A 58,987-nucleotide genomic window follows, 5' to 3' on the forward strand; every position below is an offset into this window, starting at 1 on the left:
TTAGACCGCGCAGTGTGTGTGTGTGTGTGTGTGTGTGTGTGTGTGTGTGTGTGTGTGTGTGTGTGTGTGTGTGTGTGTGTGTGTGTGTGTGTGTGTGTGTGTGTGTGTGTTTAGAGAGCCTGAGCCTGTGGCCGAGCTGGACTGATAATAAACCCAGAGGGTCTTAGTCAGAACTGTCAGGTAGGTCTGAATTAACAGGGGCCAAATGAGGATACGGGTGGTTGGGACAGGGAGAGACAGCGAGAGGGTGAGACAGGCCCTGAAGTTACACAAACCAGCCTGTCTGTTTACCATGAACCTCCGGGCTGCTACTCAAGGGTCGGTGTGGAATGCATGGCCCAAATTCAACCACAGGGAGAGGTGGGAGACGAAGCCCCCAGCTGAAATGAATAACTCACTATTCTCCCCGATAGCGGATTTATTCAAGCACGGTGCTCCGATCAACTTCCACACAGCACGTAGCCTCGATATGTGTCGCCCTCGTGGCGTCCGACCCGCCCCAGAAACGTTAGCGTGGCCGTGCTGAGCTCAGCTGATATCACTCAACTGCCCCGTTATTTCTTTTCAACCTGTGCTGACTTAGAACAACAGCCACAGAACACACCCTGCAGCCAGCAGAGAAGTGCCCCTGGGGCGGCGAACCTGGTCGACCACTCCGTTCCCAGCGCTTGTTGCGTTTTCCAAGGCTAGGTAATGAGAAAGCGACGCAGATGACTGTGTAACACGCTGCCAGTTTATGCACATGTGTGTGTCTGTTCCACTCGACTGATGCCATCCCTCCAGGATCCTGTCATTAAGCCTCTGTGTACACAAGACCGATCCCTGGCTTACAGCTATCTCCTATACGAAATTCAAGGGGGATTCACACACACACACACACACACACACACACACACACACACACACACACACACACACACACACACACACACACACACACACACACACACACACACACACACACTGCTCGTCTAGTCTGACTTGTCATCACATTTAGCTGCTTTACATTCTCCTCTCTCCTTATTGCTTTTCTTGTGCGCTAGTTTGAGTGGCACAGCCCATTACAGCTGTGACTTATCTGTTTACTTTGGCTGAGATGCTGAGCGCTAAATCAGTCAAGTCAGGTGATAGCGGGACCCGTCTCCCTGCTCGGCTCTTAGTTCATTAGGGGAAAAAACTTTTTTTCCAACGGATGCAGCTGACACACGTCACGTTCAGGACCAGGAGGGACTGGTTTACGTTGTTGTTGCGTATTGACCTCAAGACTCTCATAATGGGAGTTTGTGTATGTTTTTATAAAATACACAGCAGCTGGAGGTTTTTTTATTTGTTGGGTAGTTTGACCTTTTGGTCCAGGGTCAGAGTCTCACTTTCTTTATCATTCAACCGAAGCAAAACTGCTGTGATACAAACATTTTGCCAAAAACAAGAACAAGACCATCTGGTTCTTGGCACTTTTCATTTTTATCACCTGTTTCCTTCTTGAGTTCCTCTTGTTCTACTGTAGAAGATAATTTTGCACTTCAAACACTTGCTCCTTTCACAGTAGGGGCTACAGTCACCTCTGGCTTTTATTACAAAAAGTCACTTCACAGTATCAAAATATTCGTAACTGGGATTTTTATCTGCTCTCTCTCTCAGAACAGTAAGCTTCTAAGTTTGGTCTTTCCCCTAAACGTCTAATGAAACCGTTTGTATCCAAGAGGATACTTTGGCTTGGCAAGACACGCTAGCCTCCAGGGACATCCAGGGCTCGCATGCAGAGGTTCAGGTAAAGACACGCATTTAGCAGTTGAAGCAACGCAAACTCTGTCAAAATATGAAAAAGTATGAAAATAATGAATAGGGGACGCGTTGACATGTAGGGGAGAAGGTTTTGTTATCACACTGTCTTTGACAGCACAGCTTAGCCAAACGGCATCATTCCTCCACTGACGCTAATCAGTCTGCGACCAGTCGGGGGATTTGCAGAAAATCCACTTGGATGTCACAATAATTGGCAACGTATGCAGGCGTATAGAGGCAGAACAAAAACGAAACACAATGAAGCCTGACAGATACACATGTAAGGCTGAACAGCGCCTGCAATCGTTCACGCCTCCAAAAGCAGACAGCTACTGTGTTGGAAGAGCGTGAAGGGAGCGTTCGATGGCAACCGTGGGATGTTTCCAAACCCAAAACAAAGCCAGAGAGTGTAAACAGTGTGGATACACACCCCGCACGCAAACCGCTTCCTGTCTGCTCAGGAAACGGCCCCAACGCGGCAAAGTCTGTAAAAACGTCAGGTGATGTCTGCCATTCTGCAGCTACACGGGCTCAAACTGGCTTAAATGGTCCAAAGTAGCGTTTTGAGCATCGGACATGAACTGATCTCCAAATCAAAGCTCTCATCCCAACATGAAAACTTCCTGCGCTTTACAGCATCCTTTATTGCCGCTGCCATTGTCCCAGAGGTGTGTCACCAACACCCTGCAGCGGGGAACACATTTCAGCGCGGCCTTTTATGACAGGGAGCCTGAGTCGCACTCCGGCGAGACTCCTCTCATGGACGCGATATGCGGCGGCGAGTCGGGCTGGACCGTGTTAGTGGAGGTCTAAAGATCCGCTTCCTGGCGTTGGAGGCTGCTGAGAGGCGTCAGTCGGCGCGAATGAGGCTGAATGGGCCTGAATGGGAGGAATCACAATGGATGCAAATTGAGACGTGAGTCTGAGGCGTTTGTTTGCAGCAAGTTCGGGTGACATTAGCATCACAGTTAAGGGGAAGCTGCGAATCAGGACCAGAGATCCACACAGATGTATCTAAAGGTTGCTTAATGCGACATATTACCAGGAAATGAGTTCACACGAGGCCCAGCTATAGAAAAGACTGATCCCGACGCATCTTATTGTCACAGAGGACAGGTTTCATTAGAAAATCAAGTTTTGCTTGTAGTTCCCCCTCCGTGCTATATGTGCCTGGGCTTGTCAGCCACGGTTCAGTAATGTTACTTGTTGCGTTAGTATAATTCCCGTAACTATCAGTCTTTTCAGTCCCGGAGTCGAACGTGCCTTATTGAATGGCAGCAGCGTGCTTCAAACGAAGAGCTTGGCACGTTGTCAAACTCCCCTCACACCTTTTCTCAGACCTGACAGGGTGACAAATGTGGGTCTGGGATGAGTCCACCGCTAATTATTTGGTTTTCAGCAGCTGCGATTCTAAGAAGAGGAGCATGTACGGGTGCTTCTTCCACCAACTAACCACTGTGTTTAAGTTTGTTGGTTCTTAAGCTGGGACAAAGCCCTGATCTTGTATATTTCAGCTTGTATTTAAACTTAACGCTACTTTGACACCAGGAATGGGCCCATGCTCCGTTTGAGTTTGAAATTTTTATGACAAACTGTTGTGCAACACGCTGAGACAAGTCATTGTCCTTGTTGATTTTCAAGCGGAGAGATGTTTCCCTTGATATTTGCATTCTAAGGAATCAGTTAAACCCCCGTTCTTGCCTCCTGGGGATGAAACAGTAGAGTCCAGGTGTGAATGGCTTTTGTAAATGAAAATGAAGGACGGGTCTGGATAAAAAAAAAAAAAACCATGGCTCAGCACAAAAAAGTTAAGAAACCTGATTAACAGTCAAGCTGCGTTTTACTAAGCAGGTGAAATACGCTGCCAGGACGAGTAAGTGTGTGTGTGTGTGTGTGCGTGTGCGTGTGTGTGCGTGTGTGTGCGCAGCCAGCATGGAGTCTAGACTAGTCTTGGATTTCATGTGCAAAAAAGGCCAACTAGATCTTGTCTGAATCTCAGTCCAAGGAAAAATGCCAGCTTGTTCCAAAGGTGCAAGTGTGCTAATTCATTTTGTACGTACAGTTTAGATCTGTTTGTATTCTCTGTTCTGTCAAATAAAGCTGCAGTGGTGCTCAATTCTTTCCAGTTTCCCCCATAAGAACGGTCCCATTGAACGTAGTGCAGTTATATGTGCATCATGTGTTTGCAGTTGTTAGCGCTGGGGTCAAAAGTCACTGCATAAACCCTCCATTTGTTAGTTCCTGCTCCTCAGCCTCAGACATGTGAATGAGACCGGGGGCATCATCCATTAAGCACATGTCCAGATGCTGTTAGAGCCCTGCATGGGACGAAGGCAGCAGCATAATCACATCAGGTCTGTGGCAGAAAGTTGCAAAAACGATCCTACACAAACGAAAGCTTGAGATACAAATACGGAATTAATATGTTTTTTTTCTGATTTTTGTTTTGTTCTGCCGCACTCCTTTCCATCTTCTGCGAGGAAACGGAGGAGACGGCAAGGTCAACTGTCCTCTTGTGTTTTCTAAAGGACCACGGGTCCCTGGCTGTGAGCCCAGGCTCCCTCTAAAAAAGCCTAATATCTACCTATTGTCTGGGATAAAGCCACTCATCCTCAGACCTGTCGCCTATTCAGGCCGGAGCATTCCTTACCCACTCATTGTCTGTTTTTGTTAGCCCAAACAAGTGCTCGTCTGCCTCGAAAAATGTTTCCCCCTCGACTCGTCTGCCTCAAATGCGCTTTCCAGAGCTTTGGAAATCTATATCCAGATAAATATCTCAGGAAACCTAATGCACATTTTCTGAGGGGCTCAACACAAAGTGGTTTCTGCAGAGCGGCGCCAAGACCCCTGGAAAACCTGAGAGCTCCTCTGAAAGGTTTACCCTCCAAACGGACTTCCAAGCGCCTCTCTCCACTGTCAAATATGCGCTGGCACGCCAGGAAAGAGGTCCGTGTTGGCCGAGCACATACACAGTGCTGTCCGTGCGCACACGCCGGCCTCCCGCGCCAGCTCGCTCGCGGCCATTTCTCATTTTTAACAGGTAATTTGGCATGTGACAAACCGCTCTGTCGGCCTTTGTGCCGTTGTCACGGGAGAGGCCGTCTTTGTCCACCGGACAATTGAGTCGACTCATTTGTCATTTTAGACTGTTCAAAATTAAGCTGTTCCTGCTTCTCCGCCCCTCGCGGCGATGGGGGTGGGGGGTTAATGAAAACCTTTCACATTCTTCTGTAATAACGCAGGTTTCAGCTTTAACGCGTGGCTGATTTCATATTTCAGAAAAGGCCTCTTTTCTTCTAGTTCTGCCAGATTTTCAGGAGTTTCCTGAATTGCAAAGCGCTTTGACAATAACGTCATCCCAACGGGTTCAAGTCTCGGGTGGATGCTTCAACAGGCCTCAGGGACCGGAAAGGTCAGGGTTTGCCTCTGTACGAAATGGCTTAATATTGCTGGTTTAAAAGTCATGGAATTCAGCCAAACAAGACTAAAAAGGACAGACCCTGCTACAAAGAGGTTCAAAGTACCAATGACACGCCATTTCTCTTAGCATTTTGGACCCCTGGGTGGGCGGGGCTTTAAGATGTCTGTCCAACATCTCTTTTTCCCATAATCCATCCACAGCTGGAGTGAGGGATGAGGACAGGAGACCCCCATCCTCTCACTCATTGGATTGTATAGCAAAGGCAGCTAATGAGATTCCCTGTGTAGGGAGATGGATGACGCTGAGTTTGGAGGAAGCACGGCAAGTATTTAACTAGACAACAAACAGAGGAGGACGTTTGGGAACGAATCATTTAAATATTCCCCAAATGAGAGAATCCAGTATGTCAACTGTCAATATGTTGGCAAGCAGGGGTTTAAATAAATATTGACATATAAACAACATATCACAACAGCTGCTGTCAGATAATTACCTAATTGCTGTCAAATGGCGTTTAAGTAGGTGGATTTTGCCCATGACAAATGATTTATTGAGCCCAGGAGCCCTCAGGGACCCAACAATGCGACACAAGATGCGTCAGACAGGATGACCTCACCTGCACTATGAGTAGAAACTCATCCTGACGAGGACTGAATCCTAATCTTAATGCAAATAACTAAAATGGTCCAGTAGGAGAGGAGAGTGGACATGTCATCTGGCCCGCAGGTGTGTGTGTGTGTGTGTGTGTGTGTGTGTGTGTGTGTGTGTGTGTGTGTGTGTGTGTGTGTGTGTGTGTGTGTGTGTGTGATTGAAATGCAGTGGCAGGCGATTTGCTCTGGCGGGTAGGAATGAGGGAGGGGCTGACGAGACTTAGCTGCCCCCAGAGCACGCACACACACTCCCACAGCCACTCACTCACTCACTCACTCGCTCGCTCGCTCGCTCAGTCAGTCGCAGGGATCCGGGACGCTCCAGATAAAGACGTCACCTCTCCAGCCCCTCCGTCTTTGCCGCGTTGGATTTCCAAAATTCCGGATCGCTAAGTGAGCTGCTCCTGGGCCGCGGAGTGACGCGTGAGATCACAGCTGATTTTTCAGAAAGCTGCGACGTCGGGGGAATTCTATTCCTGACTCGAGCGGGATCTGGACCTGATTAGACTCCAGGTCGGCTGAATCCTGCAGCAGGGAGTTATGTAGGCAGCTCTGTGGGACAGGAGAACTGTGGAAGTGACTGCAAGCGTTCTGGTGGAAAGAGGAGATGCTTTTTCTCGAGGTAAGACTCATGTAAAGTTAAACATCAGAAACCTGGAAATGTGGGAGCTCTGTGGACTGAGGCACCTTCAATTAACTCATTTCAGGCTTCACGGGTGCACAAGCTTGCGCTGGTGTGCTCAGACAGCAATGAGGTGATTATGTGTGTGCAGGTGGTCTCCCTCCAGCTGCGTTAAGTCTCCTGTGCACCCCCCAACACCCACTTGGTCTTAAAATAACACTTTTCACGACTCGGAGAGCGATGACCTCGCCCTTTGAACCTCACTATTTAATGTTTTCCTTTTTTTTTAACTGGAGGAAATCTGATCTTTTTGAAAGTTAAGGGACGTCTTTGGCCCGAACCAATTCTAGGAGTGTCAGTGAAGGGGGCGTTGTGCACAGTTCACCGTTAGCTGCCTACATCTGGCCCATGTTTACATAGACCCACTGTTGTGACTCTTTAAATGCCTTTTTCAAATAAGTTTCCCTTTTTAGCCCCCTCCCCCTCAAACTGTCACGTATCCGCTGCGGCCAAAATGTAGAGAAGGAATAGGTGGACGCTTTTATTTGTGACAAAGACGGCCATTGTGTTACTGCCAAAGAGGTGACATGGTGAAATGTGAGTTGCTGTATATGTTGGCTCAGTCACCTTTTCCCTGTGGCATGTGGGATGAGAGGCAGGGCGAGCTAAAGGGCAGAAACGGGATCATTCATGGAGTCTTTGGAACATGTATTAATCTGCTGATTCATCTTAAACTAAAGTTGGTCAAAATTACTTCTTTAAATAACGACTAATTTCTGTTCAAACACATTTAATTGTATTCTAGAACTGACTGAACTGTCCTTTCATTTCCATATATATTTTATGGAACTCAGCGAATCTCAGCAAAAGCAGCAACACCCAATGATGTAATTGCACAGAACAATTTTAAGGGGGGAGAATTTGTCCTAATCTAACTGCATCACTTACTTGTCTTAACTAGCTGAGGTGAGATAAAGCCAAGGAGGTTAGGAAAAGCTCCAGTGATAATATTATCTGTCCTACCATAAATCTGATAGATTAGACGCAGAAGAACAAAGCAACACTCGAGCAGCCTTTTGTGCCGTGATAGGGGCTTTGCTTTGCCTTTTTAACAGCCCTCCTAATCTGTAAATTCAGCGTCTCTGAGCCCCGGGCTTTGCGCAACTGTATGCTAATATTTCCCCTTTTCTTGTTGCTGGTGTTTGACTGCATGATGAGGCGTGAGGCCTGGGGGGAGCGCGGAGCGGTTGACATTTTTACCAGGACGGGACTGAACTCAGCATTTCGATGAGGCAGCGTGGCCGGGGAGGGCAGGGGTCAGCAAAGAGAGAGGGAAAAATATGGCTGGAAAGATAAAGTAAAGTTTTGACTATTTTTATTTTGCGATCCTATAAAAAAAGTTTGAAAACTGTGATGTTCAGTTGACGTGACTACTGGTTATTCATTGACAAACTTGTTTATTTAGTTGCTTTTGGTTTAGAACTAAGCGCTTGAGTGGTCAGTAAACGCATCACTTACTCACCCAGGGAATGCCCATTCGCTGTGGTCCCCATACATCGCTAACTACTGGATGGCTTTATTAAAAGGGTTGCTAATAAAGGTTAACCATCGACAGCGACTGACTTTCGTCTGGAGCAAGCATTGTTCCAACCTGCGCCTGTTAACTCTAATTGCTCTATAGGCGAAATTAACAGCCATGCTCGGTCAGCGGCAGCCATCAGGACCTTAACGCCCCCTAATAGTTCTGTTTTCATGCAAAGGCTCTAATCTACATACAGTCACAGATAGCCGGTGTAAAGTTTCGGCCTGCTTTTACCCAAACAAGATCTATTCTTGTCCAGATTTGCATGTCAAAGAGGCGGAGCTGAGCAGGGCCAGATCACCTATGGCTTTCTCAACACCTCAGACCAAAGCGCTGTTGTTATCAGGCTGTGATGGCTCTGAAGAACGTGGATGCTCAGATAAGAGGGGCTACTGCTGAAGGCAGGGCACGCAGCAGCAAGGCTATACTCTGTGTGTGTAGCCATCCAACTCTTATCAGCTTGTTCAGATAAACAAAATAGACTGAGATCCTGGGAAATGTAGATTCAAGCTATTCCATTATATAAATATGAAGCAGGTTGACTACTTTGAAGCCCAGGTGTTTGATGGGGAGCAGATGTAGATAACTGGAGCTTAGGTTGTCAGGTTATAATATGCCATTTTATTTTCCACCTCAGATCCTCCTACGTTTGTCTAATGTCTCTATTGATGGTCCACAAGTGGTTTTGTAAAGGATGAACAAGTACGACATTCTACACTAATGGTCCTACTTAAAGGACAAGTCTAGTCTGCCTCTATTTGCTTCAAGACTGTATTTTAATTGCTGGGATGACAACACAATCTCTTGTTGAGAAGGATCAGAGACTAATTGGCTAATTGCTGGTTTGGTTTGGTTTGAATTCACGGTGAAGTGAAAAGGTGAAACGCTGGTATAATTAAGAAGGAGCAGCGAGCAAACTAACAATCTCGGAGGAGGGATAGTGAATACAAAGGAAAGGCAGGCTCTGGAGAGGCGATGCCTAAACCCTCGCTTACTGTTCACAGCGCCCACGTGTCATGAACCTGGAGCGTCCTGCTGCTCCCCGTGGCCCCGACATGGAGGCTCGTGCTGGTGGGAAAGTGGGGAAGATGTCAGTGGGCTTCCAGCGGAGCTCCACTTCGGACGACGACTCCGGCTGTGCGCTGGAAGAGTACACCTGGGTGCCGCCGGGACTCCGGCCAGAGCAGGTACCAGTACAGCCGCCGTGGGCGCTGCCATGTGTTGTTGTCTCCTTAAAATCCACTCAACGCTGCTCCATCCACAGGTCCAGATGTATTTCTCCTGTCTACCAGAGGACAAGGTGCCATATGTCAACAGCCCTGGAGAGAAGCACAGGATCCGACAGCTCCTCTACCAGCTGCCACCGCACGACAACGAGGTAGATAACGAGAGGCCGCGAGTGCGGCTGCGAGTGGAACAGGAACCACCGCGTCTGGTCCGAATGGGCAAAAAAGCGGTTTCTACAGTAAATCTCATGCAGTTAAAATAAATGTAACGTTTCCTTGCCGACACCGAGACTACAGGCTACTGCAGCATTTAGACGACCACAAAAAGCAAAGCCAGGATGAAAGGAGTAGGCTCACAAATCTGCCAGGGCCGGCGCACTTTATCACCGTTTAACTTAGAAGACCTCACGCTGGATCCGACAATGTTCAGACTTGTAAATTACGTCTTGGAGTCCAGAGAGCAGCACTAAGAACAACAGAACTCTAGCCGCTGATTCTCATTTGCAGGAGCTGGAAACCAGATCGGTCATGAATCACTTTTTAACACGCTGTCACCTTCTGATTAGTGGTTTGCAGAGATGCTAAGGCTGATAACAGGATCTTTTGGGCTTTGGGATTCTCCAGAATGCGCAAAGAAGCAAGACCGTCAAACACATAGAATTTGGAAATCTGAACAGCTGAGAAAAGCCTGGACAGACCTGGCCATTCCCAGTAAAACCACAACAATGCTCACATTCCCTCTTGTGACAGTAAAGCACAGGGGTGAGGTTTACAGTGTGTACACCAGCCGATATAAATGAAGGGTCATCACCACATGTACACACATGGAGGACGCACAATAGGTGCACACACACCAACTGTGTTTGACTGTTTGACTGAGGGACTTTATGGTAGTTGAGGAAGCAAACTGGAGGATTCTGTGCAGAACTGTGGTCGGGGATGGGTCTGAGAGAGCACACACACACACACACACACACACACACACACACACACACACACACACACACACACACACACACACACACACACACACACACACACACACACACACACACACACACACACACACACACACACACACACACAGGCATTATCTATGTTGTTTAGAGAGCGGTTGTTACGACGGTCCTGCTCCTTTATCTGAGGTCTTCATCAGCGTCTCTAAACACAGAGGACGGGTCTGTGTATCCCTCACGCCATCCTTCCAACTCCACCATCCAACCGCCTTGAGGGGGAATTAGCTTTAATTAAACCCTTTTACGGCCATATATGGACCGCATGTGACAAACTTCCCCAAAGCTGCGCGTAAAAGATCAAAGGCCAGCCATCATCGGCAATAATGGCTGGGTGGATTTCAAGTGCAATTTTCGCTTTCTCCTCTAAACCGGGTTTTGCCCATAAACCGACCTGTGTTCTTTTCGTCTTCCGTCAGTTAATCTCTGCTCCGCTGCTTTCGTTTTTTTCCCTCTACCAGGTGCGTTATTGCCACACACTCACCGAGGAGGAAAAGCGGGAACTGCACATGTTCAGTGCCCAGAGGAAGAGGGAAGCGCTGGGGAGAGGAACACCCAAGATCCTGCCGCGAGCGCTGCAACACAGCCGCTGTGAAAACGTAGGTGCCGCATATGGATGCCCTTAGTCAGGCCTCACACAGCCACGAGCTGAACCAGGACACCAGGTAGAGAGCTTTAAGTTGTTTAAGTTTGAGATCACAAGCAGTTAGCACGAGTGCTTCCATCCCTTTATGAGGATGCTGCAGGCGCTGACTGGTGAACGCAATTGGTCCAATCATGGAGATGAACTTCCTCATTAGGATGGGAGAGGAAGCAAGGAAATTGAGAGGCTCATGCTTAATTCAAGCAGGAAAGCGCTAAGCTCAAAAGGCTCCATGACAAAATCACACAATAATATAACAATAATAATAATAATAATGGAACATTTCTGGCACATTTATTTAAATATTCAGGCTGAACCTTTAGTCATCTATGAACAAATCAATCATTAACATTTGACCTCCGTTTCCTACATTTGACTTGGTGATTGCGTTTTAAACAAGGCACCCACTTCCATTCAAAGACGTGCTGGATCATATTTCTGAAAAACTTCCTTTCAATGCAACAAACATAAATATTAGTGTTATGTGGCTCCTGGCAAATTTAGCCCCTGCCACGGAATAAACCACATCCTCTGTCAGGCGTCCAGGAAGCGCAGCCCGGCTACGATAGATCCCCCAGACAGGCACATGAAGTCTGTCAACGCTCAAACACAGACGCTAACACAGGGATGTAAGGCCTGGCCACACTCACTGAAGCGACGCCAGCAAACACTTCCTTACACATACGAAACATGCATATGCACTTTGTCCTCCCACTACACACTGACAAATCCATTCTACACAGTCCCATGTATATAAAACCATGGGTGTACACACACACACACACGCACACACACACACAGCACTTTGTCAGGAAGTAGTTTCCACATGCTGTAACGCTCAGGGACACAGAACACCCCCATATCCAGGGCCCCTGTCTGCCCATCTTGGTAATAATGGTTAACAGCTGGCTGTGCTATTCTGTAGCTATGGCCTGTGGGGGCTTCATGGCTCTGCTGCGTTATAAAAAGACTCGCGACTGCCTGTTCAGACACGCCTTAACAATCTCTGTGGAGTCATGTGATTATTTGGGCTTCAGACCAAGGCCAGGTATTGGGTCTCTAAGTTTACAGGACAGAAATATTGCCCGGCTTTCAGTGACAGCCAATGAATGTTGGATAATGAATCATGAGTCATGCTAGGCTTTCTTAAACAGATCCACACATTTATCACCACTGTGTATCTGCATTAACGGGAGATGTTGCACGGAGCACATGGGGCTTATTGTAGCTTGCAAAGATGAAACCATACTGTCTGCGTTAGCATCTGTTAGTGTATCTCTGATGACTGTCATCACTGTGCATCTGCTATGAATGGATCATACCACTTACAGTTGGGTCACCTGTTGTTTGGCCTTCGTGTCTTAAGCATCAGTACTAATGAAACATCCACATTATGATATACTGAATAGATTCCTACCTAGTCTTCCACCTGTTTATCTTGTCTATATTTAAATGCAATGTCTCAGTCCCAAACAATAATTATTGTGCTCCAAGTCTCATAAGATCATTTGTTGTTGTTGTCAGTGTGGCGGAGGCATCAACGGAGGAGACATGGCAGTTTTTGCCTCTAGAGCAGGGCCCAGCCCCTGCTGGCACCCAGCATGCTTTGTGTGTGCTACGTGTCAAGAACTGCTTGTGGACCTGATATATTTCCACCAAAATGGCAAGATCCTTTGTGGGAGACATCACGCTGAACTTCTCAAACCAAGGTGTTCCTCTTGTGATGAGGTACATTAAAGAAATATTAGCATGAGCCATCACTTTGTTTTAGAAACCAACCAAGGAGCTTTGAACCAATAACTATGATTCCCTTTAGATCATCTTTGCGGATGAATGCACTGAAGCTGAGGGTCGCCACTGGCACATGAAGCACTTTGCCTGTTTCGAATGCGAGACGATGCTAGGTGGCCAGCGCTACATCATGAAAGATGGCCGTCCATACTGCTGTGGCTGTTTTGAGTCATTGTATGCAGAGTACTGCGAAGCCTGTGGTGAAAATATCGGTAAGTTATATCTGTGAACTGTTGGAAAGTATATTTCTACTTTATTGGTACTTCGAGTACATTTACACTAGCTGAGACTCGAACCACTGACCCTAGATTTAGCAAATGCTTCACCCTGAGCCTAAGTTCTAATACACCTCCTGTTGTCTACATCCTCTCAGGTGTTGACCATGCCCAGATGACCTATGAGGGTGTGCACTGGCATGCTACAGACCAGTGCTTCTGTTGTGCCCAGTGCAAGACATCTTTATTGGGCTGTCCCTTCCTACCTAAGCAGGGGCGCATCTATTGCTCGAAAGCTTGCAGTCAAGGGGAGGATATTCATGCCTCCGACTCGTCTGACTCTGCCTTTCAATCTGCACGCTCAAGAGAATCGCGGCGGAGCGTCCGGATGGGAAAGAGCAGCAGGCCTGCGGAACAGTGGAGACAGTCACAGCTGTTTAATCCCCCTGCCACCGTCTCGTCATTTACATACAATTTGGGGGATAAAGACGGCGAAGGAGATGCAGATGGCAGCATTGATATTGTTGGGCGTAAGCTGGCCCGCCTCGGCTTGGAAGAGGACAGCTTTTGGAGGGAGCGGGAGGAGCAGGATGCTGGGGCAGAGGAGGATCCAGAAGAGTGGGCACAGCATGAGGACTATATGACGCAGCTTTTGCTCAAGTTTGGTGACCGTGGGATGTTGCATCAACCTCAGCAGCCACCCCTAAAATCACCCAGCCCTAGCAGTGATAGAAGCAGGCTATTGGGTGTATCTGACCCCTGGCTAAAGCCCGACGCTACACCAGTGGGCATTACTGCCTCTCCCACACCTGCAAGCCCCACCCAGAGCCAAACCTCGAATCAATCCCGAGCGAACAGCCCTGGACTGATGAGCAAGAAGCACTTGCCTGAGATGTACTGGGCCCAGTCACAGGATGGGTTAGGAGACTCTGCTTATGGCAGTCATCCTGGACCTGCCAGTGCCCGGAAGATCCAGGAGCTTGAGTTGGACCAGGATCAGGGCCAGTCTGTGAAAGTAAGACCGGCGTACTGGCCAGACAAAAGGCAGTGGTACGAAGACTCACTAGAATGTATCGCTGATGAGCTTAGGAAAGCTGAGCAAGGTGTTGGAGACTCCATGGACTCCCTTGCACTCTCAAATATCACAGGTAAAATTGTTACTCAAGCAAATACAGTTGAAATGTTTTCTTTGTCTACTTAACATCAGTATAAAACATCTGTCCTGCTGTGTCACTCTAGGTGCATCAGTGGATGCTGACGGCAGGGAACGACCTGTAGTCTATGCCTATGAAGTGCAAGGACCTTCGATGGCAGATGACTGTGAGAAGATGAGCAACATGGGAACCTTTAACTCCTCTCACCTCCACCAGAGCAACAATTCTCTGAATCGTAACACAGAAAAAGAAGCTGAAAAAGCCACACTGGCTACGAGGGAGGGAACGTCAGGAGGACGTCTTCCATTGTCCCCACATTCCGATGGTCTTCCTCCCTGCTTTGTCCATGCACCAGCTTTAAGGAGAAGCAAGTCTCAATCCAGGCCTCCGCAGATGGTGAAGTTCTCAGAAGATACTGTCGACAATGGATACAATGATGAATTTGAAGTAAATATTAGAAAGCACCCCATGAGCGAGAAGCCACAGAGAAGGGCATATTGTTCAGATCAGGTAATGAGAGAAAGAACCCGCCCAACTAGTCACCATGGGCGCAGCAGGCAACACCGCCGACAAGGCCGGCATCACCGGAGTCGCAAGACTCGCTCAGACAATGCCCTTCACATGGTGCCTTTGGAGAGAGCACAGAGGCCATATGTGCCTCAGCAGCAGGGTCTAGTAAACCCTCCATGTGGTGCCATGCTCATGCCGCATCCCTCTCACAGGTTGCCGCTGGCATACTCGCAAACTCGATCCGACTATATGCTTGAGGGCTCAACGCAAGTGGACCCTCAAGTTGAGCATTTCTTGGGTCTCTACAGAGATGAGGACGACTGGTGCTCCACGTGTTCCTCCTCCTCGTCAGACTCTGAAGAGGAAGGCTACTTCCTGGGCCAGCCAATCCCTCAGCCTCGAGCAGCTGGGCGCTACTACGCTGAGGACTACCCAACAAGGGTCACAGCCCTCTCTCCACACAGTCACGGGTCACAGACTGGTCGCAAAAAGACCCACCGCTCCAAAAACTGTATCATTTCCTAACAGTTCACAGGATATTTCCATTCTACACTGCAAAGAGCTGAGCAGTACAGTCAGACGTTCAGATCAGAGGGTTTACACAGATCAAGTCTAGCTTTACGAAGGCTAAGCAATGCAGGTGCACACACTGTTTATGTCTCAACATAAGGTGCATGGCAACAAGTCAAGATGCATATCCTGCTATATTGATTGAAGGTCTGAACAACATGGAATCAGAAAATCATCACGTGTAAATCTGTCCTAGATTATGGGTCTCATTGAATTTCAGCACAATGATTTATAGCCTAGTGAAGTCGGAATGCTCCTTTAGACAGCGCACACCAGATTTACGGTGACGTTTGGCAAAGAAGAGACATTACACTTTCATTTCAACATGTGTCATGAAGATTTCCTTATGTTCATTAAAAGGCTTGCAGCAGTATCTTTGTGTGCATTGAGACCATTGAGGTCCAGTAGGAAATGAAAACTAACAAAATAATTATTTAATGGATAACAGTACCAAATTATAATGTATATACTAAGTTAAGACTTTCATACTGGTATTTTTTATATCCATGGTTTCATGAATACTTTTGAAGTGAGTTATACAAAAATAGTGGTTGTATTGAACAAATAGACAGTGTTAATATTTTCTCAGAAGAGTCAAGGAAGGTGACAGTTTGTGAACTATGCTCTTTACTGTAAGGTGCCATGATACCCTGGAACAACGGCCATTATAACCAATTCCACAATACTCACTATTGGTGTACACAGTATAAAACTAATGGCAGTGAGATGCGCATTTCCCATATTAAGCCCAGTCAACATAACCAGCTAAATGCTTTGTGATGTAAAGCTGCTTGTAATAAAATACCTTTCTTTCCAAACATGAGACTTGCTAATTTCTTTATAAATCCAAGGTCAGTTTTTCTTTTCTTACTTTTTAACACCTGAAATTTTCTCCAGCCTAATTAGGTTTCATGATAGTCACATTAAAGATACTTTCATTTCATATAAACCATAAAAGATCCAGCTCATTTTCTAGCATGCATTTCAAGATCTGAGGAAGTTAATTAAGTAGGAGGAAGGAGGAACTTTTCTATTAAACACAACCTTAAAATAGCATCTCATACTTATATATGCCTCATTAATAGATTGAAATATTATAAAAAGATTGTAGAGAAGCTAAGTTCTGCAACCATTATCCCAAAGTCACCAAAATAAGGTTATAATAAGGTTTGCTTACACTTTTTAATAGAAGGACATGTTATAAAATTGGAAGAAAGAAAACTTGTCAACACAATGAAAAGAGCCCAACAGTCAAGACTATATAGTACAAATTTAAACAATAATGCTGAACTGTTATAAATTTAGCAGCACCAAGTCATATGCATGACATTTACATAACTGAAATTACAAAACAAACATCATCTTTTCTGGATTTCGATGAACATGCTAAAGAACACGCTTACATGTACACATTATCCTCCCCTTTGACTTAAAGTTAAATAATATCCTACATTAACCATTCTCAATGTAATGGGATTTTAAATAAACCAAAAATAGTCAAAATATTATTTTAATCAGTTTCGAACAGAGAAGGTAAAATGTATTTATCCAAATCTAACACTGATGACACCCCGCATTCAACGAATTGTTCAGTTCGCTATGCGGCCGAAAAGCATCTGTCCAGCAACCGGTCCAAGAAATCCATCAAGTTCAGCAGTCAATCCTACCATGCTCAGTCTCACATTAATGGGGAAAATTGGCCAACGGGTCAGTACGATGAGTTGTTGGACACGCCGGTCTTTGAAAGTTTATGACTTGTCAGGGATGTGGAGGGGGTTGTTGAGTCACAGACAGAGGGTTCAGGCTGTCGAACAACCTCATCCAGTTCACTGATGAAGTGTTTGAGGTCATCTAGGCAACGTTCACGTATCTCCCCGAGGTTCTCTCTGAGAGGAACCTGCAGCTGCTTCTCCAAGCTGGGGTCTTTGGCAATTAGCATCTTTACCACCATCCCAAACGTCTCGCAGTCCTGACGGTACACCTGGAAGTGAACCGGATTATGAGGCTCGACGAGCACAACAGTGTGAAAACTTTTAAAACACATTTACACCTGTTTGTATGCAAATTCAGGTCTGAAAAGCATCAACAGGCACAGGGTTAGGAGCAAAGAGAGAAAAGGTTTCAATTGAGTACATGAGTCGTTTCCTTCCTGCTCTACCTGTCGCCTAGGTGTAAAGCCTCCAGCATCACACTCCAGTGTTAACACACATCATGTGGTGTCAAAAGATAAATGCTTCTCCTCTCAAGTTTAATACAGGCACTTTATATAGACAGGGTCCCACAGAGGCAATAAAACCACACTTTAGTGGTAGCTTAAAGCTTATAACAGGTGTTAAAAAGACAATAAGGAAGAGGTGTTGCAATCTTGTTACAGAGCTGTGATTTCACACAGAGCCTCAAATGTCTCATAAAACAACGGAGGGAGCCTCCAGCTTTCACATTTGCAAACTATCAAAGCAGATGTTTGTTGACAGTGACATTTCAGAGAGGAAACTGTGTTAAAACTCTGCTCCTCACTGTAAATGCCCTGAAAACATTCTTTCCTTCAGGGCTTTAGGCACAAGGTTATAGCAGTATTAAAGCTAAAGCAACACATCATGGGACTAGGGATAAAAAATAATTAGTTAAGCATACATTTGTCTAAACCCACGATTATTCAACTAATTATTATTGCAGCAGTCTTGTATTTGGCAGTTTCGTTTCAATGAAAAACTGAAAAAGTTGTGAGACAGGAAAAACCTCCCACAGACCTGGCAGTGGATGCACCAATAGATTAAAGAGCTCAACACACGAGGCCCTTACAAATCAGAGAATGTGATGCTTAGGTTTGTGTTGTTTCTTAAAAATACCCACCCAGGTCTGAAAACACTGACAGACCTCAGAGACACAGTCACGTCTCCCTCTAAGGGAGGCTGCTCTTGTCTCCATCTGTCTCTCAGTTACTTAAAACATGGGTTTTTACCTCAAAGGACCTAACCTCCTCATTTCTGGCTCGGTGGAAGTGAGTTAACCGACTGATACTGCTGCTCATTATCAACAGCATCAATGCTAGGTGCCGCTGGCGGTCGCAAGGGCACTCCCAATGATAAGGGATGGGCCGTGTAAAATTAGGCCAGGCAAGGGTGAGTTTCAGCCATTCACTGGATACCAACAGTGGCTACTGTGCTGTGGGGCGTTCTAAGTCACTGATTTATTTATAGCTTTGTGCTATGTTCCTAGAACAGGAGACATGGAGCAGAAGAGAGATCACAAATAAAGATCTGCTGTCAACCAGAGTTAATGTCGTTGAGACAACTAAATGGAAGCCTTCCATAATAAACTGATTAGAACTTGAGGGAAGTTCTTAATGAAAATATAAAAAAAGCTGCCATAGACACTATTTAAGATAATTTTTGATTATGTAATGAGACAAGAATTTCCATCTTTATGTAATCACAAAGGAGTAATCCACATGCAACCTGAATCCAACAATGGGACGAGAGAACAAGCAGGAAATGTGGCGAACACGAGAACACAAACAGTTTGAGGAAGGAGCGCTGCGCAAAACCAACATGAGGGCGTTTCTTTACATTCTTCAGGTAAATAAATGATTAATTGGACGTTACAGCGCAGCAGTCCGTCTTAAACAAACTTACAAGAAACCTTCTTATTAACTCATACACCTGAGATTAGAACCAATTCATTTTGCTTTCATCTTTTATTAATGTCTTACAGGCGCGTTTGACAGCTGATGACTGACCACTGCAAGTTTCTGTCTTAAATTCTTTCAGGAAGTCTCCACTCAAAAGTGATGACAACAACATCTATGAATCTAGATAAATGTGTTCCTAGACAACAATGTGCTGAAAATGCACATCCTGTATTCCTGTGCACTTCCTGAAACCCCTCCCTTGTTATCCAATCAGGAAGGAAAGGACCAATTCTTGACTTCGGGTGGGGTCAGTTGTTTTTTAAGACATATACTTGATCCTCTTTAGAGTTTATATATATAAATATATATTTTTGTATTTCTCAACAACTGCTGTGAAGAAACACAATACCTTTTAGTGCCTGTCATGCCTTGTCACTAACTCTACCCATTGACAGCAAGAATGTGTTGTATTTTAGAAGACCAACTTCACTTAGCTACTCTCACACACACACGCACACACACACGCTCGTGCACACGCACACGTGCGAGCACGGTGCCTGACTGATGGAAGGTTCAGTTTGTGATGTGTGGCAATTTTCGACGCAGCAAGGTTTTTAGCAGCTACTGCGTTGAGTGTTTGTGCTAGTGTGTATAGAATAGATGGCTAGACCAGATTGGATGAGGAAAGCCAAACATCTGGCTGACACTTGTCAAACAGCAAAGCACCTAATGCAACAGAAACGGCGCTGTGACTTGGAAAAGCATGTGAAAAAGTTACTTTTATTGTTTTAAACAGAGAAGGAACGTCAACTTAAAGAGTGTTTATCCATGTGCTTTGGGCACTCTGCGAAATTAATGCCAGCCACCAGACAACTGCTCATAAATTTTCCTGGGTGAGTTTTATGACATACTTTGGCAGGTAACCAATCATTATGTGAAGGCAATTTTCATAGGTTCTGACTGTGTGTTTTAAATGTTTACCCACATCTTTCTCTTGATCGCAAACAGAGAATAAGAAGCTAGTTAGCGAGAAGTTCTATGTAGCCAATTTCAGTTTTTAACTAAGGGCACAAATAATATATGTGTAAACAATGTAGATATTACAAATGCTAGAAATGTCATATTCCTGTGAAAAGAACTTTCCCTTCTCGAATCAACTGAAAAATTGTTCCAGACTTGAACTAAAGTCTGCATTTGAAGAAGATAACAAAAAACTATGAGCTCTAAAAAAAACATCCTCATCAGCCTGTTGAGAATTTTAAAATATGACTCCATCTATGACTCCTTTATTACCTAAAGCTACAAAACTCACAATAGGCCTGAATGTTATCGTTTACAGGAACAAGCAGAGACACATATAGGGGAGAAATGAAACCATTAAAGGCTATAAACCAGGCCAGAAGATGCAGCGTCAGCAGCAGCCTATAGGCACTATGACAGAACCTAATGTGAGAGCGCAACGTGTGCTCCAGGGCAGAGCTGGCTCAGGTTTAATGGTCCCAGTAAAGCAGCAGTAGTGCTCACTGGTGCAGGAAGAGCCTTCATTAGATACCTGTGCAGAGGTTGAACCACAAGCCTGGGGTGGTTTTAGCGCAGTTGCAGTTCGACTTCGCAATTTATTGTACGCACGAGCATAGACTTTTTAAGCTGCTTTCACTTAAGTGATGTGCACAGCGCAGGAAAGTAAGTGTTTTTAAATCCCTGTGTGCACATTTGTAGAGGAGTCTAACATGTTGCGGGATGGTAAACGGCTGTTATAGCATAATAGCAGTGTTTGCCCCCAGTCAGGCTAGATTAGCAAGAAACACCAGGAAAGCACTGGCATAATTACATGGCAAAGTATCTGGTTGTCAAATTTACCTTCACCTAAAGACTATGTTCACACTGATATCTGGCTGGTAGGAGCAAAGGGGCTGATGGATTTTAGGACAGAAAACTTAATTTCCTGCTGTTTAAGAACATAATAGGTGGTTTTTCCAGTAAAATAACCCAGGCGTGAGTTGGAGAATCCAAGGCCACCGCATACATGGGAACACACACCAAGGGTAGGGTCTGTGTGAGCTGACATTTACAGGGAAGGCTCATGAGTAACCCGTCTGTAATAGAAGGGCAGTAAATGATACAAGTTTCTTCAACAAGCAAGTGTAAGTCACTGACAGTGATTTATAGAGTTTCCATCATGCTACATGAACACTCAATTCTAAATACTGAACCCATCCAGTTATCAATTTGTCAGTTTTGCTGGGTGGGGATGATGCCTGCTTACATGTAGAAATGTATGCGCGTCATTAAAGCATGAAGTAAATGACCACTGTTGAGCTAATGTTTGACAAGTCACATAAGAAGTTGAGATTAAGAAGAGATTCTCTCTGACCGGCTTAAAAGAACACTTTCACGCATTCATTTACTTTCAGGAAAGTACCTTCTCTATCTCCTGGGCTTTGGCTGCAATGGCCAGAGCTCGTCGTTCTTGGAGGTTTTCTGAAGACTTCTGGCTGTCCTCCATGACGGGAGCAATCTGCAGTTCGTCCCTTTCTCCTTCGGGAGGATGGTTCTCGTCCTGAACAAAGGAAGAACGGAAGCGTCCGTAAAGAAGTTGGGTTTTATGTGTGCAGCTTAAAAATGATTACAAAAGTAACCAAAAAGTGAACAAAGTTGAGAAAATCACTAGTCTCAGTAGTAATTAGTGGACTGGACATAAAAAAAATCAATAGGAAAAAAACAGCAATGTTTTCATCTGCGGATACATTGATGTTATTGATTTACTTTCTAACACAGGGCAGGGGCAGTACAACCACAAAGCTCTCAGTGATATGTCTAGACACATAAATTACAGGAGATTTGAGAGAACTGTCTGCGGAGGACACGCTTCATTAAATTCACAGGAGGAAAAACACTTTAGAACTGGACAGAAACAAGTAGGAAAACAAATAAAGCTCATAAATGTGATAAATCCCAGATATACTGAAGTACACTCTGTGGAAGCTGAAGTTTTCCCATCACATCTACAATCAATGACGGAACTTTTGATTCACAGAACATAAGAACAGACCAGAAAAAAGGGTTGTGTCACATGACATTAGCGAGAACAGATGCATCTTACTATTGTACACTACATACATAATGGGAATTTCAGTTTTTATTACATCCTAAGAGAAAAAGAAGTCAAGTCAGGGAAGCTATGATGAGCCACTTAATGGACAGACTCGAAAATCCAGGACCAATAACTAATTCCATGGAAGCCAGAAGAAAGAGCAAAGGGGAGAAATGAGGCCAACTCGTCGCTCAATTTCTTTTCATTTCCTGACACTATTAGAGGTTGAAGGCCAGGGAGCAGGACTGCCCAGCCATGACTAAAGTCCACTCATGCATTAAGGGAAACAGGCAACAGAATAAGTCATAATAAATCTCCAAGACAATGGAGGAAAGAAACTTCAGGAGACAGGACATTGTAAAGCCTAGTATGGACATAAATAGAGAAAAAAAAATGTTACGCATAGTTTTTTTTAAGACTCATCTAATTATTTCTCTCTCGAAATCCGTCCCTGAAGCGCTGCTTGGGAGAAGCCCGTTGTGCATCGACTTCATTATTAAAAGATTCTATTTTGTTAGGCTTCAGCCAGACTGAAAAAATATACCTGTCTGTGCCTTTCACTTCAAACCTGGGCACAGACGTTACCAAGGTACACAGTATTCTCTACATACTCTTTCAAATGCTGTATTTTCACTACTGTAGTATTTAGATGTAGATGTAGACTGTAGATTTAGATGTCAGATGTCTTTTCAGCATTAGCACCACTCAAACCGAGCGTCTATCACAGTAAACGGTTATACTGCAAACAACAGGAATGTGTTTCTTGGCGCAAGTGAAACCATCTGGTGACCTTTTTGGTTCCGGGACATACTCTCCACCCACTGGGCCACCATGGCTCACAGTTAGGGTTGGAGCTGCTCTTTAGGTGTCCCCCTCTTTAGTCTCTACTGTCTGGGGGCGGCTCCAGAGAGCCTGCATGTATGTTTGTTGAACACGCACAGCAGGTGGTAGCCTGGGCCATTACTGAACGCTTTACTGGGGGCACAGCACAGGCCTTTCATCTTAGTCGAGGTTATAGGTTTGTGCCCCCAGAACAGAGAGCAACAATGCACCACGGGGTAGATCAAACACTGCGGCAGAAGCTGTGTGTATGTGTGTGTGTGTGTGTGTGTGTGTGTGTGTGTGTGTGTGTGTGTAGGGAGAGGTGGAGCACTCAGCCCAACTTTCATCACAGCAGTTCATTAGGTGGCGAAGGGTGGATCTTAAAAACATGCACATTAAAGGGAGAGGAAAGACTGTGCCTCTACGTTGCATCCTTTAATCTGTGATGTTTAAAGCATGTGTAGGATTAAGGACTTCTAATGAGATAAACAAGCAGCACTTAAGGTGAATGTAATTCTTTGTATTCACAAGAATGTTCATCTGTCTGTTTTTTAAAAACGATTCAGGTTTCACTACAAAATAAAACATGTTGATTTTCTGATGCAACACAAACTGTGTTTTTCAGTGGTCTCATTTATTTTAGTTAAACTAGTTGTTTTCACTTCCCCATCCTCCCATTCTCTCTCGCTCAATAACCGTTCAGTAAATATGAAACCTGCCAACAAAGTCTGGTTCTGTAACCTTCCTGAGATGTCAGATGAAGCAAACGTATGCAAACCAAAGTGTGGAAATCTTTCCCATCCCCACCAGTGTCCACCGCCAGCAACGCTCATCGGCAGAAAAAAGGAAATGATTGTTCATTGTGAAAGGTCTAAACGCCTCCCAGTTAGTTCCACTGGGACTTCTCCTGGCTAAGATGGTGTGATAAAGGGATGACTTGGGCTGCTGAGCTAGCCTCCCCACTTCTGGGTGGCCACAGTCAGCCGTGTTGTGCCTAATTGCATCTGGCTTTATTTACACTTCTTTATGTAGTTGGAGATGAATAATACCAGCAAAACCACTCGTCAACTGCACTAGAGGCAGGAGATGCCTACATTTATAACTTAGCCTAAAAAACAAAAGTTTTTTTTTTTTTAAATAAGACAAGAATGACTTGCACATCGTTGACAATTAGGCTCCTTCTTCTCCACCACTGAAAGTGATTGAGGTCTGCTTACAGCACAGGTAAACAAAGTATGGGTCTGGAAACCCATTAACATACTTGAATTGGACTAAACACTTATTAGAAGAATCAAATTTAAGAACTTCCAGATGTATCCTGCTGTAAAGCGACAGAGTCCATAGTATAGGACGCAACACTTGAAAACTTTAGAACATTTGGGAGTTAATTGTTGCTTTAGTTAGAAGGTGTTCTTGTTTCTCAAGTGAAATAACATGAACAGCAATACTGCAAGTACACCATATAACATACACATACATATAACATATAATAATTAGAGGAATGCTTTACTCCTTTCCTGGTTTGTGCTCACCTTGTTTGAGGCTGCACTGTGTGGGGACCCTTCTCTTGACAGACCTGGAATTTTATCTGGAAAAACAAGACCAAAACGTGACACTGTAAGACTGGAGTGGGGTGGAAAAGAATAATGTACAAAACAAACAAAAAAGAAGGGACTTGTTTGTGTAGAAAGAAAGTATGTATGGTCGTTGAAGGTAAGACTTAGTTTTCCACACAGGTACATAAACTAAAACATCTGGAGCAACTAGGAAATAGATACACTGGACTTCACTGGACGTATGCCAGTCGCTGTAGTAAACACACCTCCTTCTCCACTTACTCCTTTTCCATTTATCCCTCTATCAATGGAAACCACCCAAGGCTTTGTAGTCTTGTCCTAGCAACAAATACAAACCAAAGCAAAAAACATCCCAACTGGAGATGAAGTAGGAGCTTCAGGAATATCCATCAGACATCCTACACCTTCCCCCCTTTATCCACACATGACTTAGTGGCACCTTTATGAGCCCTGACAAAGTGGCAGACAGATTGGGGAGGAAGGCTCGCTGCTGGACATATCAGAAACACTCCAGCTCGCTCAAGTTACGCAGACTGGGAATGAGTTAATTGTACCTTTGTATATAAACAACTTCTGCATGTCACATCATCTTGCTTTCCTGACAAAGTATGTTTATACATGTCCACTTCGTGCAACAGAGAATTAAAGTGAGCTGTACTTACCAGCTATCTTGCTCTGAGAATACGCTTCTTCATACCCTGTAGGAAAGCCACACCACAGTCACTGGCTGTGTACAAAACAACCGGGCTTTTTAATTTAACAGATCATCAGCAAGGTCACACATGTTCCTAATGCATCACTGATATGATTAATGTAATGTTCTTTTTGAGAATTTACCATCATCTATTTCAAACTTTTTAAAAGATGCCCCAGCCTATAAAATACAAACTGAATTATAACATCCAACCTTGCATCCCAAATGTGGGATAAATAAAGTCGTATCCTATCCTCTACAAATCTTTTTTTTAAGTGTTGGAAATAAGAATGTTAAGCAAGAAGAAATGTGATTAAAATAATTACATGTGCTGTGATTAATGAATCTAAATTAACTGCCGAGAGGAAGCCAACAGATTCTGACATGACAAAGATAAATGAATAGCAGAACAGCTAATCACTCAAGTCTAAGCTTGTTCTTATGGCTTCGTTTACAGACCCAGCATTTCATGTCCACTTGACTGAGGAAAGAGTGCCCCCCATAGGTGCTCAGAAACACCTGCCTGTCCATCTGTACCGTCCACACCTGAAAAGCCAATCAGCCAGATTATCACTCATGGACACACAGCAAAATAGTAAAATAGAGGTAGGAAGGTGGGAAAGTAAACGGGCCTGGCTCTAAATGTTGAACAACCATTTCTGGGACATCTGTTTCGAACTAAAAGGGATTTTGACATCAGGAGGTGCTACGTTTCTACATACTCTTGCCTTGCTGTGAAGGAAAGGGCAGACTCTTGGCTCTGTCTGGTGAGTAGCCTCTGCTGCTGACGCTAGAACCGGAGCGACTGTGGGGGGAGCGAGCCACCTCACGGCGAATGGGAGAGCGCTCTCTGAGGGGTGGAAACGGGGCTGCCTTTCTTCTGTAGTGGTCTCTGTCTTCTCTAGAATAACAGGGACAACATGTAAGCTTGTCGTATCTTGAATGGTCCAACATCCCTTGGTATCATTCAGCAGTAATATCCCTAGTTATTTTTTTTATTTAGCCATTTCAAAGAGTGTAAACAGAGTAAACCCTTGCAGTTTTTCTTTTTCTGTGCTGACACGGTGCAATGCTGCCATCTAGCATTTAGTGCAGGTCACTGCACAACAGCAGCAACATCAACAATCCTTGTATTGGAGGAATGACCTGAAATGTTTTCATATTTAAGACTTGGAACAAAAAACAAGAATATAGAAAAAAAATCAATCAAGGCTAACTTTCATTATAATATAAAAGTTCCTACTGGAACTGGAGTTACTACTTTCTTCACACAACATCGACTACAACTATTGTACACCTGAAAACAGTGAGAATGCATGCAGATGTACCCTCTGTCCAGGTTGAGGATGGCCTGAACTAGTGTGTCTTCACCGCTCTCTGGGAGGGACCTTGGTGCTGGATAGATGCCCTGGCTTCGCACACTATGAGGAGGTGGTGCACGGGTGCTTTGGAGATGAACACAGACATGGTGTATGAGATAAATGAAAAGACCAAATACCATCTGGTCCATGATTCCTTTAGCATTTCCAAAATGATGAACATGAGATTTTCTACATATATGTCAAAGAAGGAGCCTTTTACCCGAACTCCAATGGCCGTCCTGGGTGTGGTTCTTCTCTGGGCAGTCTGTATGGATATTCCTCCTACCATAGATGTGAATATTTATTTTGGTGTATTTATGTCCATAGACAGATGTTTTGGAATTTAATTACAAACCATCTGAACACAACAAAATTAACCTTTGTGCAAGTACACCCCACCCTATACATACAGCTTATGTATAAAATCTTGAACGAATTGCATTTCAAATAAATTTCTGCTGGGTTGTGGCACTTGGTAGCTTCACAGTAGTGTGTGACATATGTCTCTCACCCGTCTTGAGGGTGGAGCAGGTCTTCGTTCAGCGGGGAAATGCATGCTGTCTCCATGGTAGCCCCTCTGATCTTCGTGGTAACCTCGCGGGCCTCCTCCATTTGGGAAAAAACGGGGACCACCTTCGTAATCAAACCCACCGCGACTGTAGTCATCCTCTGGCCTACCAAACGGACCCCTCCTCTCCATGGCTCCACCTGCTCGAGGGTAGGGACCCTACAAAGACACGTACATTTTTTAACATTCATTTGAAAATTGTGTTGAATCAGTTTTGTTTGGACTGAACTCGTGGCACTCTGACGTTGAAAAAAACTCCAACTATAGGTCTTAATTAAGCATGCAGTTTCAGTCTCCACTGTTCAGATCATTTTTACATACACACATGATGTATAAAGAAATAGACTGAAGCTACTGGCCACACACTCACCGATCTCTCATTTGAAAAATGTTCATCATATGCCTCTCGAATACTTCTTTCTCTTCTGTACGTCACTGCAAGAGGGAAGTGTGCAAGATTTCTAAACACTGTACTGTATCATCAAAAAGATTTGTAACAAAACAAGTATGTAGTATGAAGTAGAAGTATGTACTTCATGTAGTCCAATAATCTTTACTCAATTTTATAGAGTGTAAATAATTCAGCAAAATAGTAATGCAAATGATCATGCCATCCAATTCTGGATATTCTGATTACAGTGCTGACAATAAATAGTTTAGAACTTTAGCTAGAGTTATGACTGTCCTGCACAGAGGCATTTATAATACATCAAATTTATCTGTGCTTCGTTGTCAAGCCTTGCAATTGCATCTTAAGAGATTCTTTGGTAACCTAGCAATGAAAATGCTTCATGAGATATGATGTAAAGTCTAGATGAATTGGGTATCAACTTACTTTTTGTCTCTCGGTCTTGTAAACACAACCGTTTTGAGAAAAACGTCCTCTACACAATCTGCAAGAACATTAAAAACACCATATAGGTTTGAAGCAGCTATTTGGGGGTAGGGGCTTTAGAATCACGTGTGAGAAGATTTGCAAAATGTAATAAAGCTAACAGAGCAACCAGGATACGTCAGTAAGCGCTGTTTCACCATAACATGTGGTCAATACACTGAACTGGCTGTTACATTCTACAGCAGCAAAAAGGACTGGCCAACACATTTGACCAGCAACTACTCAGTCATAACACAACTGCCACAAACGAGCAACTCCTTAACAGGGAAGCTGACAAATGTTACACTTTCGGTGATGCCTGTTTTGCTGCTAATTTCTGTTATACGTCCACGTAGAACGGACAGCTAGTGCTGCTAATTAGCTAGCCTCTGTCAACACTGCCATCACACATACGTTGAAATTATCTGTGGTTGAGTTAAGTTATCATTACTACAGCCGTAAATGACAAATATTAAATAAGTTAATCAAATTAACGGCTCCTTTAGAGACAATTGTTAAATAGTCAACGCTAAGGGCAATGTATATCACGCAAAATAGCAAAACAATCTCACCGTTCCACGGTTTTACTTAGCTTAGCCGTTCCCGGTAGATAGCTACAGGGAAAACGGCCTATGCATTGGACGAGGAATTAAGCTTACGTCATCAAACTGCGACGTACAGACATGGCGTGTGTTTCTCTTTGCTAAACATCGTATATACGCAAAAAACACTGGAATTTTATGTTCTAAGCTGAGGGGTAAGTCATTTAGTTGATGTTCTTATATTTCCTAACGATAGATTTTTATGACTGGTGGATTTTACACGTTAAACGTTTGTGATGATCAAAACATTGTTTTATTTTGTCTTTTAGTTCAGCATGAGCGGAGGTTTGGCACCAAGCAAAAGCACAGTATATGTGTCTAATTTGCCTTTCTCACTGACAAACAATGACCTGCATAAGGTGATTTAATCTCCTATCCCCTAAACTATCTTCACAAAGAATCATGTGCAGTATAAAATATGTTTCCCTGTTGTTTTGTTAAACAATCAACCTGTCATTTCAGCTATTCACAAAATATGGAAAGGTGGTAAAGTAAGTAATGCTTACAAAATACTTTAACACAGCAATATGCACACATGTCATGGAACACAGACTTTCAGCTTTGAACTGAGCAGGAATCAATTGTGTTGTAACTTTTTTTAGGTTCCTCCTTCACTTTTTGGTTTTGGCATTGCTTGATTTAGTTAAAAAGCCTGACAAGTCATATGCATAGATACACGTACATAATAATCAGTTCTAAATACTAGTTATTACCATTTTGAAACGTATTAACACAATGCTTATTCCAGGGTCACGATAGTTAAAGACAAAGACACTCGCCAGAGTAAAGGAGTGGCATTTGTTCTCTTCCTGGACAGAGAATCAGCTCATAACTGTGCAAGAGCAGTAAACAACAAACAGGTAGGTACAAAGTGCAATCTTCCTTGGTCATATGTGTTTTCAGTGCTAATATGTTATTGTGTGTGTTAAACAGTTGTTTGGCAGAACAGTGAAGGCAAGTATTGCAATTGATAATGGCCGAGCAGCGGAGTTCATAAGGAGGAGGAACTACACAGACAAGACTAAATGTTATGAATGTGGGGTCAGTACATAAAAAATGTTGTATATGTATTACAAAGAGAAATCATCTTTGTTCCCTAAATGAAAATGAAAATTGTGTTTATTTCTATGAAACATCAGGATGCTGGTCATCTGAGCTATGCATGTCCCAAAAATGTGCTGGGAGAGAGGGATCCTCCTAAAAAGAAAGAAAAGAAAAAGAAAAAAGCCCAACAACCAAAGCATGTGTAAGTACTTCATGACTACATATTGCCCTGCATACAATGAGTCAATTTTGTAATTCCTGAAATTTTACCATAACAGTGAAGAAGAAGAAGAGGAAGAAAGTGAAGAAGAGGGAGAGGACCCGGCCTTAGATAGCCTGAGCCAAGCGATCGCTTTCCAGGTAAGCGTACAAATCAGTGGTTATTGAAGGAGAAAGGCTGTGTGTATTTATGATTTTTTTATCTTATAACATTGTTTTTTTGCGCTGTCTAGCAAGCCCATATGGAGGAAGAGCAAAAGAGAAAGAATGCACCTAACACTCAAGGAGAAGGTGCACAAGCTTCAACATCAGCAGACTCTAGGAAACCAAGGATCAAAAAGAGTGCGTACTTCAGTGACGAGGAGGAGCTCAGTGATTAATAATAAATGTGTTGGACTTTACCAGTGCATTCATTGATATTAATTTACTCGTGTTACATTGAAGGTGTGGAAATATGTTTCATTTTTATTTTTTACATTATTATATATTCATTGTTTCAATTAAATTCATTGTTTAAAGATTTGCTGTTGCATTTTTTATGTTGGTCAATAAAGAAAATGTTTTTTAGGATAAGAATGGATATTCTTTACGATTGAAATGAATGGATGATAAATAGAGAGGAGGATGGCCAAAAGGAGGTCAGTGGATGTGGTGAAGGAGGACAAAGCCCGGTACTCCAGTCATTCTTTGTCCATGTGCAATGACAGCTGGTAGGCAGATGCAACTTAAAAACTTCCCTGTAGAAAACACATAACAAAAGAAAATCTTCAAGAATCAGAGGAAGGAACAGGAGCTGTAGCACCAGGTAGAAGCGATTGTCCTGGATTCAGAAGAAGCCGAAGAAATGACAGGAACAGGAAATGACAAAACAGAAACCCAGGCAGGGACTAAAACATGTTTTGTCAAACGTTTGTATCAGCTGAGCAAACGTTTTCTTAGCATAAGCAACAACCTAAATACTGCCTTTTATTGTGAAAATTTGCTTTTTTCTATTACATTGTAATATTGTATTATTGTTATTCTACCAAAATACATGCATGTGTCTTACATACTAAAACATCACTGAAACATGATGTGGATTAGCTGTATTTCTATAAAGTTTGGGAACTCCTAGTCCTTGATGCTCATGGCGTCAGCACACAAATATTAGGAGGGATTCCCCGGAGTTTACTGCGTCTGGTGTGTGATGATTCTCGCACAGTGAACAACACAGTGACATCGTGCTTTTACTGATTTTACAGCATGCCTGGCTTCATTTATGCTCTGTATGATGTAAATAGCTGATGTAAATAGCGTCTGGGTATGACGTACGATGTAATGCACAAAAGAGGAAATATCTTGCATGCGACGCACCCTAGCAAAATGATGCATTCAAGCACATTTAATATTCACATGCAACATGACAATAAATGGAGGTTAGGTTATGTCCGCACGCTAATATGGACGTCTTTTATGCACACCCGTGCAACGCTTGTCTGGAGTTTTTTTTATTAAATCGAGCATTGAATAAAAAAAATCATGTCTCCAGCTTTATGTTAAATAACACCTTATGCATCGTTTAAGTATAATTATTACGAGTGTTTTACATAGGATAATCAGCAGAGCTTTGGATGGTCGCGTTTGTTCAAATCATATTCGTCAACCGGGAGAAACAAATACGAGCTTCCGACGGGTCCGTGAACGCGGCGGAGGTCCATCAAGAGGAATGTCAGCCTCGGGAAGGAACCCAGCCTGTGATTGGCCGCAGCGAGCCACGTGACCATTTCCCAAGCGGAGTTTCCACGACAGCTGGAAGCCGAGCGGCACAGGCGCATCGCTTCTCTGCTAAAATTATTGGAAATAACCAGACTTCTGCCCAACGCAGCGCCTCCACGTAAACCCTGGTCTGGCATGGGCGACAAGAGGAGTCCCACAAGGTAACGGCCGAGGTCACGCGTCCCAGATTTTCAGTGTGAGAAAGGGGAGAGGACATCGGAAAAAATGGGTTTTCTCCACGGTCCCTCTCCCTAGCCTCTCTCTCTCTCTCCCTCTCTCTTCTGCTGTATGTGTGTGTGTGTGTGTGTGTGTGTGCGAGCGCGCGCGCGCGCGTTCAAGGTGTGCGCGCACGGGTGTTAAAACCTCATCGCCAATTACAGTGTCGGATCACAGCGCGCTTGCAGATGATTTCCCAAATCCTTTAGGCTTATCCAGATGTTCGCTATCGATAGCCGTCGTGGATGCGAGCTGAACTACTTCCCCCGATTTTCCTCTCTCCTCTCTTATTATTCTATTTTTTTTTCTTAATCCCCTGTTTGTTTTTACATTTATTGTTTTTTTATTAAAGGCCGAAGCGTCAACCGAAGCCCTCCGACGAGGGGTTTTGGGACTGCAGCGTGTGCACGTACAAGAACACGGCAGAGGCTTTTAAGTGCATGATGTGTGATGTCAGGAAGGGGACATCAACAAGGTAAGTGCATGTGTATACACGTTACATCTGGTGCGCTTGCATTAGCTGCTCTAAACGGGGGTTGGGGCAAGGGAGGCATTTCTTTAATGATAAAAAAGATATAATAAATAAATAATATTTTAACCCTCTTATACGTTCAGATAGTAAACAAACATTTGTTGTATCCATTGTGTTAATAGAGTTTCCTTCCTTCAAACTTAACATTTTGAATAGATAATATTTAGCCTTTTCACATCTCTATCCTTTCATATGAGACTCATACACAGCATGTAGGTACACACGGTCCCCATTGTTCCTGTGGCTATTTTCACTGACATCAGTGGTTTGAAGCAGGAAATGACTTGAGCCTGATTCAGACACACGTGTCTGTGTTACAACAACAGAAGGGGCCTTTATTAGCGGGGGTGTGTTGTTCCGTGCACCCGTGAGACAAAAATAATAATACTATTCAGGAAGTCCGGTTGAAGGAACAGATGTACGTGTATTACAAACCAAAACAGCGCAGGGGTGTGTAACACTAGAGTAAAACACTGGTCATGTTACACAGGAGCTTATATGTCATTGGCCGGTGCGTCGCGGTATTGAAGAACCCAACGTTGCATTGCAGAAGGACTCAAAGCAGATCCAACTTTTTTTTTCTTGTGCACAACACTGCATCGTTTCAGCGGAGCCCCCCGTGGTGCCGGTCCCCGCTGCGTAAACAGAAGACACTTCCCTCATTGAAATGAATGAGGAGGGCTGCAGGGCAAATGTCTGTGTGCATCCAGCCGTATTCCTGTGAGTGGCAGTCATTATCAGAATGAAAACACCACGGCGGAGGGTGAAGGAGAGGAAGTGGAGCTCTGTGTTCAAACAGTGCGCTGTTCCGCGAGCTCCGGCTTTAATGCGTCGCTAATTATCCTCCACTGCATTAGCACAACTTTCTTAGTGACATAACTACGACAGAAACAACAACACATCAGTGCGGTTGTCAGCTTTGATGTCTTTTAATATTTCCATGTGATGCTGATGGGCTGGATATGCCTGTGTGTCGTTGCCTATGTGTGTGTGTGTGTGTGTGTGTGTGTGTGTGTGTGTGTGTGTGTGTGTCGTTGCCTATGTGTGTGTGTGTGTGTGCGTGCGTGGGAGGGCTAGTTGTGAAAAGAGGTTGTCAGAGCAGCTGCCAGACAGACAACCATAGCTCATTACTATGCAACAGCTTAATCAGCCTGCTGTCATCACACGTACACACACACACACACACACACACACACACACACACACACACACACACACACACACACACACACACACACGTACAGATGCAGTCAACATGCAAATTTCACACATGACCGCATACTTATTCATACACACGTGGACACGTTCTTCATAAATACACACGCTGAAGTGGGCAGTCGCTTGTTCATCCAAACAAAGACCCGGAGCAGCAGACATGCTGTTGTCACAGGGTCCGGCTTATTGCAATTGAGCGTTGATTATTGAGGGCACTTCAGCAACTCTGGTGTGCTTCTCTACAAAGGCAAAAAAAAAAAAGCCCCCGGCGTTGCCAAGAAGCTGTCTGAAGCGTCACCAAAAAAGCTGTGACACTCTGTCTTCCCCATCTGGGCAATTTTTTATTTGGGCGGCGAACTTGGCAAGGACACAAGGACCTAGAGCTCCTCGCTGCACCCCCTGACACCCGGCGACAAATTTAGAAAGCGTCCATGAGAAGGTCTTATTTAATGTTAATAACCCCCTGTCTGCCCAAGCTGCTGTGCTGCAGTGCTGCAGGAATGTTGTAGTATTAGTGTTGTCATGCTTGTGCGGGAGGCCACACACACACACACACACACACAAACACACACACACACACACACACACACACACACACACACACACACACACACACACAGGCTAACACTGCAGCAAACTGGCCATAGAGGTGGTCACAGGTGTTGATGACCACACACTACAGACAGAGGAGCTCCTCAGCGCGTCAGCTGAAGGTGCTAAAGGGCAAACGACCTGCAGCGTATAGACGCAGGACGCGGTGAGCTCCCTCGCCGCTTGGCAAACAAGCGTGACTGAGCTATTACTGTGAGATAATAAATAAATGCCCCGAGCGTCCGGCGGCGAGACGAGGCGTCCTGTAACCCCAAGGTCGCGGGTTTGACGGCGTACATCAACGCATCACTCGTCGCCGCTCGATAGCGCCGACGTCTTGCATGAAATGTCACTTTTCGCACAGACTCAGTCAGTGCTGGAGGTGATGGATGGTATAAATATGCGAACATCTTAGGCCAAGTTAGAGAGGGCGGGTTTGCATGCAGATAGCCATCGGGAGATGAAGATAAATGTTTTATGAAGTGGGGGTTTGGAAGATATTGCCGCCTATATCCCTCTGATGTGGAGAGATGAGCCGGCGCTGGGGCCCCAGAAGCCGGCGGCGCTGATGGAGCGCACGCTGTTGAGCTGGGACCGAAGACAGGCATACATCAGCAGGATTGGGCTCGCTTATCGGCGGAGATGGAATGAAACGGGAGAGAGGGGGGGAGACAGATTGACAGAGAGTCTGTCAGTGGCTCAGAAACAGAGACACGCAATGGGAAAACGTTCGGAGCCTGCTCTCTGGCCGCAATACTGACGCAGGTACTGGCGTGATTAATGTGGATTATTATGTTGTTTCTGTTACTTTCTGTAATAAAGCTGTTGTACAGAGCAGCCTTATTACTTTGCTTCAGAGGAGGTGCCTACTTTATCTTCCTGCAACTTTCTCTCAGACCCAGGCTTTTTTTTTAAGCAGCAGCAGCAGATAGAGGCTGCAGCAGCGGCGTGGCACTTGATAAAAGCAAGGTCACAGGTGCTCCTTCATATCGGCCCACGGGCCCGGGTGGCCTCCCCCTGCACCCGCGGCCGTCGCACTGGACCGTGAACGCGAGACGCCGCCCCGACCGACAGCTGTTGAGCCCAGCAGCTAAACTTGGTTAGCCCGGCGCTAACAGAGGGCCGTGCCTTTGACCTTCTCTGGCGCCCGCCGCCTCCGTCTGTTTGCCGACGCTGAGCTCCGACGGGTCGGGACCACCAGGGAAACCGCATGCCTGCGCTGCCTTCAGGAAAATAGCTTGGCAGCGTTCTGTTCCTGCTGCGCCCGCTAACGCGTCCGCTCATCTCCTTTTCCCTCTCTCCCTTGGGAAGTCAGTGTTGTTTTCGTTCGTCTCCCTCCGCCGGCACCGCCCGTCCTCCCTGAGAGCAGAGCTTAACCTGGAGCGTCTCTCGGCGACAGATTGACTGATGAGCAGGTTTTGTCAGCTGCACATAAACAAGCGCAAACGCCCTCTAGCTCGCTGGAAACCTGTCAGGTTTTTACCATCCTGCACGTGAGATCCCCCCCTTCGCAGTTCACGTACAGTGCACACCAGCCAAATTGGGGCTCCGTGTGCTCTGAGCTGAGTTTGCAAAATAAAAGTGGGAATAAGCAGTTAAACTTTTGTCTGTATATCTTCATATACCACTTGGGCAATAATGTGTGTTGACCTCTACAACTCCATTAAGAATATTATTTTCTTTTTAGTACAGTATGTCTCCATCCACCCATTTGATAATAAATAATAACAATAATCTGCTTCTTCAGCTGCCAAGACGTGCGGGGGCGAATGCTTATTCAGACAACACAGCCAGAAATGTTTGGGCTGACCTCTTTGACCGCGGTGTTAATGCTACTGCTCACTAGTATTTCCACTGTGATCACACCAGAGTGCAACGCGTTTTCATTGCGCCTCGTTCGTTTTCATGTCTGCTTATTGTGCAACGGTGGTTGGCGTTGCGTCACGTTCCTCTGGGAGCACGGCCGCGTTGAAAACATCACGTAACCAAACAGGTTATATGAGGAGCTGATATTACCACACACATTTAACACACTAACAAAGGAGAATGAGTGATTGGAATGGCTTCAATAAACGGGAATCGTTTCTGTATCATCAATCAGTGTTTTATAGCGATGGGATCCTCTAGTAGCATCAGGCTCTGTCATGTGGGTTAGTGGAGTTAGCCCTCACATCACATACAAACACCGAGCGTACGCCGGGGACAATGGAGCTGGCTGTTATCGCGTCACTGTGGCTCAAGATTATGGCTACGTGATAAGCCTGTAATTACTGTAGTGACACTGATGCATGACATGCTGCTGTGGGAGTGTGTGAGTGTGTGTGTGTGTGAGAGAGAGAGAGAGAGAGAGAGAGAGAGAGAGAGAGAGAGAGAGAGTGAGCGAGAGAGAGAGAGGGGAGAATGCGTAGTGTGACTAGAAGGCTGCAGAAGGTGTCATAAACCACAGGACGTGGAGAGCCATCTGTCTTTTCCACTCTCTCTCTTTTTCCTTACACACACACACACACACACACACACACACACACACACACACACACACACACACACACACACACACACACACACACACACACACACTCAATGGTAGCATGTACATGCAGGGAGCGACATTAATCATCAGCTTGGTGGAGCCCCTGGGAGCAGCCTACAACCTGCTAGGAGAGAAGCCGACACACACACACACACCTACACCTGGATTTGAAGGTGCTCAACGGGGCATAAAATGAGCTATTTCACAATGATGTTACAATCATCACAGAGCAGCCAGATGAGGTTTGCTTATAGCTGCACGCTCCAGTGCCTATTTGCAGTCCATCCGCCATTCTGTGGGCTGTTTGCTCGTCACAAACACACCGGTCAAGTCTAAATCACATGAAGCCAAATGGTTTTCTAGATGGAGTGACTGATTTAAAGTCATTGAACAGTCACAGAATTTGATTTCTCGCAGCCTGGGGGAATTTTGGTGGGCCAGTCTTTTTACAGACGTTATTATCATCACGTGTCTGTGAACTGATTCTGGCTCATGCGCCGCTATCGCTCAAATCAGGAAGTAGCGTTGATGCTCCGTTTGTCCACCGTGGCCTCAGAATTTCTCCACTTACAGAATCAGTAACAAGCAGAACCGGAGGAGTCATTTTCTGCCCGCGCTCGCTCGTCAAGTGCTGTTTTTTTGTCCTCCCCGTTTTGTGAGCGCAGGCCAGAGATGGGAGAGTGGGAGGTCAGCGGGTGCATCAGGAGGAGGGGGGGAGTGCATGGGGGCAGAGGGGTGTGATAGCGATGGCTGACATGCATGCATGCATGTGTGTGTCACATATTTGGGAAGGGGTCAGCTAGAGTTCCTCTGCCAGTGAAGTGCGAACAACCAAAAATCAGCATTTGTATTTTTTTCCAGCTCTCATTTAAAAAGGAAAAAAGCAGTGAGCGGCTGTGAACAGCAGGGGTTCAGAGAGGCGCTCATTGCGCGCCGCACTTATTGAGCTGATCAATCTTGAGCATAACGTGAACTGGAGGGCGACCAATTTGAGGAGGAACGGGTGCCAGCAAAACAAGCGGGTATAGTCACATTCTCCCCATCACATAAAGAGATTATGATTAATATACACCGTTTTCTTTCTGCTCCCCTTTTTTCTAAATTCAATGTGTTTAAGCCGTCCTCGTAACGGCCTAATTTCCCAGCGTGGGACTCCATTAGCTGCTGCAGAATGGATGGCATCACTGGAGCAAATATTGATTGGAACAACTCGTAGTATTAATGTCAGAAAGAATGGGCTCTTACATTAGGCAAAGAAATTTCTGTTGGAGTCAATAGGCACATGAAACACACACACACACAGCCTCCAGATGGAGAAGAGCAGCGAGGGCCTAAGTGCTAAGATAATAAGCATTTGATTAGGTTAAGAGAGGCAGCTCTGTTTGGGTTCGCTGCTTAGCCTGACTGTAACATTAGGACGTGTGTGTCCTCTTTCACCTCCAGGTGATTGAGTTACCGCCATTCGTGACAGACTACTTGATTGTAATATAGGAGGAAGATCGAATGTACAAACATGTTTGTAGCTGATAGTGAAGATAAATAGAACAAATCCTCCAAAGCCTCGTTCTGTAGTGCTCATTAAACACCAATACGTGTGAGGCAGTCATCAGTCATCTGTGAGGTGAATCCCTCCAACCACATCCTCAGTCACACATAAATCACAGGGTTGCCACAAACGAGACAGCCTGTCGTCGTCCGGTTATTATTTATATTTTAGCGGGAGTGTCGGAGTAAAAGTCGGCGTCAGAGGACAGTGGCAAATCACTCGGGCCGGCAACAGAGGGCTCAGCGGCCTCTGGCTTTTATTTAAGAAAAGCAAGGCGTCAGCAGTTCTGCAGCCGCGTGCTGACAAGACAGACACATTAGAGGATCTCCACATCTCCTCCCCATCAGACGCTTATGTAGGCCAAGAGACCCATTTGCATTTCACTCCAGCCTCACTAGCAACACTGCATGTTCTGTGAAGGCAGTGATAACTCCGGTAAAAGAGTCTGGGTGAGACGCTTTGAAGCCGGGCCTAATTTAGGTCATCCCAGAAATGTTAAACAACGGCTTTGCCCCCAGAACGAGACGACAGACCGGCAGACGTGACGTCCATGCAGCACGTCCTCTGAGACACAGGCAGAAGACTCTAACTTCCAGTAAATGGGCCACCAAGGCTCATTTTAGAGATGGAGATGCTCCCACGCTTGGTCAGGTGCTTAAACTCACTCTAATTTGTGCCCAGAACACATCGCTTGGACTACGTTCAACCCTTTCAGTGCTTCAAAGGGTCGTCTACAGGTTACCACCAGAGCCAAGCAGTTACCACCACAGGTCATGTTCATTCCTAAAGAACATGCAGAAAGGCATTCAGGTAAAAGCTGTGCAAAGCTGCCGATCCACTGTAACGTGTCACGAAGCCGATAAAATGGGCTCATGAAATATGAAAACGTCTGAGCTCTGATTACAAACACGGCTGCTGGACGTGGGCTCAGGAAACCGACACCCTCCTCCTCCTCCTCCGTTATCAGCCGCTCGCTCACGCTTCATCTGCACGTGCGCAGTCATCTGCTGGTGCCTGCGTCACACACACAAACACACACACACACACACACACACACACACACACACACACACACACACACACACACACGTGCGCGCGCACACACACACACACACACACACACACACACAAGCGTTGGGTTTGTGGGTGCAGCGAAGTGCATTCATACATGGAAACGTGCCTTTGCATGCGTACGTGTGCGTGTGTAGAAGTGTGTGCGTGCGCACTAGATGCGTGCACTCTGTGGACAGATGGCTTCTTTTCCACGTGCTCAGACTCCTGCCGGCCCCTCGAAGCGGTCGCACACATACGACTTCAGGCCGTCATCACCGTCACTAAAAGACTCAACAAAGGCTGAATCAGCTCGGTTAAATGAGGAATTTGAGGTTGAAAAGCGTTTGATGGCACCTGACTTTTTGTATTTTTCTTCCAGCATCGCACTATCCTCACTCATTATGGCTTTATTTATTCCGTCCTCTGCATTCACTGTGCCTCGCACACTTACAATTCCCACCACATCTTTGTTTTCACTGAAACAGGTCTCATCCTGTCAATGTGCAGCGCTGTGAGAGCTAAACAAGCCTGTGCAGGTATATTACGCATCTCACAGATGGCTGATTCCCGGGCTTTGTGTGTGTGTGTGTGTGTGTGTGTGTGTGTGTGTGTTAGGAACACTTCCATGCTAACCAGCACTAGCAGTGACTATGGGCTCTAGCTAGCATGAAGCCGTGTGCTCCCTGCGATTTTTTCTCTCATTAATCTGCCACGCGTGACACCCCCCCCCCCCCCCCCCCCCCCCCACCTTCCCACAACCCCCCCCCCCCCATGCAGGAAACCTCGTCCCGTCTCCCAGCTCGTCTCGCAGCAGCAGGTAACGCAGCAGTTCGTGTTGCCCTCGCAGCCCAAGAAGGAGAAGAAAGAGAGGGTAGAGAGGGAGAAGAGCGACAGAGATCCGACGCTCAAGAAGAACGGTCACAAGAAGATGAGGTAAAGCAGCTGAGGCCAGGCTGCAGGGCATCGGGGGGATCACATATTACAGGATTCAGGAAACTCGAACCTTAGCTGCTGTTTATGTTTGTGCCTGAAGAAAGTTTCTCTTCAATCTTATCTCCCGTCGATCAGGCCGAGGTTAAAAAACATCGACCGGAGCAGCGCCCAGCACCTGGAGGTGACCGTCGGGGACCTGACCGTGGTCATCACAGACTTTAAGGAGAAGGCCAAGCCCTCGGCCGCCTCGGCCACGTCCTCCAGCACCGTGTCGTCGGCGGACCTCCACAGCCAGAACGGCTCCAGCTCAGAGAACACAGAGAAGGGGCTGTCCCGCTCCTCCTCACCCAGAGGAGAGGGCAGCTCGGTCAACGGAGAGTCCCACTGAGTCCCGAGGGCCCAAACCCGCCATGCCCCCCCACACAACACCTCATCTGCATCTTTCCACGCTGGGACACCGACACATCAGATCTGGCTCCATTTTGTTCAAGCATCTACACTGTAGCGTGCGAGAAGCATCTCAGATTTCTACCTTGTATGCTTTGCTTCAGACGCACCTACACAATCTATAGTTTTATTAAACGGCCCCTATTATGCAAAATCTCCTTATTAGACATTCTCGTGCACTTCCTGCTTTTTTCACATTTTGCCAATTCGTCTAATCCGGTGTCACAGCGGTCTGCCGTCACACAGCCCCACCCCGGGTTTGCTCCAAACACCGCCCAGGACAAACTTCAAACTCAAACTGGACTTCCACCTTTGCCGCTCATTCCGACTGCAATTTTGTTGACAATGATGTTCCGACCCACAGTGAAGCAGTTTCTCCTCACTTTCGGAGCAAGACAGGACGGCTGTGCTAAACTCTTGTTATGAACGGACGGGTGCTGATGACACATGAAGGGCTTTGCATGTCTGGGGACACCACTTCACTCTGACTGCTTGGAGAATGAGGGATGCAAACGGTGGCTTTGTTGAAGTAGGAGCCGGGGTCCAAACGCTACAAAACAGTAAGTACTTAGAACATACTGTAGCTTAAGTAACAGCTCTTATATTTGCAGCAGCAGCACAATGTAAATACAACAACTGTATTTCCGTACAGACAGGCACATCCCAGTTAACGAGGAGTATGGCATACGTTGGCGTTACCATGACGACAGGAAGGAAGCCGTGACCTGACCTCCCCTACGTCGCACAAGGAGGCGCAGGGGTCACGTCTCGTTTGCATCCTGAGCACATCACACCCCGAACGCAGGAGACTTGGAAGTGCACGTTTACAGACAGGAGATGTACAGACACCTCACGGAGGCATCCGGGAAAAAAAGCATAATAGGGGATCTTTCACACAATTCTGCAACCTCATCCTCAACACCATCAGTGGCAGGCCGAGTGACTTATTCTTCCCTCGTGGAATTATTAGCCTCTGTGCCGACCCATTATAAACCTGAACCATCTGCTGCATCATTTCTCAGTGTCTCCGTACTGAGCCACCAGCCTGACAGTGAACCATTTACCAGATTAATTGTGGACTGCCTCTGTGGCAGAGTGGAGAGAAGCCTTTGACACTGGGCAGCAGATGTAGGGTTTCTGGCAGCATTCACCGTTTACTGTAACGCTTGGACCAGGTAATGCTCGCGCCCATGCAAAGGCTTTGGCGGAGGCCCATTTTTAAACGGTGCAGGACGGTAGCACACATATAGAAGGAGAACACTGGTGCTTGTTTTTAGTTTGTGGCTCATGTCTGTTTCATTTTGTGCATTATACAATGTTGGCCATGAGGTTTGAATAAGGCTTCATTGTTCATAGAATAGAAGTGTTTATGCTATCTGAAGCTTTATTCAGGTGTATGAATAGAAATTTAAAGAGTAATGATTAACTTCCTAACTTTGCTGTCATTTGAAAGCACTAATTAGGGCTAATTCAAAATTGTAAAAAACAATGTGTGCGACCTAGATGGAATAAATTGCCAAATTGGGTTAATATATGACACATAATCTTAACCAATACAAGCTAATCAGCTTCTAGTTTGTGAAGTATATGCTCTTGTTGCCAAAGCAAATCATGTGTGGCAGACGTATTGCCAAGGAAACATATATATATAGTTGCCATATATATATATATATATATATATATATATATATATATATATGGCAACTGACTATGGCAACTGTATTGTGTCATAACCTTCCAAGTGCACGTCATCCACATGTTTTAGTTCAGTCGGAGGTGAGATTGACACCAGTGTTCTCCTTTTAATCTGTGCTGCACAAACTGCGACTGTGGCCCAGTGAGAGGCCGCACGGCGTTGGAACTGTTCTGCACCCACAACGGACCCACTTTGGATGCTACATGGTGCTTACCCAGTGGAGAAAGGGTTTTGACTTTTGGGCACACGATGAAGACGAACTGGAGAATCACTGGGATGTGATAAGACTTCAGGAACTGAATTCCTTCATTTTGTTGTAGAAAAGTTGATGAACATTAGAAAATACTTTACTCCCAGCAGAACTAAAGATCACTTTAACTACACAATAACTTAAGAAACCTGTAGAATATCTACACAGATACAATGGATATTTCTGAAATATTGTACTACTATGTTTTGATGTGGTCGTATTATCCATTATACCATTGTTACTGTCAAGATTTTTACTTACAATTTAGCACATGTACTGAGAATTGTCATGGCATGATTATATTCTGATCTCAGTACACTGTGAAGAGGCTGTCTTAGTTTGTTAGTATGGTTTATTGTGTCTCATGGGTTCACCACACTAGCTGGGACTAGGCCTGTGGACTTGTGGGAACTGCGCACACACACACACGCACACGCGCACACACACACACACACACACACACACACACACACACACACACACACATTCGTTATTTGGTTGGAAGACACAGTCATTTTTTTGTTTTATTGCTTTGTCATGCTTGGTTGTTTAAAAATGTGTGAAGTTGTTTAATACATGTCTGGTTAAGAAAATAACGGGGAAAATCATTCCTTTAGCATACGATCTTAATGTCTGGCTGTTTGGTTTCACACGCTGTTTATTTTATTAGGCTGAACATCAATGACTCAGTAACCGTGGCTCATCCAAACAACGCATGCTGGATCGGTTTACTTCATCAATTAGTTACATTAGAACTCCTCCAAACATAAGGACACACGCATTGGATCAAAAATTAAAATAAATACACCAGTCAGTTATTTTCCACACTTCATGAAAATGCTATTGACTTGCGGGTCTGTTTGTCTAATGCAGCCACCTCAATAAAGACGACTAGTCACTTAAAGCCATGAATGGGTCTTTTCAGAGGTGAAATCAATTGCAAGTTGCAGCAGACAGCGCCTGAGGGTGGAGGGGGAGGGAAAGGGAGGCATCAGCTCCGCTCATCGCTCCCACCCTTCCCCCACGGACGGAGTGAGACCCCGTGGTTCTGTCGCATGATCTGGATCAAGGTAAACAGATGAAGCGAAACAACGAGCCGGAGGTTTCATGTTGCCTTCAAAATAAAAGCACACAAGCGTACGCGAATGGGGGAAGCGGGTGTTAATACCAATCAGGATAGAGGGTGTGCCCTAAACATCCAAGCTCTAAACGTCAAGGACACTGACTTTTGTTCCCAACGCGATCACGTGGATTAGAAGCTTATCTTTGCGCATATTAGTTTGGATGAAGACAATTGTAGCGCATGGAGGTAAAGCCTTGCAGCGCTCTAACGCGGCCACAAGGCGGCGCCATCGCCGCGTTGCGTCACCCCAAACGTTTTCTTTTGTAAACGTTGACCGGAAGTGCGCTACCGCTGCGCGTAGCTCGACGCTGCCTACTACACGCTAGTCCGTGTGTCATGACGAGTTGCGTTTACAAACCGGATAATGCGGCGCTACATCCGTGCACTGACGCTGTGCACGGTGTTTGCCGTGTTCTCCGGCTTGTACGTGTACAGTAAGTTGTTCTCCTCGGACGTGTCGCCCGGAGGAAGCGGCTCCAGGAAGGGGTTGGTCCCGCAGAGGGCTCCCAGAGCCCGGCGAGGGCCAGCGGGCAACGCTGGGCCCCAGGGGCCGCACTGGTACAATAGGTAGGCTGGGATCACTCGGTTTACTGCTGCTCAAACCTATTAATATAGGAATTATAGGAATGAAAAGTTGAACTGGACGAGCGCCAGCAAATAGACGCTGTACGGTGCTTGTGATGTGTAGGAATGTGGCCCCATCAGGACGATGGAGCCTCATTTGTCTTTTATGGTTGTTGACAGTGACGTGAGGTTAGTGCCGAGATGTTACATTCACCTTAAATTATATTAGATGAACACATCAGTACTTAAACACTTTGGTTATTTTGCATTTACTTTGGTGTTTACGTGATCATTTTATCCGTTTTGGTCATCACCTGTGTATATATTTACCTAATTCATTTATTTCTTATTGAATTACAAATATTAAAACTCTTAAGAGAGGCTCTGTCCTCTCCTCCAGTCTCAGGTCTGTGCAAACAAAATTAACTTGACTCTAATTCTTTAAACTTCATTCTGCCTCATTGCCATTAAAAGTAAACAAAGATGGATTATTTCCATAGGGAGTCTAAATAGAAGCAGCAATCACTGCAGACAAAGCCTAAATGAGTGTGTACTTAAGGGAACTAACGTGAACCAATGCACTTGCAAATTGACACACTTCACATCTCACAGAAGACAGGTCAGGTAATTTATCACATTAGATAAGGTTGAACTGAGGAAAGTTTGTTCTAGTTCATATTAAGAGGAAAACACAGTTGTTAGTTAAAGATTTGCTCATTATTTTTGAGAGGGACTTTTACAGTTCTGCCATTGCTAACAAACTGCTGTATGATGTGGGGCTGGCATTTCCAGCTAGCGGATAATTTGATTTGCCATGAGCTATTACATCACTATTATACAAGACCCAATGCATTGGGATTTTCTAGACTTTCTCAGAAGGTTTGATAGCTTCATTTACAACATCTGTGTCATTGTCATCACCCTCAGGTACATCATGCGTCAGTGGGGTCACAAGGATGCTGCTCAGAGCAGACCCGAGCCTCCCATGCACCTGGCTGTTGTCGCATGTGGTGACAGATTGGAGGAGACCGTCACAATGATCAAGTCTGCTGTGCTTTTTAGCATCAAACCCCTCTACCTGCACATCTTTGCTGAAGATCAGCTGCATGCAAGTTTCATGGAGGCTGTAAGTAAACTGCTTTGTTGGTGGCAGTGAATGACTTGGGTTTGATTACCAGTAAGCAATTAAAAATGCTACCTGTGTTCCAGATGGAGTCATGGCCTGGCTTTATTCGATCTAAGTTCAACTACACCGTCTACTCCATCAGCTTCCCCAGCGAGAACGCAGCAGAGTGGAAGAAGCTCTTCAAACCCTGTGCTTCACAGAGGCTCTTTCTACCTGTAAGCTTCTAAAGGAACACTTCTCACTGTTTTTCATTTCAAAATTCTGTTATTCTGACAAAATTCCTACAGCACACACCACTAGCTGCACCTGTCTGTGCCTTTTTGTAATTCACACAGCTTATTCTAAAGGACGTGGACTCCGTCCTGTATGTGGACTCAGACATTCTCTTCCTGCAACCTGTGGATCGTTTGTGGGCATTCCTATCAGAGTTCAATTCCTCCCAGCTGGCTGCCATGGCCCCTGAGCACGAGGAGCCTCGGATTGCCTGGTACAACCGCTTCGCCCGCCACCCTTTCTATGGCAGGACCGGTGTCAACTCAGGGGTCATGCTAATGAATATGACAAGGATGAGGGCCACATTATTTAAGGTACTGGCTAAGACAGACTACGCACTTACTTCAATTGGCCACAAGATGTCCTCCTTTCACTGCAGTCAAAGTTGCTGTGTACCTCAGCGAGAACTAATATTGCATTTGTGTCTTCTGTCAGAACGACATGACATCAGTGGGGTTGCATTGGGAGGAGCTGCTGATGCCCTTACTGCAGAAATACAAGCTGAATATAACCTGGGGTGACCAGGACCTGCTCAATATAGTCTTTCACCACAACCCTGGTAAGCAAATACAATAACCTGCTCCAACTTTGTATCAGGATGCACAGTAATACCCTGAATTGCTGTAGACAGTCCAGATGTCCATTTTACACAGTTAAATATCAACACATACACACACACACACACACACACACACACACACACACACACACACACACACACATATATATATATATATATATATATATATATATATAAAAGCCTATATAGCATATATAAGCCTACATTATTATTTAATTTCCAGAGTCCATGCTGGAGTTTTCGTGCCAGTGGAATTATCGTCCAGATCATTGTATCTATGGCAGCAACTGCGCATCAGCTGAAGAGGATGGCATCTACGTACTGCACGGAAACAGAGGGGTTTACCACGACCACAAGCAGCCTGCCTTCAGAGCCATTTATCAAGCCATTCGCAAGGTGAGCACGTCTCAGTGGGCCTGTGGTCATGCCATACTCCCTATTTTAAAACCCTGTATACGTTTTCTTAAAGTGATTGTTTTGTGCCAAAACATGGATTGGACACAGTGGAGTCTATGCACAGTTCAGTTTAGAAAGAAGTGTTAGCTGTAAAAAACAACTGTCTAGATGAATGAGGGGAAAATCCATTAAAACGGGCTACACTGCCATGAGAATCGCAGAGTTTGGCATTATCTGATGCTGCTTTCATGCATAAAATTAACTGCATTTCCATTAATAACTTTTTATAGTTCTTTTGAGCCACCTTCATCAGTTACGCGTGTAAAAAGCTTTAATGTCCATGCATGCTGAACGAGTGGGTGATCAATTTTATTGTTATTGAAACCGAATGAAAATGAGAATTGATCAGGACGTGTAAAGAATAGTGAATCACATTTATTCGGAGCGGCCTGAGTGGAGGACACGGCCAACTATTATGACTGGCGAATTGCTTTTTTATGGCCTCGTCATTTATCTTGTCCTACAACTAAACTTGGAATTCAGAAACTGATCCGTTACAAAATAGACGGAGGCACTTCCATCCTGTCGATCGTGTCTTTCTGTAATTAAGCTAAAATTAAAATGTTGTAAAACTAATTAACCGCAGCTGAAAGCTTGGATCAGTTCAGACTGAAGTCTACAAGACTTGGTCCACGCTGACCAGCAGGATTCACCCCCTTTGGCAGGAGGCTAGACTCAAAGCTAATTTCCCCATGAGGATGTTTATGTGTTGTTTAGCAGCACTGTAATGATATTGATGACAGGAATGGCATTTACTTAATGAAGCCATCAACGTTCACTGTCTCATTGCTTTCCTATTAACAAAGCATTGAACATAGATCAGGACAATGGCTGATCCATACCCACTTCATGGCCTGCAGTTAAGATTGTGGCTTTACAGGACAGGATCAATTACAACAGTGGACACATAGGCACTATATATGTGCTGCGACAAGTGAGCACAGACAACCCCCCACAGGACCCCCCCGGCATGCCTGGAAACATGGGTATCAATACTTGTACAGATATGATTAAATGTGGTTTGCCAGGGGGCAGGCGACAGGCTGATCATCTGTGTATTAATTTCTCAATACAGAGCATTTCATCAGTTTCAACTTGTTCATTCTCAGCAGAACCTCAGGCTGCACATCCACCATTACAGAGTGAACATGCAACATGACAGGGCAGTGACAGCCGGGGAAATAAGTTTAAAGAATTAATACATGAACTACTTAAGAGATTTTTCTCAAACTAATATTCTAGTTGTGTAAACACATAAACTAGTGAGAATGGGAGTGAAATTAAACAGTTTCTCCTGTCTACCGGTTTGCTGGGAGGCAAATTATCAACCATAAATTGAAGCTGATGATGAGTTCCAAAGGGGGCCTGTCAGAAATCTGAGGCGTAGCGCAAAAACTGTGCTAGTTCACCATACATCACAACACAGAGGCAGTGTGAAGCGGTTAGCCGATTTCAAATATTCACAACACAAGCAAAGTGCTCCAGAAAGAAAAGAACCGGAGTATGGAGGCAGTCCAAAGGTGTTAAATACAGAAGCAATATGTGTAACCTTCTGGTAATCAAATAAATAACACCAGTTCCTGCTACTCTGTGTTTACTCTTATTGTGTTTTTAGAGCTGTCCATATTGCAATTGAAACTAATGCAAGCGTGGGGGTTGTCATCCTCACACAAAGACTTGGGAAGAGAACCAGCAGTGCTCCTCCCTGCCCGGGCCTCCAACAGACCACAGCAGTCTGTCCGTCGTAAAGCGCCTCCTCCCTGGTGCCGCTCGGCCAGGAAGCCGCCGTTACGTTTTTACAGCCGATGGTCCGTTTAGAGTAGAGCCCGCACACCAGCAGCGCCCCATCAGCCGCACAAAATCAATACGCCAACTGTAAATGCAACTTTATGACCGATGTGTGTCTGTACGTGCTCGTTTGTGCTCATAAAAATGCCATTTTCTCAGTGACCCAATATCACCCACCCAACTGCAAGCAAATGAGCTGGCGTAAAAATGGTAATTCCCCTTTGATTTCCTCTGAGCATTGTAAAGGCTCCTTCATTATTGGGAAGAAATGACATTTCTTCTGTAATCCCCGTTATCACTGGAAGGTAAGCCTATAGCATAAAACTGACTCCAACAGCATGGACGGCTCTATGTTTTGCCGGGCCAAGCGATCAGATTAGATTTGGAGTCCCATCTGACTCCAGTGTGCCTTGCGGATTTGGTTTTTAATTTATCCAAGGAAGGATATCTTCTAAGCCCGAACGCTGCCCAAAGCGCCACTTTGTTTTCTCACCAAGGGAACCCGATGATCAATTCCACAGCAACAGCAGGGGTTGGGAGCAGGCCTCAAGGGAGGTTTGATTGTAGCTTAGGATTTTAGATGCTCATTTTAAATCTCATGCTTATGTGTGCTACATACCACTACTTGCACTTTCTAGCTTGAAGAAAAGGAAAATACAGTAAGAAACCATGACTAGTTCACACTGGCTGATAAAGGTAGCTTCATATTAAAGCACAAGCAAACAGTCTGCTCAGAGCAATCCTATCATTAGAGCAATGCAACAGCACAAGCTCAAAAATAAGATGAGAGAGTTTGTGAGAAAGTGGCCCGTCAGTCTGTTTTGAAGGATCTGATGACCAAAACAGGTAGAAAGCCAGCTTCCCAGCGTGAAGGAGCTGGAGGGTTTCAGCAAAGAGCTTCAAAGGGAAATCCTACAGGGGCATGGGGAGACTGAAAATTGGATGCCGTGAAAACTATAATTCAGTGGTGGGCACGAGGTCTCGGAGGAGCAGTCACCTGAGCTTAAATCGGAGAAGAAGAGGAGGACGTCTTGGAGAAGGAGTTGTCTGAGTCCTTGTCTGAAAACTGCCTTTTGAGATGCTGTGGCATTTAATCAGATGTTAAGAATTGTTTCAACTACAGACCTGGTGCCATTGAAATGACGGAGAGTCAAGGCTCCTAAAATGTGAGCATCACACAGCCTCCGTATAAATGGAAGCACAAATTACGCCCTGTAAAAAACAGAGACGGACCACCGGAGACCCAACACCTCTGCTGCACTTGATCTGTGTTTATTATTATATGCGCTGTCATGATGCAGTTTGTGCCGACTAGCTCAGTAAGGTGCAGTAATGAACTGTTTTGTCGTTCCAGTACTCCTTCGGTACCGACCCCTTGACTTCTTTGTTGGATCCCCTGCAAAAGGATCTGCTGAAGACGACACACACGTACTGTGGTAAATCCCACACGCTCTTCACAAAGAGACTGGCTCACAGCCTGGCAGACGTCAACAGGAAGGTTCCACGTGGAGCGTGAGGAAAACCAACCAGCACATTGGCCTCACGTTGCTAAACAGGCTCACCAGTATAACGAGTATATATCAAGAAACAGTTTTTGCACCTTTACTCAAAGAAATGCAACTTACTTAGTAATAAGTAAACAAGTTGCGTTTTTCACTCTTCCCCTTGTCTAAGAATGCACATGTTTACCTCCTGTAAATTGCCTGGAATCTAGTGTAAATGTTTTTGCCGGCTGTAACAAAGCGGATGCACTGAACTTTGCTCCACGTGTCCACATGGATATTTTGGAGTGGCGTTTGTGCTAACAAGCATCTAAACTCTTCAACTGAATCCCCTTTGGGTACTGACTGAATGTGTGATATACCTGTAAAAGTAAAGGCTCGGGGGAGTAGCTCTTAACTTTCCATATTGGAGATTTATTGAACTGTGTTAAACTGTTTTTCTAAATGATCCATTTCAGAGACGTTTGCACTGGATCACCTTCCAAAACCACAACCAGAATGTGTAAAGTTGTTAAACCGCTCAAAGTAATTGTTTAAATTTATTATGGGAGTTTCCTCTATTTTATTGGCAGGTGTTGATGCTTTCTACTGTTTTACAAAGGTCATATCAAGAAATAATACTGTCACACCGTGCCTCTGTTAGTTTTACTGCTGTGTTTTTGTCATGTCCGGCTCGTATTTTATGATTCTATAAATAGTCAGACTATATGTGCACATATGCTGTAAATTCTTCGGTTAGTTTAAGATACATAGATTCATGAAGAGCTGAATATTTTAGCGTGTAAAGGTTTTAACAAATCCTGCTGATCATTTCAATAAGCTACGTGTTTCCTCCTGATGCCAAAGTATTTGTTTTTTATATAAATGTGTGTTTTGCACCACTGAATGTAATTTTTAACACCAAGTGCTGGATTTTAAATGCTGACTGTACAGTTAGTTTGTTGGTAAGCATATAATTTGTGAAATGACCAAGTTACTTGTTTATTGTATTAAATGCTGTTTATATATTAAACATTTGCTTTTGTTGTATTTGTCCAGCAGAGTCAACAGTGGAGAATAGGATTTGTTTCAAATATTACTTGGTCTGATAACTTTCAAAAAATGTTTTATCGTAAAGGAACACCACTGATAAAGTTATTCCAACATTTTTATTTGCTTATGGCAGTGTAAAGCTTATTAGTTTGTGCGAGGAGAGGCTCTAAAAGCATTTAACTTGAAGAAGATTAATACTACATTTCTATCGCCTCCGTGAGCCGATCAATGGACTTGCCAATAATCTTTGATTAGGCCACCTGAGGTGCTGCGCCGCCTTCGCCTCCGCTCTAAGGTGCTCATAAAGTGCAAGTGATGGGCCAATAACGCTGCGCCATAGCTGCCCGTGTGTGACACTTCACAGAACAGACTATAGGGGAAGAGTGTTCTTATTCCCATTAGGGGGCGAACAACAATCCGTTTATGGCTCTGAAGCAAGTTTGATTCATTGCACTAGAAATATCCTTCATTCATCACCATATATCCATCTGAGAGCTTATCAATTACCTTTATTGACCTGTGTGCCTAAATGCAACATATAACACACCGTGTCCTCTGGGAGGGACAGAGAGACAATGGCTTGAATTGAGCACCATGTTGAAAAAATTCAATACTGTCCTTCTTCCAAGGTTTCATTTTCCTGAAACGACATGTTTTATGTCGTTATAAATAACTACTTTTATTTCTTTAGAGCCATCTCAGCTCGAAGAGAGACTATTCAAAATAAAAACGTGACCTCCAGCCTTTGGAGGGGGCCTGAATGACAAGGAAAATGGGGACTTTACAAAATAATTAAATGCAGTCTGTTATTGTGAGGGTTTGTGGATTTGATGGACAAAGAAAAATAAAAAAATAACTCAATACGTTTGGCCATTTTTCCGTGCGGTCACAGGACAGATTGTTGAAGAGGAGAGGTGAGTGCCTAAAGGGAGGACAGAGAAAAGGTTGATGGAGTGTGTTGGCGATAAAAGAAAAGAACAAGGCCGTCACAGCCAATGCTGCAATTAGCGCATTTTATCTTTTAGAGATTGCTTTGCTGAAAACACTTGAAAGACTGAGATTTCCAGACACGCAGTGTAATACGGCGGCCTAATTAGGAAATCTATTCATTGATCGAGAACGGTAAACAACCACCATTATACGTAAAAAACCCTAAACAGACACCGGCACAAAACAGCCACTGAGCTAAAGAGAAGCTGTGAAAGAAGCCTAAAGAGGTGGATGAGTGCTCCATGACGGCTGACTCTTAATGGAGGAGCATCCACTTCCTAAAAAAACTGAAATAGCAGGCACAACAAAAAATTTGTCTTTGTGCAACTACATCAACTACATGTGCCTACATCACCCACAATGCAGCTGCCTGCATTCATTCTCCATAATTCTGAATCGAGCCTTACAGATGTCGGATCCCAAACATGCACAACTCATTAATAGCCTGGGTCTGTTTGACGGCTGCCATTTGCCAAAGTCAACTTTATTTAAATAGCATTAGAGACCTCCAGTGGATAACGCCTGTGCACAGCTTGGCAAACAGCCGCGGTTTTCCTTCATTCGAGCTGCCAGAACACACACACACAGCTCACTTCCATCATCACCGTACACTCAGCAACCGCCACCTTGCCTTTATGCTACACGCTGTACTAGGCCGACTGTGCAGTGACTGAATTAGGGAGAATCAGATGTAAATAATGCAGCTTGTTACTAATAAAACTCACTGCGGGTCTAGGAAATACTGTGATCTCCGCTGCGCTTCTGTGTATCTATCATCACAGATAGAACGCTTTGATCCAAAGACTACAGCGACTTGCTCATAAACCTTTTCATATGGAAAGATGACACAGGACAGCGTGTGTCTAATTTTGACAGCTTGAACCCAGTGCACACGTATGGATGAATAATGCACAGGTTCGAACAAACACTGATGGCAAAGGAAGACACACACACACACACACACACACACACACACACACACACACACACACACACACACACACACACACACACACACTCTCATACTTGAGGATGTATGTCATATCCTACTCCTAGGCTGCACAGCAGGGGGTCATTTACATGCTGTAACAGGGTCTACATATCACTGCTGTAGGAGATGAGAGCGACGGAGGCACACAGGCCTGAATGTTTACCATAAAATGTCATGTTCTGAGTTCCTTATTTACATGTGTGCGACTCCAGGGTACATTTGATGCCCAGCGAGGTGGAATGTGACATTTTTTGCTCTCACCGATGCAGAATGTGCCTCAGCGAGTCATGTTGCAGAGAGCGAGAGAGAGAGCGAGAGCGTGTGTGTGACGGGCACTTTAGCAGATTGGTTTATTTACTTCACAGCTTATTTTCTGTGTGTGTTTGTCAAATTCGATATGGCCGAAGCCCATGCCATGAAACCGAGCCAAAGCGTAGTCTGTCCAGTTCCCGGCTCCGTCTCTGCCTTCAGGAGGAGCCAACAGGGACGCGAGCACCATCATCATACTGTGTGTCCATCTTTTTGTTTCACCTTCAGATTCCTTCTTGTCGCTTCCCAAATCTCGCTAGTTTTCAACAACCAGTCATTTCCTTTTTGCTGCAGCGGCAGGCATGCAAACCTCCAAAGACAAACTCTGCTGCATCTACAAAAATACGCACCGTGCTCATCTAACATCTTCAAGAAGCGGCAACAGATTGTTTTCAAAGACCGAGCGCTGCAGACGCTCTCACCTCCAAACATTTCACGAAACCAGCGTGAGTCTGCGCATACTCAGGAATGCTAGCCTTGGGGATATGAGCTAGCGTCGCTTTGTTCCAGACCGGAGGCGCACGAGAGCCCGAACAAGGCTGCTAAGTAAGACAAATGCATCCAAGGACAATGAGGCGCGGTCTTATTTTCAGGCTTATTTTGAGCTGCCTGCAACAAACGGGACGCTCTGAGGGGGGTTTGAAAAAGCTTCGCGTACCTGGTTTTGCTAAATATAAAAGCAAGCAAGTGCAGAGCTTGAAATTCCATAGAATATTTGTCAGGTTTGTCTTGAAGGGTATGTTTTACATACAGTGAAATATGCCTATTGGCTTTATTACTGGGAGAAAACAACTGGTGGGCGGCCATCTGCCTCCACTGGCTGCATTGAGGCAACAGTGAACAACTGTCCAGGTAGAAAAGTAAGCGTGCACACAACTTTCACCACTGTACATAAATTAAACAGATGAAGACTACAAGGACATTTTTTCTGCAGAGCTGGAAAGCCGCACAAACCTGCATTCATATGCACAAACATCGTCTCAGACCTCAAACTCATCGGCCCTTCACTGTCTGCAGATCCCACATAAAACTTAAAAGCCAACGGAGGTGGGGTGTGTGTGTGTGGGGGGGTGGGGGGGTGCAGATATCAGAAATGAGCCTGGCCCCGGAGCTTTTATAGCCAACACACGGTGACCCACCTCTTTTCCCTGCCGCATCCCCATCGCGCAACAATAGATTTCCCATTACGGCCCCAACCCCCTCCCCCCGCCCCCCCGTCCCTCAATTACAGCTGGACAATATTTATCCCCAGAGTGATCTGATTCTGGAAATACCTCCGCGCGCGGCTGTGTGGGGCTGATGTTGGCGCACGTGTGCGCATAAAAAAGGATTACGCTTTTTAAAGCATATGTGCCTGCGTCCAGAGCGTGGTGTGAAGTGTGTAGCTTCATTGTGCTCCAGCAGCCCATCTTCTCCTTTCTCTTCCTCTAACAGACCTCTTCATACTCCCTCCCTCCCTCCCTCTCTCTCTCTCTCTCTCTCTCTCTCTCTCTCTCTCCTTCCCCTGTGAGCTTTTCAATTAGGTAATTACAGTGGAAGTGAATAGAGCCTGTCTGGACACTGGCGCTCCATTGTAGAAGCACCTGTCCTCCCATAGACAGCAATTACCTGCCAGGCTGGAGGGGAGTTGCGGGCTATTGTGTGTGCGCATATATTTGTGCGCGTGTGAATCCCTGATTGTGTTTGTATCTGTCTGCGCAGCCTGTGTGGCTTCTGTGAGTACATCTATGCGCAAGAAGATGCTGGGTGGCGTTTTAGAAAGCTGATATTTATGAGTTTATTACAATAATAACATTTTTTCATTGTGAATATGTAGACATTGATGGCAGCAAAGCGTCTGTGCCTGAGTTATCGCTGCTATTAGTATTAAATAATGATTACGGCGTGTTTACAAGGATTATTTAAATATTAAACTTTTATGGCAATTTGCTCAACATCCATTTGGTGTTTCTTCAGGCAGCGGACGTATATTTGCCCAAATTACACCCGGGCGGTTGTTGCACCCGTGTCTTGCTCCAGCAGCTCCCCGGAGTGTTAATTTACGCCTGGGTCCATTTTATAGTGAGCACCTATTGATCTGCTTGGACACACGCGTACGGCTCTTAAGCTCTGTTAAGACAAGTCAAAATGTCTGCAGCAAATTGATGGGTCCGACCTCTTAAGGTGGCAAAACATGTCAGCAGCAGCCTGTCACGGCGGCGCCCCTGACGCTAGGTATGGACTCTGGTAATTAAAGCCCCGTTAATTTGTCTTTATGTTATGTGATGGACAGCTTAAAGTCTGAACATCCCCATTAGGGCTTCTATGATGCACACAAAGAGAAGTGCCACGATTCAGCGAAGCGGTTTTCTAACTGGAACGCTCTGAATGCTTCATTGTGTCTGTTTACAGCTTTTTTCCCCAGGTAAAAGCAGCGGCGCGTGGAAATGATTTGATGTCATATACGTACTCTCGCTGACTACTCTGTCGCTCCTAAATGATGTAAATGAGCAAAAAGCTTAGAGACTAATGGCTCGGCATCGTGGCGCCGTTCCAAGTCTTACTAATGACAAGCTTTAGGAGTTTATCAGCGATGTTTATCGGGCTTCGCGCAGTTGATGTTCCAGACAGAGGATGTTGGGCAGGATATGAGGCTGATGGCTGCGGTCAATCACTGATAACATCACAAGGGACTAATGAGCCCAAACAAAGAACGCGGAGAAAGGATATAATTGGGGCAACAAGTAATTATTTACGTCAAAGATGGCTTTATACGGGAGGTTAGATATGTGGTCACTACTGACGAGTAATGAATAGAATGAAAACTAATTACAACTAATTATTCAGCCTAGTTAACATAATCTCTCAAAAGACTTGAAGAGATTTCTTCATCATTACCTCCAACATTCACTTATACTCAAGAAAGAACTGGATACATTTTAGCGGTCAGAGGTCAAGGTCGCCTTTAATCCGCCTCGCTCTGCGTTTCAATTGCAACCAAGCTGCACCGAGGCAGACACAGGCCGGCTGTGGTGCACGTATTAAGGGCACTTCAGCTGCTCAGACAGGCCTCGCTTTGATCCCAGAGTCCTCTGTGCTGACAGCTTATGTAAGCAGCACAACCCTGCCTGTCACTCAGATCACTGCCACTCTGGGGGGAGCGGGAGTGTACAGATGTGGAGAGGCATTGGGAGGAATAAAGAAAACGCACTGACACATGCAGGTTTTCGGCGACTCCATTGAAGAGGAGCTGTGAAAATGTTTCGGGGCATTTTAAGCGTGACAATTATATTCCAGTCGAACCGCAGCTAGTGCTGCTGTGATGGTGAAGTAGAAGTGAAATGGAGAATTTGGCCATTCGGCACAGCGGAATGACTCCTCTATCTGTGGATCCGTTCATTAACAGGTTAATGATTCGGACTGAGAAATTAATTTAACAATCCCTATAATTATGTGTATTAAAGGAATGGACTGTGCTCAGCCACCAGCCTAATGTTCTGATGCTCCTAAAGTCAAGATGAATGCACTTCTACTTTCTCCACTGAACTCTGTTTTTCCTACAGACAGATACAGATCACATATATGAGCTGCTGCTTTTTTCATGGCATGATTCAATTTATGGGTTAATTAAGAATTTGGAGACAAAAAGCCACTGTCACGGCTTCGGGAGCCGGCCCGAGATCTATTTATGGATATTGTAAATTGAAAATGAAAAGGCGCGGCTACGTACGTGAACTCGCACTCGACAGCTGGCGGAAGACTTACTTAGTGTCACTGTGCAAAAAAACACCCCTCCATTTCCCGCGTTCGCAGGGGAGCAATAAAAATAGATGGCGGCTAAAATGATCCATGTATGTGGTACAATTACAATTTCTAATCATAATTTACCCTGAGCTCATCACAGTAATGTTGTGTTTGCAAGCGTTTGATTCAGTGCCATCATAAAAAGACACACTCTGGGTGGAAGTGAACAGTATTTCAGTTGTCAGGCAAACAACAGGCTCCGTGTCAGCGTTTTATTGGCCGCTGGTGATTAAAGCCTTAAATTTCGATCACTGGTGATTCAGGCTCTCAATACTGGTCAACGGTGATTAAGATGTCACTGCAGGGCAAGGTCATTTCTGCTATTTGCTAACGACACAGGCTGGTTTTCATTTGCTGATGTGTTGGCAATTATGCGGGACAACTGAAGAACAAACGCAAGCTCGTTTATTAGCTTAAATCTGAAAATAGAAATACACCAAACATCAAGTTTCCCACAGTAGCTCAGCTTGAAGTGAGGAGGCTATTGTTTAGTCTGGCGCTTTAACATGAGGTGCTGGATCCGAATGCGAGACGGGGACCTTTGCTGAATGTCATCGCGGTGCCGTCTGTGCGTCCTTCGCTCAGTCTGGTAATCCGAAGGAAGCCAAATGCCAAGAATGTACCAGGAGAGGAATCAATAAGACACACGACTTTTATCTGGATGCAACTCAGTAATTCCCATGAAGAAGCGCACGGCTCAGGGGACAACTCTGCTGCGTTATCTAGCGTGTCATCCTTTGAGCCACATGTGTGTTGGTGTCATGCAGTGGTTGGAACATCTGGAACGTCCCAATACAATGAAAACATGATGGACCTGACGGCCGATGAGTTCATTAGATAGAATCGACTGTAGTTAACAGTGGTTAATATCAATAGTCAGGCAGCTGTACAGTGTGTACACATGTGCTTCATGCTTATTAAAGACAGGTATTGATTGTTTAGAGTTACAGCTCTGCAGAGAATTAATTACATCTAACTGCACCGGGTCTAATCTCCCCAGGGAGCAACACTGCTGCAAAGCAAAGAAAGATGAATGATGAAATAATGAGCTATGAACTATCAGAGGATGACGCACTGGAAGAGGGGAAGCTGTGATGTAAAGATGTGGACAAGCTAAGACTTAATCACTTTGTCTGATTGCTATTTGAAGCCGTGCATCTCAATTAGCACGCATTAGGCTGCCGCTGGCAGCGACGCGGAGTCCGTCGCTCTGTGCTGCTTTTATGTCAGCCAGATTTAATTTAGCGCACAGATGAAAATATTTTGACAATCAGAGAGAATGCGAGAATGAGCTAGAGATAGTTCAAAAGCACAATACGCAGTCCTTCCTTACTTTTCTTTTCAAAGAATTCTCACTTGTAAGAATTTACTCTTAATCAGCCTTTTTTTTCCTGTTGAACACAAGTGTTTCCTCAGCTGCTGCTTTTGTCCTCTTTATGTTATAATTAATGATTTCCTATCTTTGTTGCATTGTTCCATCCCTTTGTGTGCGCTTGCTGGCCACTGTGTACTGCATCCTCGTCTCTGTCTGCTTTAATTATGGCTGAATAGGGGACAATGGGCCTTTTAATTGATAGGCCTTTCTGAATGCTTCCAGGTTCTCTATCATTCCCTTCCACGCTTTCTCAAAATGGCCGCCTTTTACCTGCTTCCTCCGTGCCTCAATTGGAAACAAATCATACAGTTACCCTGGCTACGTGCAGATAAGCAGCTGGACTAATTCAGTTAGCCTTGTTATCGCATCAGTCGGAAGGTAAAAGGAAAGATGCTGGGAAATCACCACATGGGCCACTTTGATGTATTGTCCCTTTGTGAGGGTACGATTGGAAAAGGAGATTAGCTTGCTTAAATCCATGATTAACAATACGTTCTTCCATTTTCTTCTGCATTTTTAATTATTCACAGACTGATTTTCACATTTTTGCTTTCCAGCTACAGGAAACTCCAGACTCGCCTTCCCACAGAGCCTCTTTAGCATCACCTTAGGTCATGTTTAAAGAAATGCTAATGCAGCATTCAGCGTGACAATATGTATATA

The 58,987-nt window shown here is 45.0% G+C and overlaps 4 protein-coding genes across 6 annotated transcripts in view; all 4 read left to right on the forward strand.

The window, feature by feature from the left end:
• Positions 1-16,517, forward strand: part of LOC114863219 (prickle-like protein 1) — a 21,449-nt gene extending 4,932 nt beyond the window's left edge. The window contains exons 1-8 of one of the 2 annotated variants that reach the window (XM_029164116.3): positions 6,032-6,478; positions 9,065-9,247; positions 9,325-9,438; positions 10,761-10,898; positions 12,467-12,670; positions 12,759-12,945; positions 13,107-14,096; positions 14,188-16,517. In XM_029164116.3, the coding sequence (XP_029019949.1) occupies positions 6,464-6,478; positions 9,065-9,247; positions 9,325-9,438; positions 10,761-10,898; positions 12,467-12,670; positions 12,759-12,945; positions 13,107-14,096; positions 14,188-15,137 (2,781 nt within the window). In that variant the 5' untranslated portion in view covers positions 6,032-6,463 and the 3' untranslated portion in view covers positions 15,138-16,517. Of the gene's footprint in view, positions 1-6,031; positions 6,479-9,064; positions 9,248-9,324; positions 9,439-10,760; positions 10,899-12,466; positions 12,671-12,758; positions 12,946-13,106; positions 14,097-14,187 lie in introns of those variants that run through there. The other variant, XM_029164117.3, reaches the window with a different exon arrangement.
• A 10,354-nt stretch (positions 16,518-26,871) lies between these two features.
• zcrb1 (zinc finger CCHC-type and RNA binding motif 1) lies at positions 26,872-30,188 on the forward strand. Of its 2 annotated transcripts, none has more exons than XM_029164119.2 (8): positions 26,872-27,079; positions 28,675-28,764; positions 28,868-28,896; positions 29,154-29,265; positions 29,339-29,446; positions 29,545-29,651; positions 29,728-29,809; positions 29,902-30,188. In XM_029164119.2, exons 1-8 carry the CDS (start codon positions 26,912-26,914, stop codon positions 30,046-30,048), a joined length of 843 nt encoding a protein of 280 aa, XP_029019952.1. In that variant the 5' UTR covers positions 26,872-26,911; the 3' UTR covers positions 30,049-30,188. The 2 variants fall into 2 exon arrangements, with proteins under 2 accessions (XP_029019952.1, XP_029019953.1); XM_029164120.2 differs by lacking the exon at positions 26,872-27,079 and adding an exon at positions 28,405-28,560.
• Positions 30,189-31,341: 1,153 nt separating this feature from the next.
• On the forward strand, positions 31,342-43,336 carry yaf2 (YY1 associated factor 2). The gene is made up of 5 exons (XM_029164121.3): positions 31,342-31,584; positions 31,992-32,114; positions 39,884-40,039; positions 40,175-41,046; positions 41,139-43,336. The coding sequence occupies exons 1-4, from the start codon at positions 31,559-31,561 to the stop codon at positions 40,425-40,427; spliced, it is 558 nt and encodes a 185-aa protein (XP_029019954.1). The 5' UTR covers positions 31,342-31,558; the 3' UTR covers positions 40,428-41,046; positions 41,139-43,336.
• Positions 43,337-43,698: 362 nt separating this feature from the next.
• Positions 43,699-50,856, forward strand: gxylt1b (glucoside xylosyltransferase 1b). Its single transcript, XM_029164118.3, has 7 exons — positions 43,699-44,122; positions 45,047-45,245; positions 45,329-45,460; positions 45,581-45,832; positions 45,954-46,077; positions 46,322-46,494; positions 49,697-50,856. Exons 1-7 carry the CDS (start codon positions 43,920-43,922, stop codon positions 49,856-49,858), a joined length of 1,245 nt encoding a protein of 414 aa, XP_029019951.1. The 5' UTR covers positions 43,699-43,919; the 3' UTR covers positions 49,859-50,856.
• The last annotated feature ends 8,131 nt before the right edge of the window (positions 50,857-58,987 follow it).

Source organism: Betta splendens, chromosome 9 (assembly GCF_900634795.4).
Source record: "Betta splendens chromosome 9, fBetSpl5.4, whole genome shotgun sequence".
NCBI lineage: Eukaryota > Metazoa > Chordata > Actinopteri > Anabantiformes > Osphronemidae > Betta > Betta splendens.

Bases quoted from the DNA above. Each gene is read 5' to 3' on its own strand.
- zcrb1 (XM_029164119.2), top strand. From the start codon at position 26,912: ATGCATGCTGTCTCCATGGTAGCCCCTCTGATCTTCGTGGTAACCTCG. The intron at 28,765-28,867 runs GTGATTTAATCT...CTGTCATTTCAG, and splicing joins CAAACAATGACCTGCATAAG to CTATTCACAAAATATGGAAA. The intron at 29,447-29,544 runs GTCAGTACATAA...ATGAAACATCAG, and splicing joins CTAAATGTTATGAATGTGGG to GATGCTGGTCATCTGAGCTA.
- yaf2 (XM_029164121.3), top strand. From the start codon at position 31,559: ATGGGCGACAAGAGGAGTCCCACAAG. The intron at 32,115-39,883 runs GTAAGTGCATGT...CCCCCCATGCAG, and splicing joins AGGAAGGGGACATCAACAAG to GAAACCTCGTCCCGTCTCCC. The intron at 40,040-40,174 runs GTAAAGCAGCTG...CCCGTCGATCAG, and splicing joins AACGGTCACAAGAAGATGAG to GCCGAGGTTAAAAAACATCG.
- gxylt1b (XM_029164118.3), top strand. From the start codon at position 43,920: ATGCGGCGCTACATCCGTGCACTGACGCTGTGCACGGTGTTTGCCGTG. The intron at 45,461-45,580 runs GTAAGCTTCTAA...TAATTCACACAG, and splicing joins CACAGAGGCTCTTTCTACCT to CTTATTCTAAAGGACGTGGA. The intron at 46,078-46,321 runs GTAAGCAAATAC...TTTAATTTCCAG, and splicing joins AGTCTTTCACCACAACCCTG to AGTCCATGCTGGAGTTTTCG.